The sequence below is a fragment of the Oncorhynchus keta genome, chromosome 19, assembly GCF_023373465.1.
Source record: "Oncorhynchus keta strain PuntledgeMale-10-30-2019 chromosome 19, Oket_V2, whole genome shotgun sequence".
Lineage (NCBI taxonomy): Eukaryota > Metazoa > Chordata > Actinopteri > Salmoniformes > Salmonidae > Oncorhynchus > Oncorhynchus keta.
Window position 1 is genome coordinate 53,830,639 of NC_068439.1, and position 72,089 is coordinate 53,902,727.

The 72,089-nt window shown below is 43.2% G+C and overlaps 1 protein-coding gene across 1 annotated transcript; it reads right to left on the reverse strand.

Annotated features, from left to right (window-relative positions):
- Positions 1-20,325: 20,325 nt before the first annotated feature.
- Positions 20,326-45,251, reverse strand: LOC118398482 (potassium channel subfamily K member 10-like). The gene is made up of 7 exons (XM_035793861.2): positions 44,492-45,251; positions 41,495-41,880; positions 28,498-28,615; positions 26,949-27,109; positions 25,323-25,515; positions 23,666-23,808; positions 20,326-22,736 (listed from the first exon to the last, which is right to left on the reverse strand). Exons 1-7 carry the CDS (start codon positions 44,544-44,546, stop codon positions 22,056-22,058), a joined length of 1,737 nt encoding a protein of 578 aa, XP_035649754.1. The 5' UTR covers positions 44,547-45,251; the 3' UTR covers positions 20,326-22,055.
- Between the last annotated feature and the right edge of the window lie 26,838 nt (positions 45,252-72,089).

Sequence of the window (72,089 nt, forward strand, 5' to 3'; positions counted from 1 at the left end):
CAGAGTGGCTATCAGTAGGTCTAATTAGCCCCTACACCCTCCATGATTTGCACTGCCTCAGCTTTTGAATACTTTTGCTTATGGCAAAAGTATGAGTGAATGCGCAAATGGAGGAGCAAGGTGAAGGTGAAGGGGAAGGAGAAGTGGAGGATTTGGGATGCTAGCCAGAGCATAGAGAATGATAGAGGCCTCTAGTGGCCAAAAGTCAGTATTAGTATGGGCAGCGCCACTGAAGGCTTCCACCATGCATATGCCATTTTAAAGTAGTCAAAGTTAGTTAACTGGTTGGGGATTCCTTGGGTTGTAGCCTCAATAGAGCTGCCCATGCTGTCACAGACACTATAATGGCACAGATGTAAAGATGAGTCCTCCATCTATCTCTATGATCCAGAGCTACTTCTTGTTCTTCTTTGATATTTAATGGCTGACTACAACCTATACCTTTTATTGTATTGCCCCCAACTTCTGTACGGGGTAGTGAACTGGAGAAAAATAAAACAACAACATACAAGAAACTAAAATAGATTAATAAAAAACCAATCCCACTCCTTCAGTTACAGTCCAGTCAAGATCACATCCCTCAGGGGCATGGGAGGGGGGAACATCTTCAGACAGTATTCACTCTGCATTGTCTCAGCTGTTAGTTCCTGAAGACAGAAAAACCTGTCAGCCGCAGATAGAATTATGTCCAGTTTCTTGGACTTCTTGTTCGTTTAGGCAGTACAATTAATCACCTGCGCAAAAAAATGCCACAAATTCCACCTCCTGCATGATCAGTGTGTCAGTTTCCCCCAACTGGTGAACGACATTCTGAATCTCCATAGGCTGAGGGCATACACTGTCATAGCTTCCTCAGCTCCACTCTCTCCTTCAAATACTTCCTTCGACCTCCCTGTAGGAGACCTGCTTGACAGCCCTGACCTTTGCCACCAGCAGGGCATTCCGGGGATTTGGGAGAGCATATGATTCTTCAACACGTCCCCTGAACAGTATAGTGGATGGAAAGAGAGAGGAAAGCCTATAGGTTTTATTGATGTTTGATGAGTATCTAACTGATTTTTCTTTCCATTCATTTACACGGTTCAGGCAACGTGCATCAACTACTCCTGGCATGTTCATGCTAACTCTGAAGAGTACATTTCCAACGAGACGCCCAAGATGATACCTTTTTACCTGAAATTGTCCAATATAAAGTCTAATTTTCATTGCAAAACGTTTTCTGTTTGGAGTAAACGGTTTCTGTGAAAATGTTTTGCAACTGTTTGCTACGGTCTTGGTCTGAATGAACACACCCCGGATGAGGGCAATACTGGGAGAATAGGCATGCCTGTCATTCCTCTGCTAGGGAGACCGGCATGATTAATGCCTTGTTATTTTGAGTGCTACTTGTCTGCCTCCTCACTGACACCTCCACCGCCTAGATTGGCACTTCACATACAGTGATATACTGTATATTTACTTGTTAGATCAACCCATGTCTACTTGCTACTATTGGCATGTATTACTAAGGCAATTCGATTAAACTAGCCTTGGTGGTATAGCGTTTTCATTGTGACATATATTTGATGTAAAAGACATGTTGTGTGTTTCTGAACATTGCTCCCTGCTGTCTTGTTGACAGTGTGACCAGGCGGTGCAGTTTACTGGGCACTACTCGCTAATCACTTTTGCCCAGTCATATATGGTGGTTCATAGCCCTGCCCGTACAAAAAGTCCTACAGGAATCCTGCAGGAATTCAATCTTTTGTGAAGGAATTGTGCAGGTGTCCTGCAGGAATCGTGTAGGATGGACAAAATCCTGCAGGAAAAGTCCCTGATGCTCCTGTAGGACTCGTACAGAAGTATGACTTACCTGCAGAAATGCTGAAAATCATGCACAAACATGACAATTCCTGCAGGAATCCTGCAGGACTGAAACCTGCAGGATTTTGATATTCCTGCACGATATGGAAATTCCAAGAAATCCCAGCGCGAAACCTGCAGGATTTTGATATACAGTTGAAGTCGGAAGTTTACTTAGGCTGGTGTCATTAAAACTCGTTTTTCAACCACTCCACAAATGTCTTGTTAACAAACTATACTTTTGGCAAGTCGGTTAGGACATCTACTTTGTGCATGACACAAGTAATTTTTCCAACAATTGTTTACAGACAGATCATTTCACTTATCATTCACTGTATCACAATTCCAGTTTACATACACTAAGTTGACTGTGCCTTTAAACAGCTTGGAAAATTCCAGAAAATTATGTCATGGCTTTAGAAGCTTCTGATTGACATCATGTGAGTCAATTGGAGGTGTACCTGTGGATGTATTTCCTGTGTACCTGTGGATGTATTTCAAGGCCTACCTTCAAACTCAGTGCCTCTTTGCTTGACAATCATGGGAAAATCAAAAGAAATCAGCCAAGACGTCAGAAAATAAATTGTAGACTTCTACAAGTCTGGTTCATCCTTGGAAGCAATTTTCAAATGCCTGAAGGTACCACGTTCATCTCTACAAACAATAGTACGCAAGTATAAACAACATTGGATCACGCAGCCGTCATATCGTTCAGGAAGGAGGCGTGTTCTGTCTCATAGAGATGAACGTACGTAAAACGTAGGTAAAAAGTGAAAATCAATCCCAGAACAACAGCAAAGGACCTTGTGAAGATGCTGGTTGAAACAGGTACAAAAGTATCCACAGTAAAACGCGTCCTATATCAACATAACCTGAAAGGCCGCTCAGCAAGGGAGAAGCCACTGCTCCAAAACTGCCATAAAAAAGCCAGACTACGGTTTGAAACTGCACATGGGGACAAAGATCATACTTTTTTGAGAAATGTCCTCTGGTCTGATGTTTGGCCATAATAACCATTGTATTGTTTGGAGGAAAAATGGGGATGTTTGCAAGCTGAAGAACACCATCCAAACCGTGAAGCACAGGGGTGGCAGCATCATGTTGTGGGGGTGTTTTGCTGCAGGAGGGACTGGTGCACATAATTGTATATATTAGCTAGATAGTATTTGATTTAAAAAGTGTTTTAAACTCCTTTACAATTTACAACAAGAAGATGAATAGTCATGTGACATCTTGGTCACAGTGGGCAGTTGAGGAAATGGCTGCAGGCAGTTTAGCTAGCTAGTTGAAGTACTGCTAATATTATACTTTTATTGTACTGGTAAGGTAACATACTAAAACTAGAATAAATGTTTATATGAACATGTTAGGAGGTAGCATAGTTATTTTTTATGAGTATGTTTGCTAGTTTAACTAGCATGTTCTTTACCACTGACTGTTAGCTAGCCAGCTACCTTTGGCAAAATAAATGCATTCAAAAATGTTACTTCCATGGAAGGTGACAAATGACATTTGATATCCTGTTTATGTCTCTATCCCAGAATGGAAAATGTGAACATGAATAACAAGTAACAGAATCGATTTTCTCAGTACCTGTTAGTGAATTAAGCTGACATCGACCAGAATAATTTTACGCAGGGTCCTCTTCTCGCAAATTGCTTGGTCTGCTGCTATATCGTTGTGGACATATGACAGGTAAGGTTTCATGCATTGTACAGAGGCTGAAGAAAAAAGTTTTTAAAAAAAAAACTGATATTTTGCTTGCCGTTTAAAAATAATAAATAGCCAAGAATAGTGGTGTTTCACTGTGAAGCTAGTATTGCATTACATTAGTACTGATTGTGTTTTATTTACAATGAGTAGGTTTGCATTGAGAAATTCATACAACTATAACACCCATGCATATTATTAAATGACACTGCTATTCACGATAGCTTGGTTTTATATACACCTTATGCATTGATAACTGAATTATAGACGATATGATGCAATACAACTAGATCAGAAGGCCTAGACTAATTCATCCTAATGTAAGATAAATGCATTGGATACAAAATAAACGCTGGCATATTGTAAAGGACAATGTACAATTTCTTTATATGAATGCATATCAAACAGGAATATGTATTCAATTAAATGAATACACTATTGTAATATTATTAAATACATTTCTCTCTCCCTGCAGGGGATTAGACGGATGATCTGCAGCCCCCAGATGCCCAAGCCTCAAAACCAGAACTGTGGGGAGACATCAACACTTGTTATTTTTAAGAAATATTAACCCTTTTATGGGTTTTTCTCTTATCTGTGCATGAATGCTTAGAACATCGTCCATTGTACAACAGTTTTATTAGTCGTATGTTGGTAGCACCTTAATTGGAGAGGACAGGCTTGTGGTAATGGCTGGAGCGGAATGGGTGGAATGGGATTAAATACTTAAAACACTAAATGCTTACTTACTTCTTCTCGACAATGCAACAACAATAATACATAATAATAAAAGATAAGAATACGAACATGAAGTAAATGGCTCAGTAGAATAGAATACATTTAAAAAATATAGAAGTACAATACAGGAAGGCACAATTTATTATTCCAATATTTACACATGTTTTGGGGAAGGGGGGATTGGGAGGCAAGTGTTTAAATTGTGCAGCATGTAGCAATCATAATAAGAGTGGTAACAGCAGTTGTGTGCGTATGTGTGAGTGTAGAGAATCAGAGCAGGTGGTCAGTCCAGTTCAAGTGTTTAGCAATCTGATGGCTTGTAGATCGAAACTGTCTCTGAGCTTGTTGGTATCAGACCTCATGCTCTGATATTGTCTGCCCGACGGTATCCGGACCAACTGTTGGTAAGTAGGGGTACAGCTTTAATACACTAAAGTGCATAATGGGTAACGTAGTAGGTTAACATTAGTTTTCGATGCAATTGTTGTGGTGGGGAGATGTAGCCAAACTGTAACCAACGCTCTTTTTCCTCCGTTAGCTCACTTTTTTATTTTGTCATTCAGATTACCTCACATGGTGTACAGGTTTAATAAATGTAAACTATTTCAGTGGAATTGCAGACTAACTCATTAGCAGCGGATAAGATCAACAAATGTGGGAATTACCCCAGAGCATCCATAAATTGCTCTGGCCCTGGAGCTAGCAAGTGAAAGCTCCCCTGAGCCGTCCCGACTACGGTCTGGAGGTAAGGCAGGAAAGGTAACACTGGGAGCTCGTCCGGGATTTATCCTGCCTGAATCGGTGAGTTATTCACATTCTACCAGAATATCAAAGAGAAATAAACCTTTAAAAAAAAAAGAAGTTAATTATCATTGTCGTATTGGCTGACATTCTAGCTAAAGTTGGGTAATGGCGGCTACACGCAGGAAATCTGTTATTATGACAAACAATCTATGTGCTACTCAAACGCATTCATGTCGCTAAATACAGTGAATGAAGACATGAAATCACAAATCTCAACTGGATGTTCGAATTTGATGTTGCAAATGCTAACCGTAACTGCAATCCATTTATGCCAAGTTCAGATGTAGCTAATTTGCAGCCAGCCGCAGCTAATATGGCTGACTCGTGCCGTGAGTCAAAGATGTCTCCTCAACAGCCAAGGAGAGAAACTTATCCATTCAAGTCTCATGAAAAATGGAAATGTTGAGTGACAGTGGAATCGAATCACAACCAAAACTATGCCTGCAGCTGAAAAAGCTATCCCTGGAAATGTTTCAACCAACTACTGAAATGCTGTATACTCAATGCACTAAACCTTTAAACTCTGCCAACCACAGACTCTATGCAGCGAGTACATCTGAAGATGTTGCTTAGTCCCATTACCCAAGAGTTGGATGACACCAGCTGTAGAGCGGAGTCAGAAACCTCCAAAGTCCAGCTTCAAGCCACACAAACCAAGGATTGGTGAGAGCAAAAATACAAATTGGAACGAAATCAGATGCCACAACTGCCAAGGCATTGGACACATGAAACGGAGCTGTCCATCACCAATGAAGCCAGCTAAGCCGCGGGTAGTCCCTGAATCTCCCAATTCCACCGAAAGACAAAACACACCTGCTGTTCTGTGTCAAGGGCACAGGTCCCAAAATGTGTATCCACCTACTAATGTACAAAATGGAGATATGTGCTCTTTTGGACAGCAGAGCACAGAGAAATGTGCTGCATTGCCGCTGTTCCGACACCACCCAGATATTAAACCTCCACTCCAGCTATCGACTGTGCAGTCTCTGCAGGCCATTGCTCCTGTAAATGTCAACGTTTTTGGATAAGTTCACCTGCCCATTCAGGGAGTGTTAACTTCATCGTTGCAGACGTCGCGGAGAACACCGAAGCCATCCTCGGTCATCATTTCCTGGAGCAGGCACGGGCACGCCTTGATTTCGGCAGCCAAAGGTTTGTGCTGTTTGGTGAACTTCAACCCGGAGAACAGACCGAAGGTGCATGTCGTAAGAATAGCATGCACAGCCGTTCTCGAATCAGGTGTGAGTACATCGTGCCCGGGAACACAAACTTACGTGACCCTGTCAGAGGCGACGTGGTGCTGAGCCCAATAGAAGGATTCATTGAGAAGCACCGTCTACTGGTGGCATGGGTTGTGGTTGACACACAGCCCAATAACCAAATCCACATCAGGCTCTACAACCAAGGAACAGAGTCAGTGAAAGTAAAGAAGGGCGATATATCCGTATTCCTCCAGGGCTCGTTGTACTCACACCCAGAATTGAGAACAGCTGTGTATGCACCTTCAGTCTGTTCTTCGGGTTGAAGTAGGTCACACTGATATTTCTTCCATGTCACCAACAACAAGTCTCGTCTCCCCAGCGGTTCCTGCTCACTTACTGTCGGTGTATAAGGAGAGCTCTGCTGCGCTAAATGCAGACAAATGTTGTGGGCTGGCTCAACTCCTTAGGACCTACGGGACCTCTACTGGACCCACTAATCTTGGTTGCACTAGTCTTGTTCAGCATGAAATTCAGACGTTGCCTGGGCCCCCTGTGAAGTGGCAGATGGCATTCAAAAAATAGCTCAATGCAGATCCAGCATAGTCTTGAAACTGGAGTAGCGTCTCCAAGCCATGGGAGCTGGGCTTCAGCAATAGTAATGGTACGCAAAAATGACCAGACATATGTGTGGACTGCAGGGATCTCAATGAGCATACTGTTAAGGATGCATATCCACTTCCTCGTATCCAAAACACTCTAGACCCTGTCATCGGACAAATGGTTTAGCACTTTGGACTTAACGTCAGACTAAGGGCAGGTAGAGCTTACTCCCAGGGCTCATAAGGTGGCCACTTTCTGCAGCAGGAAGGACCTGCCTAGTATATCTAGATGACATCGTCATCCTGGGAAGGGATGACACGGAGATGCTCCAATGATCAGCTATGCCAAGCCAACCTGAAATTGCACCCCTCCAAGTGCTGTCTCTTCCGCCGACAAGTAACCTACCTTGGACACATTGTTTCCGAACACAGCATCGCCACAGATTGCAAAAAAATTCAGAAAGTCCAAGAATGGTCCCAGCCTACCTGCGTTTCAGAAGTCTGTCAGTGCGTCGGCCTGGCCTCCTACTACTGACAATTTGTCAAGGATTTTGCTGCTGTAGCCAAGCCCCTTCATGAGCTTACAAAGAAGAATGCTCGTTTTCCGGTGGACGCCAGAGTGTCAGGAGGCATTCAAATAATTAAGGAAGCTACTCACCACCACACCCGTCTTGGGCTATCCCATCAATAGCAGCGACCTCATCCTCGATACAGACGGCAGCATCTTCGGCATTGGAACAGTCTTGTCCCGAATTCAGGACGGTGAGGAACGGGGACTAGCGTATGGGAGCCGGCGGCTGTCCTCCACCCAGCAAAACTATTGTACCACACAGAGTGAACTACTGGCAGTAGTGGAGTTCACTACACACTTCAGTCAATACCTGCTCGGAAGACAGTTTATCGTGCGCACCGACCACAGCAGCCAGAAGGCCAATTGTCGAGTTGGCTCGAGAAGAATGGGGAGTATAACTTCAAGGTCATACATCGTCCAGGACGACAACATAAAAATACTGACATCCTGTCCAGGAGGCCCTGCCGCCAGACTTTCCCCTGCACTACACAGGACCGTTTCCGGCACCAAGAAGTGCAGTGTGACCTCGGCCCCAAGCATAGATGATTACTCTGTGGAAGCTACTTCTATGGAGCTCCGCTTCAGTGGGAGCGGGAGAATACCCCAGTCTACAGCCTGCACTCCCTGGAGCTTCTGGTGCTGCCTTCAATGTGGAGTCAGGTCATCGGGACAGTGAAGATGACATGTCGGACGTGGACAAGATTTGCATCACTGATGCAAGTAACATTGTTCTGTTCCATGGATGGGCTACTGAGGAATTGTGTCAAGCTCAGATGGCTGACTCTGACATGGGCCCCGTCAACAGATGGCTCGAGGAAGGACAGGAACGCCTATAGGAGCCAGTGGAAAAGATTATGTCAAGGACGGCATTCTCTTACGGCGCTTCTACTGCAAGTATTTTTGTAAACAGAAAGTAATATTCTTGAAATAGAACAGTTCTTGTAAGTTGCAAGGTTAACCTTTATCCTTTTCAGGAGAGATTGGGATGCTGCATTCACACTGGAATAACAGGGCTCCTGAGTGGCGCAGCAATCTAAGGCACTGCATCTCAATGCAAGAGGAATCACTACAGTCCCCGGTTTGAATCCAGGCTGTATCACATCTGGCTGTGAATGGAAGTCTCATAGGGCAGTGCACAATTAGGGCAATGCACAATTGGCCCAGTGTCGTCCGGGGTTGGCCGTCATCGTAAATAAGAATTTGTACTTAACTGACTTGCCTAGTTAACTAAAGATTCAATATTTCTTTTAAATACACGTGCAAGCCTCTTAATGTTAGGTACTGGAACCACTGGATTGCCTTCCTTTCTCTAGGAATTCTCATCTTAAACCAACAGCCTTTGTATTCTGCTACCCAACACTCCATGTGCTTTTGTGAAATTAAGGAACATTAACTGTCTTAATGGACTGTATAGACTGTTTGCTCCGTCAAGTGGAGTTATCACTGAACAGGACAAGTTCAGAAGACTTTAAATCAAATCAAATTAAGTAACATTTTATTGGTTACATACACTTGTTTAGCAGATGTTATAGCTCCGACAGTGCAGTAATATCTAACAATTTCACAACATATACCCAATACACACAAATCTAAGTATCAATGAACGGGATTAAGGATATATAAATAATATTTATATATTCTTAATCCCATTCCTTTACGACACGCAATGTCAGAACGGCATAGACTAAGATACAGTAGAATAGTATAGAATACAGTATATACATACAGTATGTGATGAGTAATGCAAGATATGTAAACATTATTAAAGTGACTAGTGTTCCATTTGTGATTTCAAGTCTGTGTATATATTCAGCAGCCTCTAATGTGCTAGTGATGGCTATTTAACAGTCTGTTGGCCTTGAGATAGAAGCTGTTTTTCAGTCTCTCGGTCCCAGCTTTGATGCACCTGTACTGACCTCACCTTCTGGGTGATAGCGGGGTGAACATGCAGTAGCTTGTTTGGTTGTTGTCCTTGATGATCTTAATAGACTGAAAAGAAGGGAAAAAAAACTTTCAAGAGACCAAAGTGGTCCATGTAACTGAAATGAAAACCATTGTGTGTCGCGCCTTTGTATGAGTGTTGGAGTGGTGTTAGATCTAATCACCATCCAGAGTGCTGAAGTAGGAGTATAGCTTTAAAACACTGAAGTGTATTATGGGTAACATAGTCAGTTCACTTTCATTTTGATGCAATTGTTGTAGTACTGTTTGGTTTGTTTTCCCCGTGAATAAACTCAGACCTTTGCAGAAACAGTGCTCCTTTTTCTTTATTTTCCCGGATGTATTGAAGTATCCCGGGGTAGGGACATTTCCTTGGATCTGGTACTAGGCTAAGACAATATTGCATAATTACAACAAAAAAAATGTAATTCATGAATGGACTTCGGATGTTAACATTTTCCACAGAAACTCTTTTGGTCACAGCCCAGGAGTGTTCTACCAAGCTCGATGGATGGATGTACATTTTTGTTCTCCATTCTTTGCCCTTCTTTGTTCTTCTGTGGATCTCTCTCTCGCCCTCCCATTCTCTCCGTCATTGTCCCTATGGTTCTTGGCCCTCTCCCTTAATCTCCGTCTCCCTCACACTTTCATCCCGCTGACGGTGGCTTTTATCCTTTGAAGTTGTTTCCCCGGAATATCTTTCCAAAGCACTTTTCTCTTGTTTTCTTCCTCTGGCTAAATGGCTTAACTACAAAGGACAGCTCCCTTTGTTCAAATACAGAGGAGGATGAGCCTCTTCTAGTTTCCATTGATTTACTGTGCAGAGAGGAAGACCTCTTCATCACGTCATACTCACTCCAGCCTCCATACTAACAGCGTGAGGGTGAGAGCAGAGTACACTATACTGTGCATGCATTAAGGATGGTTTATCATCAGTATCTGCATCAGTATGTCTGCATCTGTACACTCTAATCAAAATTGTTGTTTGGAATACTCTGATATGACGGTTGAAGTACGATGAGAGTAAACATGGAAAATCTCTGTCATTTCAGGTTTATTGATCCTCTTTGGGAGTGAGGAAAAGGGGAGCGACCCAGAAGAAGGGGTGGCCCTAAGCTTGTTGTGTTGTTTGTCTCTTTGTCTGTGCATCCATCCATCCATCTCTCTGTCTATCAGCTCATATAGGCCTACCAGCAATGGGGGAGAGGCCCGGATAGACACTTTATTGTTTACAGCAACGGAGAACATCTTGTCCGCTGAGACTCACGTGTGATGAGGCGAGAGTCAGCATCAGTACAGCTATTATATGCAATGCACTATATTGATTTTCTTACATGATGCTTTCGTCTAACAGGCTATTGAGAAGCCTGTTAAAAAAAATGTAAAAACTAATGCGTAGAAAGTGTTTGCGTGGGTGGATGGTTAGTTTGTAGGCCGATCATGGACATGCAGAAACTCACTCAGCTCAATTACAAGGACACGGTTTCCATGGCAACCACTCACCGTGCCGCATTACACATTGTGGGATTCGTTTGGCCCATCTTCTCAAGGACTCTTACCCCTGTGTGTCTGCACGTGAGCGAAGTGCGTGTATTTGTGTATGACAAGCGCGTGTGTATGTCGTCTTCCTCTTCAAACTGTACCCCATGTACTCCTCTACTAAACCAAAATAAATTCAAATAGAATCAAATAGAGTCAATGCATTGTGTCCCTGTTAGAGGGTAACGCTGTAGAACATACACAGTAGTTGAGGTAAGACACAGTTCAAGCTACGGGCTTAAGCGGCAAAGTCAATGTTACTCTCAGCGGACTGATCCTTGAAACATTTTCCCAGTTAGTCACATGACCAATCTTTAACTGCCGCAGTGCTATCATAACACTGTCAGAGTTGGCTACACCCATGACTGGCAAAGGCAATTGTGATTCTATGGCTGTTCCCCTACTGACAGATATCCTGGAGTTTGATAGAAGGAAAATACGCCAGGCCAAGCTGGTAAAGATCATGACTCATTCATCACTATGAGACTTGGGGCATCAGTGAAGGAGATGGCCTGAGGTGACCATATGGCACTGCAGAATAGCACAGCTGGTCTTCAGTCTGCCTGACTGGCACTGACCAGAGTGACTAAGGGAGACGATATGAAGGGTAAGGGTGCTCAAGTCATCATGGACTGGGGATATAATTTACAGTAGAAGTTTGTGCCAAACCAAAACAGAAGTATGGAAGACTGGCCTGAAAGTTATACCCTGAATAGCTGAGCCTCTATAAATCATTAACACTGAACGGGTTCCCACTGTGCACACACTGGTTGAATCAACATGGTTTCCATGTCATTTCAATGAAATGATGTAGAACTAACTTGAATCGACCTCTGTGCTCAGTGGCTTGGGTCTTTGAGTGTGTTTGTTTGTGTGAATGCATGTATGTAAATATGTGCGTTGGCGTGTGTGTGTCCCTGTGTGTGTTTAATGTTCAGTGACATTCCCTCTGTCCTCGGCGACCCTGCATCATTGCCTGTCCTCCTGAGATCACAGTGACAGGTGAGGTGGGAGTTCAGACACACTGCCAAGGCAATATCTCTGTGTGGTACTCATGGGAACCCAGGAGAACACCCAGGAAGTCACGGTCGTTGACTTGCAGGACATTTATAGTAGTCACAGATAGGCTGACACTGTGGCCAGTGAGCCTGCGAGAGGACTGCTTTAGGTAGTGACTGAAGACAAGTTACACCAGCTCTGTCAGGAGGAATGGGCCAAAATTCACCCAACTTATTGTGGGAAGCTTGTGGAAGGCTCCCCGAAACGTTTGACCCAAGTGAAACAATTTAAAAGCAATGCTACCAAATACTAATTGAGTGTATGTAAACTTCTGACCCACTGGGAATGTGATGAAAGAAATAAAAGCTGAAATAAATAAATCTCTCTACAATTATTCTGACATTTCACATTCTGAAAATAAAGTGGTGATCCTAACTGACCTAAAACAGCATATTTCTACCAGGATTAAATGTCAGGAATTGTGAAACACTGAGTGTAAATGTATTTGGCAAAGGTGTATGTAAACTTTTGACTTCAACTGTACATATTTAACAGCTCAATAAAATACAGGAAAGCTTATATCATCACAACCTGTTTTTATTGTTTCTTCCTATTCCTATGATCATAACCTAGCCAGTTTACATCAAAATACACATGCACAATTACTGATCATTGAACGTCTCACCCAAGTTCTAGCTATAATCTGTTAACTTGATTGATTTGATTTGATTTGATCTCGAGCAAGCATTTACTTCACATGAAAAAAAGCTGAAGTTCAGTAAATGCGAATGATATCAAATCACATTTTATTTGTCACATACACATGGTTAGCAGATGTTAATGCGAGTGTAGCGAAATGTTTGCGCTTCTAGTTCCAACAGCGCAGTAATATCTAACAAGTCATCTAAAAATTCCCCAACAATTACCTAACACACACAAATCTTAAGGGGCGAATAAAAATATGTAAATATATGGATGAGTGATGGCGAAGGTTCAATAGATGGTATGAAATACAGTATATACATGTGATATGAGTAATGTAAGATATGTAAACATTATTCAAATGGCATTATTTAGAGTGCATTGTATGAAGTGAGTAGTGATCCAGGTATTAAAGTGGCCAGTGATTGGGTCTCAATGTAGGCAGCAGCCTCTCTGAGTTAGTGATTGCTGTTTAGCAGTCTGATTGCCTTGAGATAGAAGCTGTTTTTCAGTCTCTCGGTCCCATCTTTGATGCACCTGTAACGACCTCGCCTTCTGGATGGTAGCGGTGTGAACAGGCAGTGGCTCGGGTGGTTGATGTCCTTGATGATTTTTTTGGCCTTCCTGTGACATTGGGTGCTATATTTGTCATGGAGGGCAGCTAGTTTGCCTTGCGGTTGAGGGCGGAGCAGTTGCCGTTCCAGGCTGTGATACAGCCCGACAGGATGCTCTAGATTGTGCATCTGTAAAAGTTTGTTGGGTTTTTGGGTGACAAGCCAAATTTCTTCAGCCTCCTGAGGTTGAAGAGGACCTGTTGCGCCGTCTTCACCGCTCTGTCTGTGTGAGTCGACCATTTCAGTTTGTCTATGAGGTGAACACAGAGGAACTTAAAACGTTCCACCTTCTCCACTACTGTCCCTTCGAAAAAGTGTTAGTGTTACCACAGCTCTGTAACTGTTAGTTACGATAGACATAGGAGGATGTGTGTCTTTGAGAATTGCCAGCGTGAGATCTGTCTGATATGGGTACAAAAACTAACCGCAAGACACCAGTCTCAATGTCAACAGTGAAGAGGCGACTCCGGTTGCTGGCCTTCTAGGCAGAGTTCCTCTGTCCAGTGTCTGTGTTCTTTTGCCCATCTTAATATTTTCTTTTTATTGGCCAGTCTGAGATATGGCTTATTCTTTGCAACTCCACCCAGAAGGCCAGCATCCTGTAGTCGCCTCTTCACTGTTGACGTTGAGACTGGTGTTTTGCCAGTACTATTCAATGATGCTGCCATTTGAGGACTTGTGAGGCTTCTGTTTCTCAAACTAGACAGTAATGTACTTGTCCTCTTGCTCAGTTGTGCACTGGGGCTTCACACTCCTCTTTCTATTCTGGTAAAAGCCAGTTTGCGTTGTTCTATGAAGGGAGAAGTACACAGCGTTGTACGAGATCTTCAATTTCTTGGAAATTTCTCGCATGAATAGCCTTCATTTCTCATGACAAGAATAGACTGACGAGTTTCAGAAGAAAGTTCTTTGTTGCTGGCCATTGTGATCCTGTAATCAAACCCACAGATGCTGATGCTCCAGTTCCTCAACTATTCTTAATAAGGCCAGTTTTATTGTTTCATTAATCAGAACAACAGTTTTCAGGTGTGCTAACGTCATTGCAAAATGGTTTTCTGATCGATTAGACTTTTAAAATGATAAACTTGGATTAGCTAATACAATGTGCCATTGGAACACAGGAGTGATGGTTGCTGATAATGGGCCTCTGTAAGCCTATATAGATATTCCATAAAAAATCAGCCATTTTCAGCTACAATGGTCATTTACAACATTAACAATGTCTACGCTGTATTTCTGATCAATTTGATATTATTTTAAAGGACAAAAAAATGTGCTTTTCTTTCAAAAACAAGGACCTTTCTAAGTGACCCCAACCTTTTGAACGGTACTGTTTACCGATATATTTTTTAAGAATGTCACTTTAAAATGCTTCATTATTTGCTCACTCAAGCTGTATATGAGTTGATCTACCTGACCAGTATCAGGCAAGCAACAACAACAAAAACATCTCCATCTTAAGTTCAGTTCATTCAAACTCGAGAACAATGGAGGTCATTGATGTCAATAACACTGACAGGTGCCGGCGGCTCCTGTGAGCTTTTCATGGCTCAATAACACACAGTTGCCAACACTGGCACTAGAACTCTGTCTGTTATGGAGGTGTCCCTGTAGACCCGGCAGAGAAAGACGGCCACGCATCGCAATCCATCTTACAGTCCATACGCACTAAGCCTCTTCAATTAACCTGCAATTGATCTGCATGCACTTAGTAGTTTTCTCATTGGCCATTTTGGCCCATGATCAAAGTGCAACATAGGGAATAAAATGCCAAAGTTCCTGATTCAATCTCCTATCTTTCTCCACAGCTTCTAAACAACTTTAATGTGAGAGAAAGAGTACTCTGTAGTTGCTAAATCATTTAGCTTTCCTCTGATAAATAATTTAGCTATCCTCTGCTTTAAAGGAATTGTCAGGAACCTTTAAAAGTGAATATACTCAAATAATGTTGTTGACTCGTCCTATACTTGTTTTAGTGGCCAAAGCATACATTTGAGAAGAAACACTGAAAAAAAACACTTCTAACTTCTTTCTCAAACAGACCATTTAAAAAATGCTTTGAGTATTATGTCATACTCCCGAGGAGGATGAGCTGGCCAATCAGCAGTCTAGAGGAGGATGAGCTGGCCAATAAGCGGTCTACTCGTCAAGATGATCATCAAGGACCTCAGCCACCCGAGCAAAGGTCTGTTCACATTGCTACCATCTATTTTATTTAAGTTGACTGAGAACACATTCTCATTTACAGCAAAAACCTGGGGAATAGTTACAGGGGAGAGGGTATGAATGAGTGGTGCAGTGGTCTAAGACACTGCATCTCAGTGAAAGAGGTGTCACTGCAGTACCTGCTTTGAATCCAGGCTGCATCACATCTGGTCGTGATTGGGAATCCCATAAGGCGGCGCACAATTGTGTTGTCAGGGTTGGGCTGGGGTAGGCCGTCATTGTAAATAAGAATTTGTTCCTAACTGACTTGCCTGGTTAAATAAATAAAAAATGTGCCTATTGTAAACTGGGAATGATTAGGTGATCATCCAAAAGATGGCACCCTCCACAGGGCAATCACTGCTCTGGGGCATTGAGACCAGAGGAAAGGGTGCCTCCTACTGGCCCTCCAACACCACTTCCAGCAGCATCTGGTCTCCCACTTCAGAAGCAAGCACCAGGTCTCCCACTTCAGAAGCAAGCACCAGTGGGATGTAGGGTAGTATGCTGCTGGCTAGAAGGCAAAGACAGTACAGGTGGATCAAAGCTGGGACCGAGAGACTGAAAAACAGCTTCAATCTCCAGGCCATCAGACTGTTAGCTGTTAAACAGTCACCACGAGTATTCAGCCCTGAACCTTATACTGTATTCTAGTCATGGCTCAACCGATATAACTTCTGTTTCAATTTTTTGGAATTACTGGTGTATTTTTTATTTATTTTTTATTGCTAGATACTACTTAACTGTTGGAGCTAGAAACACAAGTATTTTGCTGATATACCAACTTCAAATCAGTGCGTATGTGATCAATAAACGTTGAATTGATTTTATATGAATTTATAGTTTTAACGATCGTATAGGGCCACACCATTCTGTTGTTAGGAACACGTCCACACCATTCCAACACAGGAAAAAAAACATACTTAAAATAATAATAATTGGAAGGAAAACTATTTCACTCATATTGTAAGGAATTATAGGTCACATGTCATATACATCTGGAAACACTGGACAGTTACTTTAAGATATAACATAGTTGCAATTGCGTTCTAGCATCAGCCTAAGCAGAGAGCTCCTGTACATTTTAATTCAATCAACTTTTTTATTTTATCTAAATAAGTATTGATTATATATATACTGTGCATTTGGAAAGTATTCACAACCCTTGACTTTTTCCACATTTTGTTAAGTTACAGCCTTATTCTAAAAAGGATTGAATAGTGTTTTACCTCAACAATTTACACACAACACCCCATATATAAATACAAAAAACTGAAATATCACATTTACATAAGTATTCAGACCATTTACTCAGTACTTTGTTGAAGCACCTTTGGCAGCGATTATAGCCTCGAGTCTTCTTGGGTATGACGCTACAAGCTTGGCACACCTGTATTTGGGAAGTTTCTCACATTGTTCTCTGCAGATCCTCTCAGAACTCTGTCAGGTTTGATGGAGAGCATCGCTAAACAGCTATTTTCTGGTCTTTCCAGAGATTTTAGACTGGGTTCAAGACCGGGCTCTGGCTGAGCCACTCAAGGACATTCAGATACTTGTTCCAAAGCCACTCCTGTGTTGTCTTGGCTGTGTGCTTAGGGTCAGTGTCCTGTTAGAAGGTGAACCTTCGCCCCGGTCTGAGGTCCTGTGCGCTCTGCAGCAGGTTTTCATCAAGGATCTCTCTGTGCTCCGTTCCTCTTTCCCTCAATCCTGACTAGTCTCAAAGTCCCTGCCAGGTTTCCTCCAGACGTGACTCTTGGCATTCAGGCCAAAGAGTTCACCTTGGTTTCATCAGACCAGATAATCTTGCCTCTCATGGTCTGAGAGTCCTTCAGATGCCTTTTGGCAAACTCCAAACAAGCTGTAATGTGCCTTTTACTGAGGAGTGGATTCCGTCCGGCCACTCTACAATGAAGGCCTGATTGGTGGAGTGCTGCAGAGATGGTTGTCATTCTGGAAGGTTCTCCCTTCCCCATAGAGGAACTCTGGAGCTCTGTCAGAGTGAACATCAGGTTCTTGGTCACCTCCCTGACCAAGGCCCTTCTCCCCCGATTGCTCAGTTTGGCCGGGCGACCAGCTCTAGGAAGAGTCTTGGTGGTTGCAAACTGTACATTTAAGAATGATAGAGGCCACTGTTTTCTTGGGGACATTCAATGCTGCAGACAATTTTTGGTACCCTTCCCCTGTGCCTCGACACAATCCTGTCTCTGGGCTCTACGGACAATTCCTTCGGCTTCAGGGCTTGGTTTTTGCTATTCCAAGTCATGTCTAATCAATTGAATTTACCACAAGTGGACTCCAATCAAGTTATAGAACATCTCAAGGATGCAAATGGAAACAGGATGCACCGGGGCTTAATTTCAAGTCTCATAGTTTCACGTTCTGACCTTTATTTCATTTCCTTTGCTTTGTCTTTATTTTAGTATGGTCAGGGTGTGAGTTGGGGTGGGCAGTCTATGTGTGTTTTTCATTGTTGGGGTTTTGAGTTTAGCCCAGTATGGTTCTCAATCAGAGGCAGGTGTCGTTAGTTGTCTCTGATTGAGAATCATACTTAGGTAGCCTGGGTTATGCTGTTGGTTTGTGGGTGTTTGTTTCCGTGTGAGTGTTTGTCGCAAAACGGTACTGTTTTGGTTTCTTTCGTTCCACATTTATTGTTTTGTAGTGTTCAGTTTATGTCTGTAAATAAACGTTATGGACACTTACCACGCTGCGCATTGGTCCTCAGAAGAGGAGGAGGAATGCCGTTAAAGAAACCCCCACCAACAAAGGACCAAGCAGCGTGGTAAAGGGCAGCAGCAGCAGCGGCAAAGAACACAGGACTCCTGGACATGGGAGGAGATTCTGGACGGCAAAGGACCCTGGGCACATCCAGGGGAATATCGCCGCCCCAAAGCAGAGCTGGAGGCAGCGAAGGCAGAGAGCCGCTGGTATGAGGAGGCAGCACGGCAGCGCGGCTGCAAGCCCGAGAGGCAGCCTCAAAAATGTATTGGAGGGGGCACACGGAGAGTGTGGCGAAGCCTGGAAGGAGGCCTGCGCCAACGTCCCGTGCTTACCGGAGAAAGAGAGGGACCGAACAGGCACTGTGTTATGCAGTGGAGCGCACAGTTTCCCCAGTGCGTGTGCTTAGCCCGGTGCGATACATTCCAGCTCCTCATATCGGCCGGACTAGAGTGGGCATCGAGGCAGGTGGCATGAAGCCGGCTCAACGCATCTGGTCTCCAGTGCGACTCCTCTGGCCGGAAACACGGCACCAGCCTTACACATGGTGTCCCCGGTTCACGAGCACAGCCCAGAGCGGGCTATTCCACCTCGCCTCACTGGCCTGGCTACGGGGAGCATTCAACCAGGTAAGGTTGGGCAGGCTCGGTGCTCAAGAGCTCCAGTGCGCCTGCACGGTCCGGTCTATCCGGTGCCACCTCCACGCACCAGCCCTTCGGTGACAGCCCCCCGCACCAGGCTGTCTCTCCCTATTCTGCCTACAGGTGTTCCCGTCTGTCCTGAGCCGCCAGAGTCTCCCGTCTGTCCTGAGCCGCCAGAGTCTCCCGCCTGTCCTGAGCCGCCAGAGTCTCCCGTCTGTCCTGAGCCGCCAGAGCCGCCAGCCAGCCAGGAGCCGCCGGAATCACCCTTCACTCCCGCTTGTCTGGCGCTGCCGGAGTCTCCCGCCTGTCCGGCGCTGCCGGAGTCTCCCGTCCATTCGGGACCCATTTCTTGGGTCCCCAGTCCGAGGTCGGTGACGAGGGTCGCCACAGAGGCGGACAATCAGGCGGAGAAATACTGTGGTGAAGTTTGGTCCTTGTCCCGCGCCAGAGCCACCACCGCGGACAGACATCCACCCAGACCCTCCCCTAACAGTTTCATGTTTTGCGGCCGGAGTCTGCACCTTTTGGGGAGGGGGGGGGGGGTACTGTCACGTTCTGACCTGTATTTCCTTTGTTCTGTCTTTATTTTAGTATGGTCACTTCTGCTGATGTTGAACTGTTACTGACGCGGAAGTGACGATTTCCATCACCAATGTGGGTGCTACAGAACGTTTTGGGAGCGGTTTATCACCGAGTCTACAGAGAGCGACAGGGGATGGAATTCCCTGAACAACTGCTCCTGACCTGTCCGCCTGTCTTTCCCCCTGCTCGAGGTGACCACCCACCCCCCTGCAAAAGCCTGTTCCATCTGTGCCTGCTGACGAGCAGGACTGTGAGGCGGACGACTGTGCGCTCAGATAGCGAGTCCGAGTCAGATATCATCTGGATTTACACCTCCGTGGAAGATCTTTGTCCATGCTGGCCATAAACTATCAATTTACTTAATTCTTGTTTTACCTCTTTTAAATCATCTTTGAGATTGTTCTTTTAATTACATTTTATTTTTAGAGCCCCCAATGGAAATAAGTCAGACTTTCTGTTATCCCTGTCATGTTTACAAAATGTATGTGCTGTGTGCATATGTATTTTTGACTGGCAAAATGCAATCTATCAATCAAGAATAATGTAGCCTGAAGTTTTATTTTCGCTAGTGCTATTTTTACCTTCAAAGATGCTATTCCACAAGACTCTATCCTCCAGTTTAAGAGGAACAATTGCACCTTCTCACTGGGACGGAAGGTGTTGATCAGTATAAAAGTGTGTGGATTTTATATTTTAGCGTCTATACAGGATTTTAGAGCAGGAAACAGCCCTGGAGGTGAAACAGTCTCTTGAGACGGACACAGATAAAAATGACTGCAAAAGTGTATGGTTTGTTTCAGCGACAACAAGGTCATTGTCGATGAGAGCGAAAGCGATACACTGCCGGCTTGATGAAAACCTCTAAAGGTAGAGACTGAGAAATTGAGATGTTGGCAACAAAATAACTCTGCACTCAGAGGGGAAACAAGAAACTTCCAGTAGCAGTGATATTTATTTCCAAAAGGCACTCACTACATTGAATGTAATGGTGGCACAAGTAATACTATGAACAACGTCCAAATACTGAGCAGGTGTTGCCCATTCTACCTCAACATGGTCAGTTACAAAACGCTATGCTAAGCATCGTCTTGTGAAGCATGTGGTGGTATACAACTAATACCAGATAGCATGATAATATATTTGGAAAATACCATGCTTTTTAGTTCTATATCTTATTTAAGCTTTAAATGTTGCATTTCTTTGTAGCGTTTCTTTATAACAAACACAGATTGAAAGTTCATAGCTGCATTCACACTAGGCTAATGCTGCGCCCATATCAATGCAAACACAAATAATGGGAAGACTGTGTACATACATAACATTTTTGGTGTGTGTGTGTGTGTGTGTGTGTGTGTGTGTGTGTGTGTGTGTGTGTGTGTGTGTGTGTGTGTGTGTGTGTGTGTGTGTGTGCGTGCGTGCGTGCGTGCGTGCGTGCGTGCGTGCGTGCGTGCGTGCGTGTGTGTGTGTGTGTGAGAGAGAGAGTGTGTGAGAGAGATTGAGAGATGCGTAGAGGTATTGTTATTTAACCCATGCACCTTAAAGGGTTTGTAATGACATGTTTGTAATACTATTAGTAGACCACAGTCAAGACGCAGAGTGCACGTTTGACTCATGCACGTTCTCAGTGTCATCACCTCTCCTCTGTAACATGAACATATACATGTACTTCACAGACGTTACATGGTACACTTAAATCAAGTATAACAAAGATGTCAGCTAACAGTAACACACTGTATTCAAGCAAATCATTGTATCGATGTATCATACAAGTTTGCGCCAAAAAAAACTCTGTCTCCCAAATTTGACAGTATCCTGTCTAAGCCATTAGGGGCCATGTTTCCTTCCTGCATTATGGCTTACCTTCCGTTCCATTGTCATAAGCTGTCATCTTCAGAAAAGCAATTCTAAGTGCAACCAAAGCGCCTCTAATGCTACAAAGTGTGAATGCAGTATACTTTAGAAACATTTCCACGACAACATTAGGACCACAAGCCCTGAGATTGTGTTAATGAAAGTTCAATAACTTAATAGCGTAATCACACACCTTCTAGACAGTTCAGCTCAATGACCATGCACAGACAACATTGTGGTTGTTTTTTATAACTTTTTCCATAAATTTTCAGAGTTTATGTGTCGTGACGGAATGAGAATCAAGTCGTACATTTCACAATAACCAAATCCAGGTGAGTCTCCAGTTGTTGCTCTTATTCAATAGTTGCTCTATTCTCAGCAGCTCAGTTCTCTTGTCCTAAAATGACCTTGGATGTGTATTTAGGACCAGCACCGTCTCATCGAAGTCCACTACGTACATAAAAGTCAGACTCATCAAAGCATCTTACTTGCTTTATTATCGACTCTTCTGAATAGCAGCCATCTTGTCTTTCATTCCAAATAAACCATCTTTTTGGTTGTTCTGTACCACAAGAACCTCAAATCTAAAAAATATTTTACCAGGTGATTGTAGAAACGTATGAGGTTAATGTCTTTCCTTCAGGTTATTAGGGCACAGTGAATATTGAATAACATTACATAGCACACAGGGACACAACAGTTCCCCCAATATCAAGCACACAAAGGCGTGACAGAAATGTAAGGCACATATGGTGGTGACGTTTAAAACATCCTTTACCTCAGAGGAACAACTGACATTTTTAAGGATCCATCTGGATACGCAGCTCCTTTTCATCAAGTTGAAGTGTTTCCCCCTCAGTCTTTTTTTCTTTGGTCTGTAGTGGTATGAATGGTACTGTGAAACCATTCTGGGGCTTGCACACTTCAACGAACAGCGGCAGATCGGACATGCTGGTGTTGAACTTTTTGTCTAACCCCTCATCTTCCTCCTCCTCCTCCTCCTCCTCTTCCTCCTTTCTCTTCCCCATCTCCATAGGCGGAGTACTAAAGGGCCTGCATTGTAGCTCATCTGGGATATTCTTCTTCAGGTCGCGGTTCTTGTTTCTCTTGGCCAGCTTGGTGACGGAACCCAGGCGATTAAAGATGTTGTCGTCTGAGGAGGCCACACTTTCGGACCGGCGCGGATCACACTCTGCCCCCCTTAGACGCAGGTTGTTGAGTTTCATGTCGATGCTCTCCTGAGATGAGGTCTTGTAGGGGTTGGTGTCCAGACTGTTGAAGGCGGCACGGCGTTCCGGGGAGAGCATGTCCGTGGAGACGGCCCACTGGTCCAGGCCCAGCTGGCGGCGCTCCATGCTGCGGATGGTGGCGGTCCGCTGGAGCTTGTCGCTGACCTCCACACTCAGGCGTCGCCGCGTCTCCCGGAACTCGGCGCGCACGTTGGCCTTCCACTCGGCCGCGTGGGCCTTGATCTCTCCAACCTAGAGCACAGGGAAATAAATCCAAGGTAATTCCACACCATAAAATACTATAACGCAATTGGATAGTTAATCCAAATGACAGAATTAGTGGCAGTAGCTAGGTAAACAAAACGAAAGCATAGATTGCAGTCTCTCCTTTCAAGGTAAGAAAGCAAACAACAACTATTTCCATGTTTTAACCATTTGAATGTCTATTTTAACCCTTTAAAACTCTTAAGGATTGGACCCTTTTTTTCAATTTTCGCCTAAAATGACATACCCAACTCTAACTGCCTGTAGCTCAGGCCCTGAAGAAAGGATATGCATTTTCTTGGTACCATTTGAAAGCAAACACTTTGAAGTTTGTGGAAATGTGAAAGAAATGTAGGAGACTATAACACATTAGATCTGGTAAAAGATAATACAAAGAAAAAAAAAATTAAAATCTTTAATGTATTATTCCAGCCCAGGTGCAATTTAGATTTTGGCCACTAGAGAGCAGCAGTGTAAATGCACAGCTTTACACTGAGCCAATGAACCATTGTATTTCTGTTCAAAGTTTTGTGTCAAGACGGCACAAATGTGCCTAATTTGTTGATTAATAACTATTCATGTTCAAAACTGTGCACTCTTCTCAAACAACAGCATGGTATTATTTCACTGTAATAGCTACTGTATTTTCGGCACTGCAGTTAGATTAACAATAATTTAAGCTTTCTGCCAATATCAAATATGTCTATGTTCTGGGAAATGTTCTTGTTACTTACAACCTCCTGCTAATCACATAAGCCTATGTTAGCTCAACCGTCCCGCAGGGGACCCACCAATCCTGAAGAATTAATGTTCTTCTATTGGGACATTTGACAAAATACTAAGCCCATATAGTGTTCAACTATACCATTACATAGTAGTATGGTCATATAATGTCACATACAAGTAAATGATCTTACCTCCTCTTTTGTCTTCTTGGACAGGACCCTCAGCCAGTCACCAATCATGCTCAGTACAGCAGCAAAATAGGCCAACCCCACCAGAATCCAGAACCACACCAGTGGTCTATACCAATTACGATACACGACCCTCCGGTCTCCTCCTATAGGATGTAAACAAACAATGAAACAGTCAGCATGATGAGAGACATGGGTCGTGTTTAGATGAGTTAACCATAGAAAAGCATTTTTAAATGGTAAACAAAAATGTGGGTTTCTTATTGGATAAGTGCAGGTAATCCCTCCCTGTATCAGTCCATTTTCTTCATTTAGGTGACTATTAAACATGACCCTGATAAACACTGATTCTATTGGTCCATTTTCTACCTGAATATCTTAAGATGATGGACTAAAATCCAGAGAACAGAAACGAACAAAGCCCATTTTCTCAGACAAGCGCTTGTATGTTAAATAGTGATTGGGAAATAAATCATCTGTGCGGTGTTGCAGCAGCTTGGTCAGTGAGATCAAGCTATGAGAGCCTCCTGATACAACTACCTTTTTATTTAAACGTTGACGTCTAAGACAAGAAACAACTGCATGTCTCAAATATCAGCACCCTCCCCAGCATTAAGGAGGAATCTTGAGCGTTTGTAATAATGGCACAGCACAAGTTGCAAAGTTGTGTTAGGAAAATGTCTGAAAAGTAGGTTCTCCAACCAGAAATGTCATGCCAATAGGGGGCACAGGGGCAATTGCACCCTCAGATTTGTCCTGTTTAAAAAATGTTAATACAGTATATTAATATATATATATATATTTAAATATTTAGCTGATTTCTCTCTGCAATACTATTAGCCACCTAGCAATTATAAAAAAGTTGGCTTTAGCTAGCCTAGATAGGTTTCCAGGCTACCAAGAAGCCATTTCAAGCTATCAATCAAGTTAGAGTAGCTAGCTTTTCCAACTACTGTAGCTTAGCTGGCACGCCTGCTGGCAAGGTTGATAGACTTTAGAAAAGCAAGCAATAGCTAAATGTACTGAATAAGACACATTCTTTTACACGGATTTTAGCAGAGATCCAGAGAAGCATATTTAGTTTATTTATCAAATGACCCACCAAGAGAATGCCGACAGTTCAAGAGGTATGCTTAGATATGCAGAAAAAATATATATATATATTACGTAGAATTAAGAATAATTATTCACGTATGTTATGCCCTCTCAGATTTTTTGGGTGCAGGACGTCATTGCCAAAATGAATGGCCGCAACAGTTGTTATAACGACAGTTTTGGTAACTGTTTAATTAAAAGGATGTATTAAATCAAATCAAATTTGATTTGTCACATGCGACAAATACAACAGGTGTAGTAGACCTTACAGTGAAATACTTACTTTCAAGCCCTTATCCAACAATGCAGTTAAGAAGAATAAATGTTAGGTGAAAAATAGATGTGAAAATAAAAGTAACAAATAAATGAACAGCCGCAGTAAAATAACAATAGCCAGTTGTTATTAGTTGCTATTAGCATGTACTGTATGAGCCTTTATGATGTCTTAGTGTAGAAAACGGACTCAAAATGGCTGTTATTCAAGTAAGAATCTCTTTCAGATAATCATCTCATTATGGTATTACTCGCAACAGAAACATGAACTAATAATTAATCTAGCTCTCACCTGCCACATAGTCTCCTATTCCGATAGTTGTCAGAGTGATAACAACAAAGTAGATGGCCTCCAGTCCAGTCCAGCCTTCTATGTGTTTGAAGATGACCGCTGGAATGGTGACAAAGAGGATACAACCCGCCAAGATGAAGAGCAACGTGGAGGCCACTCGGATCTTGGTCTGGCTGATCTGGTTCTGTTTATGCTGGGAGAGGAGAAGAAGACTCACATATGCACACACACAAACAAACACAGCGAACACACACCCACACACATACACACACACACACACACACACACACACACACACACACACACACACACACACACACACACACACACACACACACACACACACACACACACACACACACACACACACACACACACACACACACACACACACACACACACACACACACACACACACGCACACAGAAGTACAGGCACACACACAGGCCATAAGGCCAAGGCCATTCTACCAGAGTGCACCATGTGTTGTCGTTCTGTAGTGGAGTCACTACTGCATTCGCATGATGAGATTCATGACTCTGACAAGGTGGCATCTACAGTATTTCCACACTCTGACACTGCCTGGTGATAAGCTAAAGACGCATAAGATGCATGATTAGCTCAAACGAGGCGTAATAGTGATTGTGACTATGGGCTGTCACAGAGGCACAGCTCACTCAGTGCAGCTCTCACACTAGGTGTTCCTGTTCTGAGAAATGTAAACACACTGTAGCACACCACAGGCCAGAACAGAGCGGAGGGTGACTGTTGGGCCAATCAGAATAAAGCACAACAGCCATCACCCCCTGCTCATTAACAACCCATAATGTAGAGCCCACACATCATTAGTAGATGATAACACCTCACTCAGTACTGAACACTTTCACTTTCAACCTGGGGGCATAGGCCCACCCACTCAGATTGAGAAGGGAAAAAAGTTGATATTATTATTTATTTTTTATGCCCTTTACATGGTGTCAGTGTTCCAAACGTGACATTATGTATTTTTACCTAAACATGCAAACACCATCAGATATAATTCATAGCAAGCAGTGCACTGGATTAGTCAGATTTGATTAAATATAACAGAACAGACGCATTGGAATGCCATTCACTCTGACAGAATGTGTTGCCAAGAAGAAAAAACTGAAAGCCACACCCCAAAAAGCCACAAATATGACTACATTGAGGCATGTCACTGTGCTTCTATGGCTACACACACCATTCCACTGTCCACTTAATTTGTTCATTTAGCGCAACAAAACAGCTCATGATCAAGTGTCATTATCACAGTCAACACATCTATATATTTTTTACTTTAATGAGCTGTGTTGAATAGCATAAGATCAGCTATAAAACTGCACATGTTTCTCTTCGCCCCATGGCAACATGTGTAAGGAAGTTAGCTGTTGCAGGCCCACCCACCAACTCATTTCTGGCTACACCACTGCTGTCAACTGGGTAAAAACCCAGATCTCTCTACTCTCTAGCCTATCAATATCTCACATTTAAAGTCATTGTGATGATAGAAACAGTCATTAGTAACTGTTTTCATAATACATTAAAACATCATTATTGTTTCTATTTGTCATGTTGTTGTGGATTACTGTAATGCTGTGAACTTACCCTGAACATTTTCTCCACCTTGGCGATGCTTTTCACAAATATGGTCCCTAGCTGGTCCCCCACACCGGCTAGCAGGAACCCAAACAGAGGGATGCCAAATATTGCATATAGGATACAGAAAATCTTCCCGCCCTCAGTGCTGGGAGCAATGTTACCATATCCTGTGAAAGAAACAGAGAAAGAGAAGGGCATGTTTTCTGGATGTGATGAGACTTGAATCTCTTTCTTATCAAAGGCAGACACAACCACAGTGGGTTTATGCAATAGCAATTCCATCTCCTTTCCACCATAGACGTATACACATGCTGCGATCTACAAATGGCTAACATACTGTCTGCTAGCTAAGCTTCTGTCCCTTTCCATTTGGAATCACAGAGGTGCTAGTCGGGTTCTAATATAATCACAAATATGCCAATGAATTGGAAGTAAAATGCCTCCTTCCACCATCCATCAAATTGAAGACATTCAGTAGTCAATAGTGCTAGTGGTTTAGAAGGTTCTGTTGAAGACAATGCTATGATTGATCATGTGATTTCAACACAGTTAACACAGAAACGATAAGGCCAGTTTCCCGGACACAGATTAATGAAACACATTTCTGGACTAAAATGCACTTTTAATAGACATTGTCCATTTAGCATGCTTTTTTAGTTTGGGTCTGGGAAACCGGCTCCTAAAGTCTTGATTGTCTCTAGTCAATGTAAACAGCATTACCTCAGGTGAAATGGCAGAATGTTTCATCAGCCCTTGCACTTGGCTTGAACTACACCTACACTGCCTGGTACAATAACTACCATAGCTGTGGAAAGTAGAGGTGATGAGGTTGCTGCAGCACCCCCTGAAAAAAAGTAGTGCAATGGGCCTTTACTAGTCCTGTATTAGCAGACCGATATAGCCGTCTGTAGAGCATCAACAAAACATTCTCAGCACCCCCTTATTCCTAGGAGTGGAGCAGCTCACTTCATTTCATCTGACAGATGACTCACACTCACATACCAATCCCAAATGTATCTCATATAAGAAACCTTCAAATGCAGTTTGCAGGTATAGACCTGATTCACAGCTGAACGTTCCACCAGCTAACGTGGGTAGTTAATAAACTGTCCCGTCTTTTCAAATCAGGGCAGATGACAAAGACAATACTCTAGTAATGTTTTTCTGAGTATCCCAAATCAAATAATATTGTTTTACTGTGTGCAGTGGTTTTAGTCTACAGGTCACACTTAAGAAATTGTTTTTCAATTGGTTTCAACGGAGCACTTCACTTTCTACCCTGCAAAAAAACTTTGGTCAATGAACAATGGCCACAGTGTAAATAAGGTGAATTGCCAGGACTATTATCATTGTTTCAGCGAGAACGATCTATTGCCTATTCCTGAAAAGACCATTGTAAATAAAGGGTTGAATGGATGGTAATGAATAACAAGCAACAGTGAGAGTAACCACAGATGTGACAGATCACATAGGCCTCAATTAAGTTTTGATAATACTGACCAATGTAGTACTGTAACAGGTGTGTGTAGTACTAGTCCAACACTAAAACCATTACCTATGGTTGTGATGACGGTTCCAGCGAAGAAAAAGGCACTGCCCAGGTCCCAGTGACTGGAGTTATAGGATGTGTCTCCTATCGGGCTGACCCCAGCATTCACTGCATCTACAGAGTGCTGGGCACACATACAAAGACATTCATCAGACCATAAAAAATAGACTACATCAAATGGGTAAAGATGATAGCATTACGTTCAGAATTGCAGCAATTTTTGGTGGTATAGAGCCTCTTGAGAGTCTGTCTATTAGTGATCCTATAGTTGCATTTTGAATCGATGAATTCTCAGGGGGATAAGGATCCATCAAACTTTCCAATGTGATTTCCTAAAGCAGCCGGTTGCGTAACATATGACTGCTGTATAGCTTACCGCTGCTGACGCTTCTGCATGGTGAATCATCATGACAGTGCCACAATGAGAGAGAGATACCATGTGGGGGGGCACATGATGCCCACCATGCCCTGAGCAGCCCTCACACTCTGCGCCAGTCGGCCAGTCTACCCGGCAGGAAGCCGGCACGCCAGATGGAGCTTCGGAGTGGCGAGCAACAGGATGAAGCTCAGGGTGTGAGGGATGGTGGGACAGGTGTGTGGAAGCAGTTGAAGGACAAATTAACAAGGGCAGAGGAGGAGAGGCCATGACAGTCCAGTGGTCGAGGACAACGAAGTTGGTTTGGCAAACCATGCTTGAGTGTTAACTAACCTTGCCCGAGACCTGAAGACTTGCTCTCTCTCTCTCAGAGCAAATTCCCTGGCTTTAGCTTTGCGGGGAAACACAAGATTGGGATGCACAGGAGACCCGGGTTTGAAATCTGGCTGGTAACACATGCAATCAACTCCACTTTCCAAACTGACAGTCTGATATCTGATAGCTAAGATGAGCCGTTACTGCATTGATCTAGTTTCAGCATTGGAGAGTAACGTGTGACATGTAATCCGTTAAATGTAAGGGATTACAAAAAAAACAGTAACTGTAATCCGTTAGGTTACCAGCTAAAATATTTCAATCAGATTACAGATTTTACTTTTGAAAAACTAGATGAGTACTTGACACATTCAAATCAGCATTGAAAAAAAGTGCAAGTTTAAGTTTGTTCCACATGAGCGACTCTGACCACAAGTCAGAGACCACTATGATGACACACCAAATGTGTTTGATCGATCCCGGGCAAAGCACGGGAATAGGCTTTTGTAGGCTACAGTCCAAGGTATGTCTTCCAATGATGGGACTGGTGTCTGCATCCAAAGATTATGCAACTTGAATAAACACTTGGAGGTAAGGATGACAGCAGTGATATAGTCTACAACGATACGGATATCACTTACTATTGATATCGACATAGTGTATTGATGTGAATCACACTGCTACTCTCTCATTTAGCTATTTGCGATTTACGGATTGTGGTTGTTGTGGATGGCTGTCAGTCTGTCAAACATGTCAGTCTATTCTTGTTCTGAGAAATGAAGGCTATTCCATGTGAGAAATTGCCAAGAAACTGAAGATCTCGACCAACACTGTGTACTACTCCCTTCACAGAACAGCGCAAACTGGCTCAAACCAGAATAGAAAGAGGAGTGGGAGGCCCCGGTGCACAACTGAGCAAGAGGACAAGTACATTAGAGTGTCTAGTTTGAGAAACAGATGCCTCACAAGTCCTCAACTGGGAGCTTCATTAAATAGTACCCGCAAAACACCAGTCTCAACGTCAACAGTGAAGAGCTGAGTCTGAGTTCCTCTGTCCAGTGTCTGTGTTCTTTTGTCCATCTTAATTGTTTATTTTTGATGGCCAGTCTGAGACATGGCTTTTTCATTGCAACTCTGCCTAGAAGGCCTGCATCCCAGAGTTGCCACTTCACTGTTGACATTGAGAATGGTGTTTTGCGGGTCTGGTCACGCTGTCTGGTCTAATGTAAATTTCATTAGGAGTCCTTTTATAAACACTTGGGGGAAAAGGGCATTCCCTCCTCTTGTCATAATGTCTGTGCTCATGTGGGCATGGTTACTGACTGGGTACAATTTTACATGAAAGACAATTCTTATTTAGAAGGCTAAAATCACATTTCATCTTCTCACAAATAGTTTCATTTTTAATAATATAAGTTCCACAACATCTAGATGTAAATCTGATAACTGGGATGTATACATTTGTAGAGTTACTGTTACTTGGTTATACTGTCCCTAACCTCTCTAGGGTATGTGGGACGCTAGTGTCCCACCTGGCCAACATCCAGTGAGATTGCAGAGCGCCAAATTCAAATACAGAAATACTCATTATAAAAATTCTGAAAAGATACAACTATTTTACATAGGTTTAAAGATTAACTTCTTGTGAATCCAACCACGGTGTCAGATTTAAAAAATTATTTGAGAACATAGCCCAGCAGAAAAATCATTTCAAACAGTAACCAGCCAAGTAGAAGAGTTACACAAGTCAGAAATAGAGATAAAATTAATCATTTACCTTTGATGATCTTCATATGGTTGCACTCAGAAGACATTCATTTATTCAATAAATGTTCCTTTTGTTCGATCAAGTATTTCTTTATATCCGAAAACCTCCGTTTTGTTTGCGCTTTTTCTTGAGTAATCCACAGGCTCAAACGCAGTCACAACAGGCAGACAAAAAAATCCAAATTGTATCCGGAAATTTCATAGAAACATGTCAAACGTTTATATTCAATCCTCATGTTGTTTTTAGCCTAAATAATCAATAATATTTCAACCGGGCAAAAACGTAGTCAATATAAAATGTAAACAAGAAAGGCACTCTCTCGGTCGCGCGCATGAAAAAGCTCTGTGACACGGCAGGGTCCACTCATTCAGACCGCTCTTACTCCCTAATTTTTCAGAATACAAGCCTGAAACAATTTCTAAAGACTGTTGACATCTAGTGGAAGGCATAAGAACTGCAATTTGAGCCCTAAGTCAATGAATACTGTAATGGCTATGAATAGAAAACTACAACAACAAAAACATCCTACTTCCTGGATAGATTTTTCGCCTGCCAAATCAGTTCTGTTATACTCACAGATACTATTTTAACAACTATTTTCTATCCAAATCTACCAATTATATGCATATCCTATCTTCTGGGCCTGAGTAGAAGGCAGTTTAATGTGGGCACGCTTTTCATCCAAAATTCCAAATGCTGCCCCCTACCCTAGAGAAGTTAATGATATCACAAAACAACAACTGATCTGACATAATTGTTCTTTAAGTCCCTACCAACCAATTCCCACATTCTTTGTGTTGGGAATAATGTCTCAATGTCCAACCTTTTTATTTTGCAATACTGCAAAGTCTCTCTCTGTTGTAACACAGGGATTTTTTACTTCAATTTCTGCAGAGTGGGAGAGAGAGTTCCTGCAAAGTATTTACAACTGTCATAAAACTGCCAAACTTCCCCCACCTCCCCACACCCCTTTTTCACTGGTGGGAGAGAGAGATGGGGGCTCTCTCTAATCCTCACCCAGGAGGGAAAGTCATGACAATGGTTAAAACAATAATTTTGATAGCATGGATGGTCAGTCCTCGCATCCATTGCTCTGTTTATTAATCTGAGAGTAGTTACATATATCCAGGCCCATCTCTCAGCTTTTTACCAAAACAGAGGTGGGGTGCCTATTTTGTTATTTTTTATCAGTGCATTTGCACTTTAAACAGCTGCATATTATAAAGAAATCAAAGTGTCACCAACAAAAAGGTAAACAATAGGCCTATAGCAAATGCAGCACATGGCATTCATTTTTCACATGTAAATAGACACTTGTCAGTGGCGCTCAAAGCATGCCATTCCATGAGCGCAATATTTATTTTTCAACTCAAATCAATGAGCCCAATAAGCCCTCCATGACAACAATATCATAAACAACAGAGTAAGGCTGGCTACTAAGTCCTTAGTTCTGGGGTTTACGCTCAGGTAAAACAATTTGGCTAATCTATACTTCCATATTTCCAAGTCCTATTCCTGAAGATCAAGTGGTATAATATTTACTGGAATGACTGGAATTCTGATAGACTTTAGTTTTTAATGTGAAGATATAATTTAATCATATTATTATATGTTGTAGAAAGCAATGGGTTAAAAGTAACCTACATAACCAACCAATAAAGTAAAATTGAACATCTAAATATGACCAGCTATGTAAACTTTAACACTGATTTATCCTGCAACAGATGTCGTTCAATTGGTAACATACATTTTTGTCTTCTTCTAATGCCTCTTAAGGGGAAAGTAATCAAAAAGTAACAGAATGTAATCCGATTATATTACTGAGTTCGGGCAATCCAAAAGTTACTGATTAAAAGTTTGGACAGGTAACTAGTAAATGTAATGGATTACATTTAGAAAGTAACCTACCCAACCCTGTCTAATTTACATCTGTCCAACACTTTGTTTGAATGATCCTTATATAATGCAAGAACTCTGACTCAGATCTTTGCACACGCTAAACTTTGAAGTACAAAATAGCTTGTTTTTTTCTGTGATAAGACTTCACTATTTATTCAGTCTCTCTCCTCTCCCCTACAATGGATTGTTGCCGTAAATGAGAATGTGTTCTCAGTCAACTTATTTGGTAAAACAATGTTTAAAGCTAGAATCTTTAGTTGCCTCATCCATTTTTTTGACTTAGAAATTAATGATATATACCCATTGACTCTTGAAGAATATAACGTATAAATTCCTAATGATCTCAGTTCATCTGTCATACCCCATCAGAACCCAAATTAAAATGTTGTTTTACTCCAATGTTTGTAAATAATGTAAATGTAAACACACACTGTATAGCCTCCAAACATGTTAAAACTATAGTTTTGATATCATGGATGGTCAGTCCTTGCATCCATGGGTAACCAGGGGGGGCCCACATGACCACGTTGGGGAATCCCTGGATCAGAGGACTGGTGAAGATTTGGAACTGGGGCAGCGCAGCAGCATTCAAGAAAAATAAAAGTTGTTTAGCATTTCTATCTGATTGTGGTTTGCTTCAGGACACCCTAAACGAAAGAACGATTCATGTAATCTCCTCAGATGCAGCCAACACCGTATTTCCACTCTGAAATATGAATTTAAAAAGTAGCTTTTGTGGAAGGCTTTCTCAGTTAACCAATACAGGCTTACTGTCAGGACCTATTGACACCCCATGCAGCAACGTATGCAAGCCTGCCAAGCTAACTTGGCAAACAGTTATACTGTCACATTATGTTATTGACACTTGTGCAATGCAGCAAGAGACTAGACATGACTTGATTCTTTAGTGGATGGATACTCAAAGTCACTCCCTAACCCCATAAACAGCTGGAGGAAAAACGATCCTAGAGGTTTCACAGGAGGGAGGCTATCACTGTCGCCGGCACAGAACTGACAGAGAATGCTGAGGAGATAGGTATATATCTCCGCCCAGTAGTCTGGCTGAAGCCCTGCCCTACCTGTCCAATAGGCTGTACCTCAGGGCTAAGACACTAAAGCAGCAGCCTGGCACATGTCCCAGAACTGCTTATCATCTGCCCTTTTCTCTGCTCTGCCGCAGAATAATCACCTTTCACGTTAAATAGAAGGCCTCATAGTGATTTTTCTTATTCTTAGATATACTGTATGATTAGAATATGTGCATACGGTATATGTTAGCTGACATTGGGCAGGATCTCTGCATTTTCGCAGAGACGCTGCATATGTTCAACTGCGCTACAATGCAGATCTTCCACGGATTTAATCGAGCCCTAATCCGAGGACATAGGAAAGTTGAGGTTTCATTATTAAGTACGCAAATGAATGCAGGTGCCAAATTCATATTTAAAGTGGTAATAGTCAAAAGGGAGTATGGACAAAACAGGTTGCAATTACATAATTATTATTTATTTTATGAAGTTATGCCATAACGGTTATGGTCAGGTTGTATATTGGTTAGATAAGGACATTTGTTAATATATGTTTAACAACCAGGGGGGAAAAACGTTATTTATCTGGTTGTAATCTGATCATCTGACTTTCCCATAAAGTATTGATCTTGTCATGAAAATAAATATTTACCCCGTTTTAACAAAGAGCAGTTATAATTGGGTCACATCTTATCAGACAATTAAAGGTCGTGGGACATATTTTGCCCACTGGGTTTGCCCCTCCCCCCAATGTTAAAGGCCTTTTGCAACTTTCATCACTGTGTCAGCACACGGAATGTGTCAGCAGTCGCATGAAAACCCAAGAATAAACATATCCTCAAGCGAAACATGCTGGAGAAGGAGAGGGGGGTAGCGGGGGAAGAGGAAGTGAGTGGTTGAGTCAATGCACACTCGCACAGACACACTCCACACCTCTGAATCATGGCCCTGGTGTTGGGTAATTAGTAAAAGCACCATGGTAGGACCTCAGTGGGATGGAGTGACACACCATAACACACCAATCCCTCCCTCTGAGAGTCCCCCAGCCTTCTACAGTCTACACTACAGGCTGCAACCTACCTTATGTTTGACAATGCTGACTCAGTCGCTGAGAACAATATCATCTGGAAATATCCAGTACCCAAACAATGAGTCAGAGAAAAAGACCAAAGTAACTCAATGGCTTCAGAAAATATTCAAAAAAAGGTATATTGATCCTCCAGAATCAGTGTGATGGAAAGACCTTGTTGCTAGATTGTTGTGGGTGCTGTAGTACATCAAGCTATGCCTATAACACGATGTGGAACATTACTGGACTTTGAAGGTCTGATGGACAAGGTACTGTAATGAGTGCTCGGTCGAATCCCAAGCAGCATTAATCACACCAGACCAGAGACCCGGAAGAGCAGTCGACATTCCCCAAGCCAATACCTCCATCCATAGTGGGTCCTTCAGAACTATAGTCCCTTAATGAATAATTGACTCCCCGGCAGATGCTTTTAAGACTTACGGCTAAATTTAGCCTTCCTGTGCATATATCAGAAGGGATACTGTTGCTTTAACCAACGACAAACACGCCTGGAGATCCTTATCAAACGTAAAACACTCAGAAGATGATGGTTCAATGAGAAATCCCAGGTTAACTGTTAGATTACAAAATAACTTGCATGCTGCAGTATACAAGTCACAATAGATCCACTCATGAAACAAAGTACATCTATGTCTGACACTCCTATTTCAGCTAATGTCAGTGTCGTTTTTTTAGGTGGAAATGCATTTGGGATTGCAGATACTCTGAATGCAGATGCTCCCTATGCACTAAAGCATTAAATCTTGGCCAGGTCGCAGTTGCAAATGAGAACTTGTTCTCAACTAGCTTACCTGGTTAAATAAAGGTGAAATTAAAATTTTAAAAATTACATTCGGAAGGTATTCAAGACCCCTTCACTTTTTCCACATTGTGTTACGTTACAGCCATATTCTAAAATGTATTCAATTTAAAACATGTCCTCATCAGTCTATACACAATACCTCATAATGATTATCATCTTCCCTTCTCTCTGCTCTGCCACAGAATATTCACCTTTCACCTTAAATACGAGGCCTCATGGTGCTTTGTTATTCTTAGATAATATTCGGAAGGTATTCAGACCACTTCACTTTTTCCACATTTTGTTACGTTACAGCCTTATTCTAAAATTGATTAAATAAAAACATGTCCTCACCAATCTACACACAATAACTCATAATGACAAAGCAAAAACAGGTTTTTAGAAATGTTTGTAAAAAATTAAATAAAAAACAGAAATACATTATTTACATAACAATTCAGACCTTTTGCTATGAGACTCGAAATTGAGCTCAGGTGCATCCTGTTACCATTTATCATCCTTGAGATGTTTCTACAACTTGTTTGGAGTCCACCTGTGGTAAATGCAATTGATTGGACATGATTTGGAAAGGCACACACCTGTCTATATAAGGTCCCACAGTTGACAGTGCATGCCAGAGCAAAAACCAAGCCATGAGGTTGAAAGGAATTGTCCGTAAAGCTCAGAGACAGGATTGTGTCGATGCACAGATCTGGGGAAGGGTAGCAAAAATGTCTGCAGCATTGAACATCCCCAAGAACACAGTGGCCTCCATCATTCTTAAATGGAAGAAGTTTGGAACCCCAGAGTTTCTTCCTAGAGCTGGCCGCCGCGTCCAAACTGAGAAATCGGGGTAGAAGGGCTTTGGTCAGGGAGATGACCAAGAACCCAATGGTCACTCTGACAGAGCTCCAGAGTTTCTCTGTGGAGATGGGAGAATCTTCCTGAAGGATTATCCAGATGGAAGCCATTCCTCAGTAAAAGGCACATGACAACCCGCTTGGAGTTTTCCAAGAGGCACATAAAGGACTCTCAGACCATGAGAAACAAGATTCTCTGGTCTGATGAAACCAAGATTGAACTCTTTGGCCTGAATGCCCAGCATCACATGTGGACAAAACCTGGCACCATCCCTACGATGAAGCATGGTGGTGGCAGCATCATGCTGTGGGGATTTTGGAGACTTGTCTAGATCGAGGGAAAGATGATCGGAGCAAAGTACAGAGAGATCCATTAGGAAAACCTGCTCCAGAGCGCTCAGGTCCTCAGACTGAGGCGAAGGTTCACCTTCCAACAGGAAAACGACCCTAAGCACATCGCCAAGAGAATGCAGAAGTGGCTTTGGGACAAGTCTCCGAATGTTCTTGAGCCTGTACTTGAACCCAATCGAACATCTCTGGAGAGACCTGCTATGCAGTGACGTTCCCTATCCAACCTGACAGAGCTTGAGAGGATCTGGAGAGACAGGGCACTAACTCCTCTAGCTCCACAATGAAATAGGGTGCAGGCCAGGCAGCAGGCTGTTAGCCAGCCTGCCAGCATAGTAGAGTCTGCCACTAGCACAGTCAGTGTAGTCAGCTCAGTCAGCCCATTGAGACCATGTCTGTGCCTCGACCTAGGTTGGGCAAAACTAAACATGGCGGTGTTCGCCATAGCAATCTCACTAGGATAAAGACCTCCTCCTTTCCTGTCTTTATTGAAAGAGATCATGATACCTCACCTCTCAAAATAGGGCTAAAATAGGGCTATCATAGCACTGAGACTGCACTTGTGAAGGTGGTAAATTACCTTTTAATGGCATCAGACCGAGGCTCTGCATCTGTCCTCGTGCTCCTAGACCTTAGTGCTGCTTTTGATACCATTGATCACCACATTCTTTTGAAGAGATTGGAAACCCAAATTGGTCTAAACGGACAAGTTCTGGCCTGGTTTAGATCTTATCTGTTGGAAGGATATCAGTTTGTCTCTGTGAATGGTTTGTCCTCTGACAAATCAACTGTAAATTTCGGTGTTCCTCAAGGTTCCGTTTTAGGACCACTATTGTTTTCACTATATATTTTGCCTCTTGGGGATGTCATTCAGAAACATAACGATCTACTTTTAAACTTGGACAAAACAGTGATGCTTGTTCTAGGTCCCAAGAAACAAAGAGATCTTCTGTTTAATCTGACAATTAATCTTAATGGTTGTACAGTTGTCTCAAATAAAACTGTGAAGGACCTCGGCGTTACTCTGGACCCTGATCTCTCTTTTGAAGAACATATCAAGACTGTTTCCAGGTCAGCTTTTTTCAATCTACGTAACATTGCAAAAATCAGAAACTTTCTGTCCAAAAATGATGCAGAAAAATGAATCCATGCTTTTGTCACTTCTATGTTAGACTACTGCAATGCTCTACTTTCTGGCTACCCGGATAAAGCACTAAATAAACTTCAGTTAGTGCTAAATACGGCTGCTAGAATCCTGACTAGAACCAAACAAATGTATCATATTAATCCAGTGCTAGCCTCCCTACACTGGCTTCCTGTCAAGGCAAGGACTGATTTCAAGCTTTTACTGCTAACCTACAAAGCATTACATGGGCTTGCTCCTACCTATCTCTCTGTTTTGGTCCTGCCGTACATACCTACACGTACGCTACGGTCACAAGACGCAGGCCTCCTAATTGTCCCTAGAATGTCTAAGCAAACAGCTTGAGGCAGCGCTTTCTCCTATAGAGCTCAATTTTTATGGAATGTTCTGCCTACCCATGTGAGAGACGCAAACTCGGTCTCAACCTTTAAGTCTTTACTGAAGACTCATCTCTTCAGTGGGTTATATGATTGAGTGTAGTCTGGCCCAGGAGTGTGAAGGTGAACGGAAAGGCTCTGGAGCAACGAACCGCCCTTGCTGTCTCTGCCTTGCCGGTTCCCCTCTTTCCACTGGGATTCTCTGCCTCTAACCATATTACAGGGGCTGAGTCACTGGCTTACTAGAGCTCTTTCATACCGTTCCTAGGAGGGGTGCGTCACTTGAGTGGGTTGAGTCACTGATGTAATCTTCCTGTTTGGGTTGGCGCCCCCCCTTGGGTTGTGCCGTGGCGGAGATCTTTGTGGGCTGTACTCGGCTAGGGTCAGTTTGTTATATCTGGAGTACTTCTCCTGTCCTATCCGGTGTCCTGTGTGAATTTAAGTATGCTCTCTCTAATTCTCTCTTTCTATCTTTCTTTCTCTCTCTCGGAGGACCTGAGCCCTAGGACCATGCATCAGGACTACCTGACATGATGACTCCTTGCTGTCCCCAGTCCACCTGGCCGTGCTGCTGCTCCAGTTTCAACTGTTCTGCCTGTGATTATTATTATTTGACCATGCTGGTCATTTGTGAACATTTCAACATCTTGGCCATGTTCTGTTATAATCTCCACCCGGCACAGCCAGAAGAGGACTGGCCACCCCACATAGCCTGTTTCCTCTCTAGGTTTCTTCCTAGGTTTTGGCCTTTCTAGGGAGTTTTTCCTAGCCACCCTGCTTCTACACCTGCATTGCTTGCTGTTTGGGGTTTTAGGCTGGGTTTCTGTACAGCACTTTGAGATATCAGCGGATGTACGAAGGGCCATATAAATAAATTTGATTTGATTTTTGGTTTGATGCAGAGAAGAATTGAAGAAACTCCCCAAATACCAAGCTTGTGCCAAGCTTGTTTCATCAATCCAAGAAGACTCAAGGCTGTAGACGCTGTAAAAGGTTCTTCAACAATGTATTGAGTAAAGGGTTTGAATACTTATGTAAATGTAATAATTGAAATGTTCTATTTTTAATACATTTGCAAAAAATTCTAAAAAACATTTTCGGTTTTGTCATAATGGGGTATTGTGTGTATATTATGAGGAGGTGGGGAACTATTTAATCAATTTTAGAATAAGTCTGTAAGGTAATATAATGTGAAAAAAGTCAAGCCGTCTGAATATTTTCCGAATGCACTGTTTGTAAGCGAATTAGTGCTGAGTTGCTTATTTTGGCTCGGGTTCTCTGCAGGAAAATATCCATTCTGCATTCCAAGCATTACGGGGCCCCAGCAGGACCCTACGAAGGCGGTGAGCATTAGCAACTGCATTGGCATCCCTCTATTCCCCAAAACCATTTTTTTTTCCAGAGAGGAAGTGATCTCAAACTTGATTGCCCTCTTGATTGCCCCCTTGGTTGCCCCCATTTCCCTACTACTTCAGAGTTCTACCGTAACTAAGATAAATTACCACCTCTTGTTTCGCAGTTAAAACAGTTCAAAAACAATTACAAACCTTCTCACATCCAATCATTGCCCAAGCCCAAGATCCTTGAGTTATTGTTAGCGAAGTGTTTCCAATTCACTCATGATTAAAATTCACACTGGCACCCGTGTGTTTCAATGTGTATTGTTGTTGAGCCGGCCAGGAGAAACTTGGCCTGGTGCCATACCCTGCGTCCATTATCATCCGGGGTTTTCATGGATGAGGCGTCAATATCTGGCTGATCCAAACACTTGAGTGTCACTCTGGTTGTTTTATGAGGAGCTGGAAGCATTCGGCCCTGAGAACCCTGTCGGCCCTTGCAGAAGTGAGAGTGCTACAGTACAAGTCAAATGCTCCGTTTATGATGTTCCTCCTATCCAGATTAACCTATTTCCATTTGTTTCTTCAGGAGGTGAAACCTAGGATTGTAGCAACTGTTGTTTTCTGGAAGCTGTCTTGAGCTCAGTCCAAGAAGTTTGTCTCAATATAGACTAAAAGGGAGCAGGACTTGAAGAAATGGCAGGCATATACCCTTGCAAGTCAAATTGATCAAGGTGACTCTAAATAAGGAAATCTATAGAATTACTTAATGTAAAAGGCATACAATTACAGTGACTGGGGTCCCTGCCAACATTCCTATAAGCTATCGGCCTGATGAAAGAAAAACAAATGTATATTGGTGCTGACAGTTACATAATGTATTCTTCATTGTATGGGCATTTATCATAGCTATCCCATGGTACAGATGAAGTATTTCCATGCATATGTGACAGACAGGTTCGAAACTAAGTCTGTGTTAGCCTCCTGAGCTAAAGCCTAGGCATTCGCTTGGGGAGATAACACAAATCTTCAAGATCAATCAAGCATGGTTCCATGAACCACCTCTGTTACACATCCACCTAGATATAGGAATTGGCATTTGGCCATTCTGATATCTATTCTCCACTTCTCCTCAGTCGTGTCTCTGAGCCATTGTTATGCCAACCATATTCCCTGTGAGGCGCTAGCAATAACGAGTGTCTTTAGGCATCACAGTTAGGAGCATTTGGCAGTGGCAGCCAAGGCCTGAACGACGTCACATGCTGGCACTCAGACTGCTGGGCATACTGGTCAAAATAACTCACTCGTACCCAGTTTATCAATCACAGTGCTGTACACAGTCACCCACAACGTGGTGGTCAGTGGTAACTTTCAATTCAGTCTGACACACAGCTAGACTCTATAGTTATGTTGATACACAAGCCTGTTTATTGTGGTTGTATCCAATTTCAGGATGGCTGGCAGTGTTTACTGTATAGTGTAAGTGTGTGTGTGTGTGTGTGTGGGGGGGGCGGGGGGGGGGGGGCTTAAATAACATTGGATCGATACAGAGTTCGATACAGAGTTCAAGTTTCAGTTGACCTGAGTCCCCACTAGGGACCTCAGACAGAGCTGAAAGAGACAGGAGAGCTCCAGTATTGACTTCAGACTGACCTAGTGGCTGCTGTTGTCTTTCCTTACCTTGATAAGCACCTCCAGCTCCGCCGGTGAGACACAGGGGTGCTTCTGCAGGAACGCCGCCTTCTCTGCGGTGATGGTCACCTTCTGGTTGCTCTCGAAAGGCTGCTCCAGGGCCCGGAACATCAGGCCTCCCCCCACCAGATAGGCAACCACCACCACAAACACCGCCACCACGGTCTTCCACTTCATGACCGTGAAAAGGGGCGAGCCATCCTCGCCCACCGCCTCCATGCTGGCCACCATGCTGGCAGGTCGCGATGGAGAGAGCCGGGGCACGGTGCAGCCCATGGGGTTCTGCATGGTGGCCACACTGGCCTGGACCAGGCTGGCACTCATCATGCCTGGCTGGACCTTCTTGGGGGGGAACAGGTTGGTCTGGACCGCCACTGCAGAGAAAAACATGTAATGTTATTGTTAAGTGCTGCAATATAGGAAAAGTTCATATGTAGTCATATACTGCACAATCCAGATGTAAGCAAATGGGTGGAATTAAAAGAACCCTACAACCCTACAGTATGTAAACAAGTTTACTATATTGTCTGGGTACGACTTCTACATGGAGCTGGGCTTGGTTTTTCTGGGCAGTTTGGGCTTAAGAATGTATTTCCGTCTATCAGCCACAGGAGTATGACAGTGAAATATAAATGGAGTTTGTCTTGATGCTTGAGGTTTTGAGCAGCACAGGGTGGCAGAGAGAGAGAGAGGATGAATCCCTAATGTGTTCTGTGGGCTTTCTGAAAACCCATTATTGTTAAAGGGATACTTCACAATTTTGTCAATGTGGCCCTTTATCTGCTTCCCCAGAGTCAGATGACATCGTGGATTCCATTTTGTATGTCTCTGTGCGCAGTTTGAAGGAAGTTGCTAACTATCGTTAGCACAATTGCTAACTAGCATTAGCACAATGACTGGAAGTCCATGGGTATCTGCTAGTGTGCTAGAAGAATGCCAAAATCCCAAAGTATCCCTTTAAGAGCAGGCATCTCAGAGCAGTGGCATGGAGTGTTCCATCAGCACACTCCATCAGCCAGTGGATTCACATACTCCGGCCATATATGCCTGGCAGCCCCAAGCACAGGCTGAGAATGTTATTTTTTATGGATTACAAGCTGAGCCTTTTATTTTATTTTAGATTTTTTATTTTTACCTTAATTTAACTAGGCAAGGCGGCAGCGTAGCCTAGTGGTTAGAGCGTTGGACTAGTCACCGGAAGGTTGCAAGTTCAAACCCCCGAGCTGACAAGGTACAAATCTGTCATTCTGCCCCTGAACAGGCAGTTAACCCACTGTTCCTAGGCCGTCATTGAAAATAAGAATTTGTTCTCAACTGACTTGCCTGGTTAAAAAAAAAAAGTCAGTTAAGAACAAATTCAGAGTTCAGGGGCAGAATGACAGATTTGTACCTTGTCAGCTTGGGGATTTGAACTTACAACCTTTCGGTTACTAGTCCAACACTCTAACCACTAGGCTCCCCTGCTGAACGATTTCCAAATGATGTACTGTCTGAATGATATTTGAAGAAAATCCAGGAGTTTTCTGTTTGTCCCCTTGTGATGCCTTTGTAGTTATGAACATCCACAATTTACAGCCAAAGTATTCAAACATGTTTTCCAGCCGTGTTGCTTCAATTTCTTGCTTACACCTTCAAGATGCTTACTTTCAACATTACATGACGTACTGTTAAGAGTCCTCAAAGTTCTGCCACATCTCATGTGCCTACCCACTGTATACTAGGTTTTGATTATGAAAACAATTATAATTAATTAGTGGTGGTGATTCATGTAACCATTCAACCACACTGTGAGGAAAAACATTCACTACACTGGTCTGGCAGGCGAAAATCATTTTGATGAGCAACGCTCAACACATTGCTGGCTGCATGTAGACCATAAAACACGGCTGACATTTCTCCCAAAAGGTCATACCGATGAAAACAGATAGGCACCTGCTGCACTGGTGGCTGGAGATGCGGCTGGGTAAACATTTGATCGTGAGCGAGAATAGGACAGCCGCATTGACGTGCCATACGTGCAGGATTGGCGGGAACTACCCATGCAGAGCTCCAGCTCTACCTAAATCCGATGAGGTAATGTGTTTTTACCCCATCTCTCAATGCATCACAATACTGCACCAGCTGTAACACACCAAGTGCTCCTTTATGACATTATATTACCGACTGACAGTTCACATTAGCCATTTCGCCTTCACCTCAACCGATGTTTTTTAGATTAGAGTCCAGCAATGATAAATTCCCCTCAAAAACGACATAAACAAGGAATCAGACCTTGATTGGTAGCTAAATTATGTTAACATACATTTATACATAAAATGGCAATAGGAAACGTGCTACCAGCATGAGGTAGACTAGCTTCAAGGAGTCGTGCCTATCCCTGGACCTAATCTGATGGGAATGTCAATCACCAAAACAGCCGTGCGCTTTCTAAATCAAATTGAATAGATTAAGCTCATTAATGGCAGGTAGCGTTATCCCTCGCCATGTCTCCTACTTTATCTATCTGGACAACGTGTGCTGCTTTGGCGCGTTGCAGGCAGACAGTTTCCCCTAGGCACATCAGTGCCCACCAAATGTAGTATCTACATCAACAATAAATGTATATATTCTTTAGTGGTGGGATCAGAGCCATAGCCAACATGTGGCTATAGGTGTTATTAAAGGTAGGCCTTATTCATAATAAGGAAAACAGCTGTGGTATGCGCCATTCCTCATTGGACATTGGTCATGCAACGCATGATCATGTTTGTGGTGCACTCAATCACTGCAGTTATAAATTGACTTAGTCTATGCTATGTCAATAACACCAATGTATGTGTATCAATACATTTCCAACTTCACCTATAGTCTAATGACACAAATGTTACTTTAAGTGTGTACAATTAAACGAAATAACCTATATGGACTCTATATTGGAAGCATTTAACTCAATCGATCTGCTTTCATTGATTACCGACAAAACGTTCCAAACGTTGAAATACAAACCTGGCGTAGGGTTGGGATTCCCTGGTTTTCTTGGGTTCTCCGTGGGAAATTTCATCTTGATTTTCGGTTTGCCACAATGGACCAAACCCTTGCCGAAAACAACTGACTGGAAAGAAAAAAGCCTTGTCTTTATGTAAAATCTTTCAACGCTCTTTCTATTGAATCCTTTGTTTTTAACCGAGAGAGAATGGAGAACGGTAGGGAGTAAAAACACATCATCCGTGTCTTCTTTTGCTCTTGTCAGTGAGAGCGAGGTGCACACCCGGGTAAAAAGGTAATTATGAGCTCCCCTCTCCCCGCAACAGACTCTAGTAGGAACAAGAGCAAAGCGCACACCCACTATTGCTCGTTGCACCACAGTCCACGCCTGTCCTTTTTTATTGTAAACAACGACAAAACGCAGGAGGAGTCGGAGCTCCAACAGCGTTGACGAACTTGACGATTACATGTTCAATAATTGCTCTCTTGACCGCTGCAGCAAAGACTTCAGCAGGGCTGTGCAAGCCTATTGTATCCAACGGTGGCGCTGCGCGTGCGTCTCTAACGCTCTTTTTCATGGTAGTGCGAGCTGGCGTATTCTTATGACAACACTTCAAATCGATGAGGCATATGCCAGCCAAAGTTCAGCATGAAGAAGTCGGGATTGCTAGCATTTTTGACGGGCAAGGCATTGTCTAATACACCTTGTCATGTGTGCCGTCCTACAAAAAAAACTGACACTTGGATGAGGCTCACGGAATAAAGCTTCTTTATAAGGGAGGCTGAATGCGGGAGCCCCCATGTAACTGGCAGATAGTGGTCCCTGCGGCAAAGCTTTATCATATTAACCTGTGCTTCGGGACACGTCATTACATCATTCAAACATGCAGAAGAAATCAATCACATATGGATATCCTTGTCCACCTCTTGCACTTCTCATTGTTTAAGTTGTACTGTTACGTTAAAACATTGTGGGCGTAAAACGTATGTTTTGGTGCGTCAGACAATGCATTGCCATGAGGATTCATATTACCGTGTTGCAAATAATTGGAAGTCAATTGAAAAGGATGATGTTCTGATCCGAAAATACTGGATTGATTTTCCATGTGCCTAAAACCACGTTTTGTCTTGTTGATGTGTAGAGGAGTCACAAGCATAACACATGTTAGAGCCTTTTGTTGAATTATTGGCCTATTGCATATATTATATTTGTCATTGATTATACCCACAATGTTAATAAATTCATGACCTGAAAGCGTATTTTATGTTGTAACTACATTAAATATACATTAAATATACATGATTGTATATTGACATGCGTCAAGTAGAACACCGAATATGAGCACTCTGAAATGGACATGCCGCCGCATTATTTCAGCACCATGGACAGCTCCTCCGTGCGTTGGGCGAATGATGCGCTGATGTGGAACCTTTATACTGTAGTTCATACCTCTCTCGCTCTCTCATAATATCTCCCCCTCTCTCTCTACACACACACGCACTACACAGAACCATGGGTTTTTCATTAAATATTCTTTGTAGTCTTTAAATAGCTTAAAAGACTTCAGAGTATTTCACATGCAAATGTCCTGCGAGACAAGTGTGCATGAAAATTGGCAAGTACAGCAACCTGGTCTCAGACTAGATGTAACATAGTACACATAAATCCAGGAGATTTATCATATGTTACGTTTGTAATGGTTACATAACACAGATGGCACCATAAGGCAAAAACTAAAGTAGGGTGGATATAACGCTAACTTCTAGCAACCCAAAGGTATGGAGTTTGAACGTCATCACGGATAACTTTTTAGCTAATTAGCAACTGTACAACTACTTACTGCTTTTTAGCGACTTTGCAACTACTTAGGATGTTAGCTAACCCTTCTCCTAACCCTAACTCCTACTAGCTAGAATTCGTAAAATATAATGTTTTGAAAATTCTTAACATATTGTACGTTATGCAATTCGTAACTTATATGAATTGTAATTCGGGGTCTCTGATTTACGTACAGAATAATACGACATGCTCTGAGACCAGGTTGAGCACAGTGGAGAGAGTGATCCTAATGACTACTCAGTGCTATAATGTGGGGCGGCATGTAGCCTAGTGGTTAGAGCGTTGGGCCAGTAACCGAAAGGTTGCTGGATTGACTCCCCGAGCTGACAAGGTAAAACTCTCTCATTCTGCCCCTGAACAAGGCAGTTAACCCACTATTCCCCGGTCGGCCATCATTGTAAATAAGAATTTGTTCTTAACTGACTTGCCCAGTTAAAAAAAACTAATTGCAAATGAATCTGTGGTGATAACAAAAATACCTCTTTGAATTTCAGACAAAGCTATTGAAAGATTATTGGAATCTGTGTAGGTAGCTGGACAGGTAGGATGACTGACAATAGTGAAGGTGAACAGGTGATAGAGGAATGACTGAGGCAGGAATTCCTTTAACTGCAACAAAGTGGTATATTTACTGGGTAGTTTGTCTGTGCTGCATAACAAATGAAACAGAATAGCATGTATCCAAGCAAATTCATAATCACAAAAGTCAAATCATAACAATCACTCATTATTAACATAATTAGGTTCAATAAGAATTCAACAGGAATTGTGATTGAGTCATTTAGGCTCATAACTGTTCATCATAATCATGAGAATAATAATACAAATAAATCAATCACTTATCAATTATTCAATCTACAATCTCAATCAATTTGATACAAGGATTTATCAATTCAGCAAATCATTACATTACATACTTCATCCTTCCAGGTTAGTCTTCATATGTACATGTCATTTCATTACATTTCAACCATATGTCAATGGCATAATTGGCCTGTAATGATCTATAGGGCCGTGATCATTGTCCATTGTCCATTTTATATTTTTTATTTTACCTTTATTTAACTAGGCAAGTCAGTTAAGAACAAATTCTTATTTTCAATGAGGGCCTAGGAGTGGGTTAACTGCCTGTTCAGGGGCAGAATGACAGATTTGTACCTTGTCAGCTTGGGGATTTGAACGTGCAACCTTTCAGTTACTAGTCCAACGCTCTAACCACTAGGCTGCCCTCAAAGGTAAGGGAATATTTATAATGTGATTTCTGATTTCTGTTGACTCCAACATGGCGGATAATTGTATTTATTTTCTGACCGCCATCTCAGATTATTGCATGGTTTGCTTTTTCCGTAAAGTTTTTTTGAAATCTGACACAGCGGTTGCATTAAGTAGAGGTATATGTATATTTCCATGTCTAACAATTGTATTTATCAACATTTTATTTTTAACCACTAGGCTACCCTGCCACCCATTGACATAACACAATAGGTTTGAAGCGTGCGCTCCAAGCCGTGCTCCACGGTAAAAACTATAAACAATAACCGATGGCCCGCTCTCCTGATCGCAACAGATAGTTCAGACGAAAGGTACGTTGATTCATGGATGCACAGAATGTCTGGATTGGATGGAGTTGACGAAGAGAAAGCAGCGAGGTCGGGCGATGGCGATTTCATCCTTTTAATGGTTTGAGATCTGTTGGACATTTCCACCTGACCTATTTAAAGCGCCCCTGGACCAGCTGAGCAAGTGTCCATGAATTAAAGGTCGATTCCACCAAGTCCATGGGCCTTTCTACAGCTATACTGTTTTCTGCTCAATCTACAGTCGAAGTAGGCCTCCGGGCATGTGCCTGGGGGGGGATCACTTCCAGTACTTGGGGGTGGGAGGGATGGGTGGGACAGCTAGGAGAGGTCTTACTATCTGCCTGGCAGGTGGGAAATGGGGAGGGTGGGGATTGTGGGAGGAGGGAGGGAAAGGGGTTCTTCTTATGGTCAGTCACACACTGCCATGTCCTAATTCTACCATTCAGCAACTGATAATGTAATAACTGACTAAATCCAATCAAAGTTTATTTGTTGTGCACACTTCCATCATTCTTAAATGGAAGAAGTTTGGAACCACAAAGAATCTTCCTAGAGCTGGCCGCCCAGCCAAACTGAGCAATCGGGAGAGAAAGGTTTTGGTCAGGAAGGTGACCAAGAACCCGATGGTCACTCTGACAGAGCTCTAGAATTCTAGATTCTCTGGTCTGATGAAATCAAGGTTGAACTCTTTGGCCTGAAAGACAAGTGTCATGTCTGGAGGAAAACTGGCACCATCCCTACGGTGAAGCATGGTGGTGGCAGCATCATGCTGTGGGGATATTTTTCAGCGGCAGGGACTGGGAGACTAGTCAGAATCAAGGCAAAGATAAACGAAGCAAAATACAGAGAGGTCCTTGATGAAAACCTGCTCCAGAATGCTCAGGATCTCAGACTGGGGTGAAGGTTCACCTTCCAACAGGACAATGACCCTAAGCATACAGCCAAGACAACACAGGAGTGGCTTCGGGACAAGTCTCAATGTCCTTGAGTGGCCCAGGCAGAGCCTGTACTTGAACCTGATCGAACAGCTCTGGAGAGACCTGAAAATAGCTGTGCAGTAACACTCCCCATCTAACCTGACAGAGCTTGAGAGGATCTGAAGAGAAGAATGGGAGAAACTCCCCAAATGCAGGTGTACCAAGCTTGTAGCGTCATACCCAAGAAGACTCAAGGCTGTAATCGCTGTCAAAGGTCCTTCTACAAAGAACTGAATAAATGGTCTGAATACCTATGTAAATGTGATATTTCAGTTTTTATAAGTTAGAAAAATTTCTACAAACCTGTTTTTGCTTTGTCATTATGGAGTATTGTGTGTAGATTGATGAGGAACAAAAACAATGTAATACATTTTAGAATAAGGCTGTAACGTAACAAAATGTGGAATGAGTCAAGTGGTCTGAAAACTGTCCGAAAGAACTGTTTGTTAAGTGTTACACACTTGAGGAACACTTTGCATTTGCATCCATTGCCACAACAAAGTTGCAAGGTGGGGGTTTGTTAGTAGTGCACTTTCAGTCGGACCTAGAAAACATCCAGTCTTGTCAGAGAAGGAAAAAAAACACTCCTCAATTTGAGGACACTCCTTGAAGTCATGTGATTAGCCAAATTCTAATGATCCCAAAAATCTTCAACAGTAGTTTCCCTCCTCCTTATTCCAAATCTGTTGTTTTCACTACATTAATTTATCTTCCTCTACTGTCCTCTTATGAGCCTCACATATGGAAATGGTACACCTTTTCTTCTTCAGGTCAACCAGTACAAGAAGCATTTTAATAAAAGGTTGGCTCCATTTTACATATGTTCTGGTCTTCTGTAGATATGACAAACATTTGGGACTCTGTATTATTTGTAATTTCTAAGCGTGTCAAAATTCAAATGCCACAATCTCCCTGTCACACCCTGATCTGTTTCACCTGTCTTTGTGATTGTCCCCACCCACCTCCATGTGTCGCCCATCACCCCCATTATCCCCTGTGTATTTATACCAGTGTTCTCTGTTTGTCTGTTGCCAGTTCGTTTTGTCCAATCATACCTACCAGCGTTTCCCCCCTTGCTCCTGTCCTGTCTATAGTGCCTGTTTTCTAGTTTTCCTTTACCTTTCTGCCTGCCCCACTGGGAAACCAGCCAAAATCTCTCCGGGTCCTCATTGACTCTGGGGCCATTGAGAGCTTTTTGGGCTATACCCTGGCTTCCGAGTTGAAAATCCCCACTCAGCCCCTCTCCACTCCCATAGATGTTAGAACCCTGGACTGTTGCTCTATAAGCCGGACCACTCCCATCAACCTACGGCTGTCAGGGAATCACAGCAATACCATTCAATTCCTGCTCATCAAGTCTCCTCAGATTCCCATGGTTTTGGGATTCTCCAGCGACACAATCCCCTCATCAACTCGTCTACTGGTGCCACTGATGGGGTCACCTTGGGGTCATGATAAGGTCTGCACCAAATGATTGATGTATTATAATTATAATTGATTATGCTTATGTTGTATTAATAGAAGGGGAAGGGCTATAAGACCCCTCCCCCACTACATTTATAGGGTCCTGGACTACAGAATAGCAATATAAATGCATTATAAGGTTTAATATTGTTCCACAGTTATTTTCTAGTCTATGCTTATTATATGAAACGGTCTGAGAGATGTGTGAGTAATTACAGTCAAAACAGGGTGTCTGTGAGAAAGCGCCTCAAGGCTAAAAGAGATACATAGACACAGAACCCTGCAGGGGAGTAAATAGATAAGAGACAAGTCAGACATGCCACTGTAAGCCACACGGAAGTGGAAAATTACTGCTGTGCCCTTAGAAAACACTGGAACTATTGTTCTCTCCTGCAATTTTGTAAACTGTATATGCATGGGTTTGTTCTCATGAGTAGAAGGTGTTGAAGTAGGCAGTTACATCACTAGGGGTTGACTGCAAGCATATTAAAGCAACTAGGACCTTTTTTATTTTGCAGAACTTACTCTGAAACATGCTATGTTCCCGTTGTTAACTTCTGTCTGCAATTGCATTAATAAAGGTTTGATTGATTTACTTAAAGATATTGTCTGATTGCTGATTTCACCAATAAGAAAATGATTGACAAGGAACAAGACATTTACCCCAACAACATCATGGGCTGGAGTCCATTCTGCTACTCCCATTGTCTGAGGTCAGCGCAAATAGCCCCGGGACGTCTTCCTGGGGGCTCAGAAGGAGGTGACCTCCGGGAGGGGTTCAACTAGGCCCGGGAACTTCCGGCGCACCGACCATATGACTGCGGGATTGACCTTCTTCCTACCACCACTCCGCCCCAGGGATGACTGTACTCGCTGTCCGGACCGGAGACCAAGGCTATGAACGCCTACATTGCAGACTGCCTAGCTGCAGGATTGATACATCCTTCTACCTCTCACGCCGGCAAAGGGTTCTTCTTAGAGAGAATACAGTAGACGGCACGGGTCAAAATGATTGATTGATGACCGTACGTCATGATGACGTGTACATGTCTGAATATGGGCCTCCGGCCCGTCCCCCCCTGTTCATATGTTCACGTGTTAGAGGGTGTGTGTTATTTTATATATCTATGGCATGCTTTGAAGTAGTCCTGTTGTTTGATGTCTAGGGGGCTGGTAGAACTGGGGAGGGTGGGGGTTGAGTGTTTGAACTTTTGGGACCGTGTATGTCCCCCCCACCCCCAGTTTTATCTCCCTTATGGTTGTTATCTATGAAGTAGGAATGTCCAGGGTTATGTATCTGGGGCCTATGTTAAACAGCAACCCCATTAAAAAACGCAAATACAGACGCTAAAATCATACATGTAACACCAACCATTACAGAAAGACCCAAAAAAACGAACACCCTTAATTATCCAAAAAATGGCAGAACTAACGCAACAAGGGGAGACAGTTGAAAGCCTCTTATCCCAGATTCCAGCCGAACTCCTAGAAGTTATTAAACGTATGAACGAGTCAGGAACGTTAGATGAAAGCATATTAACACAGATTCCAGCCGAACTCTTAGAAATGATTAATCGTATGAACGAGTCAGGGGCGCCTGAGGAAAACATGTTATCCCAGATTCCCGAAGGCCTCATAACCTTAATTAATCGGATGAACGAGAGTCAGACAATTTCGGCCCCGACCACCCCAACAGCGATAGAACAACCAGTAACGCCCAGGTCCGTAGAGTCTGAAACGCCACAAGATGTTTTTGGGGAATTGGACAATTGTCTAATAAATCTGGAGGCAGATGTTCATGATAGACGTGTCAGGGTTGTGTACAGGAATAAATTCAACAATACAGAGATTCGACAGTTTTTCAATTTCCTATGGGTGAATCAGAATCTTGACTATGCTGTATTTTACATGATGATAATGGACACTCTAAATGATCTGTTAGAGACGGCAAGAGATTATGCGAACCTCGTGATGTCTTACAGTTGGACATTTGTGGAGATAGCCTGCATAATACAGTATCTCTTATTTTACCCAATGGCGCAGCAGATCTTGAACAATTTACCGCGCTGGTAGAACGCCTTGTTCAGTCAAATTTAAATGAATATCAAGATTGTGGTTTTGTACCACAGTAGAGCTAATGCAGCTCTCTTGAAGTTCCAAAACACCCCCCCAACCGCACCCTCAGATTCTGTACTTTTATGTGCAAAACGAACATTACTATGCCGTTACCAACATCACGGCGTTCATAGGTGCACCCTATGTGTGTCCATCCTGCCATACCGGCTACACCCGAAAGGGGACGCACTCGTGCCGTTATAACTGTTCCGTATGTCAGGATGCAGAGTGCCCTATGCAAACCTTAAACTTGACACCATGTGAGGATTGCCATCGCACATGTCGTTCGACCTACTGTTACGATAAACACAAAATTTAAACATGGCACCCTAAGGCCTGTAAATCTGTTAGCATTTGTGCCATTAACAAGAAATGCCCAAAATGTCATTGCAATTACAGCCTTAAAATAGATAGCCCTAAACCACATGTTTGTGGAATCATACATTGTCCAATCTGTAAAGGGCCGCTGAAAAGCAGAAATGCTGAAGTGGTTCAAGAAGTGCCACACGAGTGTTATATTCAGCTCTTGGCTGAAGATGAACATTCAGAGGAATATGTGTTCTATGATTTTGAGACAAATCAGCAATCGGGGGATCATTTGCCTATTTTTGTATCTACCATGACATTCAAGGGGGAAAAGTGGTCTGCAGAAGGATCCAATTGTGCACTACTCTTTCTAAAACATTTTAGAAAACCACAGTACCGAAACTTTACGTTTATAGCGCACAATGCTAGAGCCTACGACTCTTACCTTCTTCTGAACCCCTTGATACAGCAAGGCGTGGCCCCAGTGTCATAACTCAAGGTAGTAAAATCTTGTGTTTTGTAGATCCAGCCTTCAACCAGAGATACATTGACAGTTTAAGCTTCTTACCCATGAGATTGGCTCAAATGCCAGAGGCCTTGGGTTTTGAAAACTCTGTGAAAGGCTGGTTCCCCCACTTCTTCACATCTGAGGAGAATCTACATTATATCGGATCATATCCCAGCCCAGAAATGTACGGGTGTGATCAAATGTCTCCCAAAGAGCGTGAGAGATTCATGATTTGGTATGAGACAGTAAGACATGGCACCTTTGATTTCCATAAAGAGATGGAATCATACTGTGACAATGATGTGGTTATACTTCGTGAAGGATGCCTCAGATTCAGAGAAGAGGTCATCAAAGATGCAGGCATTGACCCCTGGAGTTGTACAACTATTGCATCAGCATGCATGAAAACATACCGTACACACTATCTGCCTACAGCCTCTATAGCTATCCCCTCGCCTGACAACTACCGACGCCAATTCAAGGCATACTCTAGTGGGTCCATTCAATGGCTAGAGTATATGGCCCAGGATAAAGACATTTTTATTCAACATGCTTTGAATCGAGGGGAGAAGGCATTTGGCTCTTACCATGTAGATGGCTACACCCAGATTGACGGGGTTGAGACTGTGTATGAGTACAACGGTTGTTTCTTCCATGGTTGCAAATCTTGCTTTGTGCCCCAGAACATGTGTGTCCTAACCCAAAATACTTTTGGGGAAATGTACCAAGAGTTTCAAGACAAAGTTGATTCTTTACAGGCTACTTACGGTCTAAAAGTGGTTGTTTTGTGGGAGCACGAATGGACAGCCCTCAAAAAGTCTGATTCTCATGTTCAAGCATTCCTTTCCAGCTTTGACACCCCAGAACCTCTGGAGCCAAGACAGGCCTTGTATGGCGGCCGTACCAATGCTTTGACATTGAGGTATGTAGCGCAACCCGACGAGACAATAGGCTATGTAGATTTTACATCCCTTTATCTGCATGTAATGAGTTCCTCATGCTATCCTATAGGTCATCCTGAAATTATTCATCATGATTTTGACTTACCTCAAAACTATTTTGGTCTGATCAAAGCAACAGTCTACCCTCCAAGGGGTTTGTTTATACCTGTGTTGCCTTACAGGGGCCCTCAAGGAAAACTTTTCTTTCCCCTTTGGCGCACCTGCAGTGAAAACATACAACAAACCCCATGTGATCACACTGATCAAGAAAGAGCACTGACAGGTGTATGGGTCACAGCTGAATTCTCAAAGGCTTTAGAGATGGGGTATCGTGTGGCCAAAATCTTTGAAGTATGGAACTTTTCAAAGAAATCAGACACTCTTTTTAAAGAGTACATCAAGACCTTCTTGAGATGTAAGCAAATGGCTTCAGGCTATCCTGCATCGGTCACAGATCAAGAGAGTAAAGACAGGTACATTCAAGACTATCATGACAGAGAAGGCATCCTTCTTGACCCTGACAGAATAGAGGTCAACAAAACCAAACGAAATGTGTCGAAATTGTACTTAAATTCGCTTTGGGGCAAATTAGCGCAGAGGTGTAATATGCTAACAACGTCGATTATTAAAGACCCTGAAGAATTTTTGGAATTCGTTTTTTCGGACCAATACGAAATTTCACATTTTTCATTCTTGAGTCAAGACATTGCCTTGGTGCAATGGCGACGTAACAAGAAGTGGGTTCTACCCCCGGGTAATGTAAATGTGTTTCTTGCAGCATTTACCACGGCCTATGGCCGACTTGAACTGTACAAGCTCATGGAGCAGCTTCAGAGGCGGGTACTTTACCATGACATAGACTCTGTGGTCTATGTAAGCAAACCAGGGGATTGGAGCCGCCCACTCAGCAACTATCTGGGTGGCTTAACGAGCAAACTCGCAGAGGGTGACCATATCACAGAATGGTCATCCTGTGGGCCCAAAAGCTATGCTTTTAGAACGCTAAAGAATCACGTCGTATTGAAAGCCAAAGGAGTGACTCAAAACTATGAAAATGCCCAGCGTGTAAACTTGGAATCAATCACACGCTTGGTCGAGGGGTTTCTAAATGACAGGAATAGTGACTTGGAGATTTTGAGCTCCTACAAAAAGATTGTTAGGGATAAAGAGGGCTTCCATCTGAGGAATGCCCCACTCATTAAAAGATTCAGGGTTGTCTATGACAAGAGAGTGCTTTTGCCTGACGGGACCACATTTCCCTATGGCTACTGACTTATGCTACAGGCCGCAGTGTGTCAGGCGTGACTCAAAAACTATGAAAAAATACCCCTTGAGTAAAAACTAGGAATCAATAACACGCTTACTGGGGCTCTCTCATGCCGTCCCTGGAGGGGGTGCGTCACCTGAGTGGGTTGATTCACTGTTGTGGTCATCCTGTCTGGGTTGGCGCCCCCCCCCTTAGGTTGTGCCGTGGCGGAGATCTTTGTGGGCTATACTCAGCCTTGTCTCAGGATGGTAAGTTGGTGGTTGAAGATATCCCTCTACTGGTGTGGGGGCTGTGCTTTGGCAAAGTGGGTGGGGTTATATCCTTCCTGTTTGGCCCTGTCCGGGGGTGTCCTCGGATGGGGCCACAGTGTCTCCTGACCCCTCCTGTCTCCGCCTCAAGTATTTATGCTGCAGTAGTTTGTGCCGGGGGGGCTAGGGTCAGTTTGTTATATCTTGAGTACTTCTCCTGTCCTATTCGGTGTCCTGTGTGAATCTAAGTGTGCTCTCTCTAATTCTCTCCTTCTTTCTTTCTCTCTCTCGGAGGACCTGAGCCCTAGGACCATGCCCCAGGACTACCTGACATGATGACTCCTTGCTGTCCCCAGTCCACCTGGCCATGCTGCTGCTCCAGTTTCAACTGTTCTGCCTTACTATTATTTGTCCATACTGGTCATTTATGAACATTTGAACATCTTGGCCATGTTCTGTTATAATCTCCACCCGGCACAGCCAGAAGAGGACTGGCCACCCCACATATGCTCTCTCTAATTCTCTCTTTCTTTCTCTCTCTCGGAGGACCTGAGCCCAAGGACCGTGCCCCAGGATGACCTGACATGATGACTCCTTGCTGTCCCCAGTCCACCTGACTGTGCTGCTGCTCCAGTTTCAACTGTTCTGCCTTGTTATTATTCGACAATGCTGGTCATTTATGAACATTTGAACATCTTGGCCATGTTCTGTTATAATCTCCACCCGGCACAGCCAGAAGAGGACTGGCCACCCCACATAGCCTGGTTCCTCTCTAGGTTTCTTCCTAGGTTTTGGCCTTTCTAGGGAGTTTTTCCTAGCCACCGTGCTTCTACACCTGCATTGCTTGCTGTTTGGGGTTTTAGGCTGGGTTTCTGTACAGCACTTTGAGATATCAGCTGATGTACGAAGGGCTATATAAAAAAATTAATTGGATTTGATTTGTTCGAGGGGGGTTCCTAAATGACAGGAATAGTGACTTTGAGATTTAGGAGCTCCTACAAACAGATTGTTGGGTATAATAAAGGGCTTCCATCTGAGGAAGGCCCCACTTACTAAAAGATTCAGGGTTGTCTATGACAAGAGACTGCTTTTGCCTGACTGGACCACATTACCCCTTTGGCTACTGACTTATGCTACAAGCTACAGGGGTCTTAAAGCTTAAGATATAATGACTGCTGTAGAAGGTTTTGACCCCCGGTTGCAACTACCATTTTCGGCCTAAATCGCAGGGCCTTCGAATAGTGGTAAAACTTGTTTTGTAAAAAGTATTTTAGAGAATTCTGAACATGTGTTATCTCAAAAGACTGATAATGTTGTGTGGTGTTATTCATGTTATCAACCTCTGTATGATGAATTGTTGAAGACAATAAAAATCAAGTTTGTTGAAGGAATACCTGATACCTTGTCTGATGATGAACTTTTACCTCCTCATAAAAACAATCTGTTGGTTTTGGACGATATGCTATTTGCAGGTAGCGAACATCCTGAAATTGCCCAAGCGTTTACCCAATATACTCATCATAGAAACCTGTCCGTGCTTTACTTGGTGCAGAATGTGTTTCACCAGGGTAAAAATAGCCGCACCATCAGTTTGAACGCCAATTACATGGTTTTGTTCAAAAATCCTAGAGACAAACTACAAATTAACACTCTAGCTCAGCAGATGTACCCAGGAAGGAAATCCTACTTTATGGAGAGCTACGAGGACGCTACCCAAGCGCCATTTTCTTATTTAATCGTGGATTTAAAAGCAAATACTCCAGAACACCTGAGGCTACGAACCGGTCTGTTCCCGTGGGAGTGGCCGGCTGTGTACATTCCTAAAAAAAAGTAGCCGCTATGTCTCTGCGTTTAAAAAGAAACTTGCCCCTCTTGAGAAGCCTAGTTGGTGATACATCTAATGAACGGAAGGCCATCTTGGGTCACTGTTCTTCAGATCTCATATTATCCCTTTGTGAGATTGCTTTGAATCTTCTCAAAGGACGCATTCCACTCACCCTGACACAATTGAAAAAATTAAATAGACAAAAGACCTCGATCAAGCTCTTTGCCAATAAAAGGGTCAGTCTTCAAAAGAAACGACATAGCATACAACAGTCTGGCGGTTTTATTCTACCTTTACTAAGTATAGCCGTGCCCTTCATCACCAGCCTTATTGCAGCCCGACGTGGTGGTTGAACACATAGGGTGATGGCCAATAAAATGTATCTGGTGCCACAACAAGAGTTGGATAGACTTTTAAAAAAACAAGTGCAGGGGCCCCCGAAAATATCAGACAAACAGCGGAAAATAATTTGGATACGGCCATGAAGGATATTTTGAATCAAAAAGGATTGAACCCCTATGATAAGGTCCAAAAATACACAAACCTCTTGCAAAGGTATTTGTCCTTGGTGAAACAAGGGGAGAGAGAGACAGGCCATTTAACTATTTCCCTATAGGACCCTTTAAAAGATAACGAGCCTCGCGAGAGCCACGCCCCTGTAAAGCCTGTACCTGCGAGCTTACCGTCTAAAGATCAAATGCCTGTGGAAGATAAACTTATGCATGACTTGTTAACCCATGTTCCGGCACGTAACAGGAAAAATGTTAGCTACATTATGAACAAGCTAAAAGACTCAAATGGGGCAGCTACTTGGAACGACAAAGGAGAGTTTATCCTTCAGGGTGCGGTTGTCAAGGGTTCACATATACTTGACTTGCTTAAAAGTACCACATCTGCCCACAAGGTTGCTGATGACCGAAGACCTCCAGGGTGGCTTCAGTTTCTTAAGGCCCTGGCCATCCTCAACATACCCCTCTCGGGTGTACCCAACTATAAGATTCGGCAACAGATTCACTCTTTAAAACACAAACTGTCACCGAGATACAGCACCCCTAAAGATGCCCCAAAACCCTCGCATCCTTATGAAATGAATGACGATAACCCATTTACCCCCCTGAACGCCTCTGGACCTTTCCCTAATCCCGATCTCTCTGGGTGGTTAGCCTTTTGAAAGACTTTTGAATGACTATGATTAAATTCAATCAAAAATAAGCAAAAGCCTTAGCAGGGACCTGACGTCCGTCCTGACACAGAGCGACATACTCTGCATTGAAGTGTTGAAAATGAAATGGGTTTTTATTTAAGCTGCCCGTATTGGAGGCGTGATCAACCAAACCTATAACCACGTATCGCGGTAAAGGGCCTAGAAATAGGTGTTCTTGACTGCAGATTCTGCTGCCCACAGGTATGCTAAAGGTTTTCATGGTAATTCTTTGGAGAGGGTAAAGGGCATTTCCTTTCAGCAAAGCCTGTGAGTGACCCAGACGAACTGCCGGAGATACCGATACTTTTTTAATAAAAAGCGTGGCCCCCAACACTTTTAAGCTAAAGTCCCCATCCGTTGCAGACATTCGGCAAAACTCATCCTTGGCCCTGGTTAATTTTAGTCTTAAATCAACCGCATTTAAGAGTAAACGTTCTTGAAAGAAAATGTCAGAGTGTATAGGGCCTAGCAGATGAAACTCTCGAGATTCTGCACAGTAGCGAGCCCGTGCGGCCAGGCCTTTATTCGCACCTGTGGATGGGTCTGTCGATTCCATAGAGCCTCCTGCAGTATCCATGCTAAAAAGCCCTGCGCTGAATTGGGTCTTGAGAGTGTCTTCAGAGTAGTTGAGTAAGCATTCCATGATGGCACGGTAGGGGTATGTGGCACTGCTTTGACTTATTAGACGTTCCCCCAAAGTCACATCCACTTGGGAGAAGATGTTGGCCACTGGGTAATTAATGAGACTCACTTTGGCATCGTTTGCAATATCAGTACCATCTCTTTTGGTCACTTTTAGATGCAAATGCACCAAGGTGTTGTTGAGGTCCAGATAGTTGTCACCGTGGCCTGGTATGAAAAACTCTATAGGGCCGTTGTCTGTAATGGCAGAGAGTGGGGCTATCTCCACATAACTGGACCTCTCTACTGAATGTTGGGTTAAGGGGGCCGTGAAAAGATCGAGCTCTGTTTTTATAGCTTCAGAGGACAGGCGGTGTAAAAGAGCTTGTTCTTTTAGAAAATACTTCCGAGTATTCTTTTTACCGTTTTTGGTCCAGACCTCCTCACTTTACCCCGTCTTTGACTAACTGAGTTTCTTTTAACCGTTAACCTCCGTTTTTTAGGCGCAAGCCTTCGCCTTATACCGGGAGGTCTCTTTTTCGGTCTTCGAGACAACATCATCAACCCTGAGCCTTCTTGACTCTCGACATCTGGTGACGCCCTTCTGGTTATCGCATTGGCGACAACCTCACTTACTATATTTTTGCTGCTGATTTTAAATGTGGTTTGGCTATGCTGAAGCCTCTCTTCATAAATGGTAAAACCATCCTAAAGAGGTTACGAAATATCCCTCCGATCCCCGAACCATACATGGTGGGCGACCCATAATAGCCGGGTAACCCATTACCCACTTGATCCACATAGTATGTGACATACCGGTTAGGGTCGAGATGTCGGTGTTCCATCATTTTAATTTAGATGTATTATGTATATAAAATATATAATACTAATATTATATATGTAGAGAGGTTTTGGTGGGTCTAAAGTGGAGTTTACAATCGTTTTACCATAAGTAAATTCAATGTTTTCGTTCTGATCCGTTTTAAGCTCAACAAGAATGTTTTCAATATATTTCTTGCTTACAGGTACGTAGTGTGGCTTGTCGTAGGTGACAGTGACTATGTCGCCGTCCTTTCCGTCTATATGAACCGTTCTCAGGAGTGGCACACAGCTGTCTCCGACCCTTTGATAGGATATGATGTCGGTATACACAAATATGTTGTAAAATCCTGCATGTATATCCGCGGGGAATGGGAATAATTTATCTCTCACATACGTCCATTTATTGGGCCCCATCCCCAACATTTATGCTAAATTACCTCCGGTCTTTATCCCCCCGGAAGCATCTCCTGAGATTTGTACCCTTTTATGTATAGGGTTGTACATCAGGAATATTTCCATACTGTTCTGCGATAGACGTTCATTCAACTCGGAGACGAGCCTGTCGACGGTTCTATAGAACCCTTTTTTAACCTTAATCAATTTCGCAGGTTCTGATAAATTTTTGAAATAAAATTCCCGGTCCTTATCTTTGATATTATACCAGCTATGGGGGTATGTAATCTCGCTGAGACCTACTTCCCAGGCCTCTGATAACTCTATAGGCTTTGGAAAATGTGTTGTATAATTAGAACTCTGATTATTACGATATATATGTGCGGACGCATTACTGGGTAGAGTCCGGTAGAAGCCGCTGTGTTCCATTATGCCCTCCGGTGTACACCTGAATGAGGATGTATTTTATCATGCATGGGGGGTTAAATTAACCCCTGATGCCTCCACTACATCCTTCTCTAATACCCAGCTGTTGAATTTTAGCGGCCAGTTTTTCCAGCGGACCAGCACCCATTTTTGACCGTTCTCTCTCTTTTGATCTAGAATCTCCTCTACGTGAAACACCTTGTCTTTACCAACCTTTACCTGCTGTAATTCCTGCTCATAAAAAGATCCTGTTATAAGTTCCCCGTCATAATCTTTTAATATGTAGACCGGGGGTATGCGCGGCAGACATTCTGTAACCGCGAAAAGCTCGTCACTGTATCCTTGCACGTATTTTTTATCGAAAACACCCCTCAACTTGGATATACGAACCAAGTCCCCCACAATAAATTTAAAATGTATTTTTTTCTTACGGCGAAGGGGGAGCAAACCATACAGATTTTTAAAGACTTGAAAAGAGTTTTCCGAAGAGACCTCGGAGGGTTTCATCCTTATACTTTTATGATAACTATTGTTATACCCAATTACTAAATCTTGAACTATATCAATATATCTATGTGTGTTGTGAGCTGTAAAATAGCGCCACATCCGCTCCTTCAGAGTTCGGTTAAAGCGTTCAACCACAGAAGCTTTCAAATCCGATCCTGTAGCAAAATGTACTATATTGTGCTTTTTCATGAGTTTCTGAAAGGTCTTATTAAAAAATGATTTTCCGCCATCGGTCTGCACTTTCTTGGGGGCGCCTCCTTCCTTCAAGATAGAAGCAAATGCCCGGGTCACCTCAGCGCCGCTCTTATTCTTTAAGACCCGGACAAAAGCTATTTTAGAGAAAATATCTATGACCGTTAGCATGTAGCGATTTCCTTAATTTTTATCTGCAAGGGCCTGCATGTCACATAGATCAGCCTGAAATTGGGACAATGGGTGTGTAGAAAAAACTCTATTTCTAGGAAAATGTTTTCTTACGGGTTTATGCAGAGTGTGAGCATCCTGTTCGTATAGCCACTCATTGACTTTAGCCTCGCTTAACCTATGACCTGTTTCTTCGGCTAAAGCTCGCTGTAAACGTTCCTTACCCCCATAAGACCCTGGGTTAGAGGGATTATAATAAATGTTTTTTCAAAATCTGTTCTGCCATCCTTCTTGCCTCTCTGAGGTACAATAACGTTAATGAGCCACTTTCAAATAACAACAACATTTCATTTTCATTTTTGGGATTTTTATTTTCATGAAAACATTAGGTATTACGTATACAGACAATCCATAATTCGTTGCAGGATACATGCCCCCCCTTTCTCTATGATCGAATCATGTAAATTTGGTTTAGATTAACAGATTTCTTTTGCTGAATTTTTACAACAGACACATCAGCTATAAAAGTATATAAACAACAAATATGATACATGTTACAATTAAAGGGTGTTTCAAACAAATAAAGTAAAATCTTAGACAATGTTGTTTCTAGTTCTTCAGAATCACCACCAAGCCGGGTTACCATTTGTGTCCATTGTAGACACTCGCCCGCATGTCGTACATGATTCATGATTTGGTCCATTTTCAAAACACGCTCTACATTAGCCCCGGAATTGGGGGTTGTGTAGAACGAGACATTGTTCACTTTATTTTCAATAATTTGATGCATAACACTTGTAAGTTCTCTCAAAAGAAAACAATTATTTATTCTCTCTAACATCGTATACACATAATTACCCATTGATCTACATCTAAATAACAAAAATGTCACTCGGGCTCTTGGGGTTTATTGAGCCAGAAAGTCATCACATCAGACACCACAGCCTCCCTGTATTTGTTATCCTCCACCAGGGTGTGTTGGATTTCTTTGAGTTTCTCGTGTATGTGAATCGCCTCCTTCAGCTCGTGTAGGAATGCCTCGGTTACCCCGTAAACTCTGGGGATAGACGGCACAAGGCCCATAGCCTGCCGGGCTCTGACCAGCGATGGTATAAACCGGCAGGACCAAAGTCTTTTCACCAGCGCCTCAAAATTGTTGAAGAAGTAGTATCTTGGGGGGTCGTATAGGCATGGATGCCTGCGCTGGCTGGGGTGATTAATCTCACAACCGATGCATTTTTCTCATATATATTCTCCAATCACCACGTCTAAAAGCGTGGCTACTGAGGCCTTGATTGTGTCCACAAAAATAGTATTGACCACCCCATCAAACACGTCCTCAGGTTGTGTACATGTAGGGGGTGTCGAGGGTCTTGCCAGGGGGGAGTAGAATGGAGGGCTGCGAGGCATACAATCCTTAGTGTCGGGAGCCCAGGCCGTTTCGGAGATCGGGTATGCGTTAGGAATATCCATGGTCAATGCGTAGGTTAAGAACTGTAGGTTTTAACCTGTTACTCCTACCCCCTACTTTTTCGAACATTCTGTTAAAAATCGCGCAACATTTCAGCGCCCTGCTGCTCATGCAAGGAATATAGTATATGCATATGATTAGTATGTGTGGATAGAAAACACTCAGACGTTTATAAAACTGGTTAAATCACGGCTGTGACTATAACAGAACATGCGTTTCATCGAAAAGTGCAGGAAAATCTGATCACTGAAAATGGAAAAATATATCCATGCGCGACTTGAACCCATTGATAAAGGTGAACCACATTTAATGGGGCTGAGGTTGCAATACCTACAGCTTCCACACGATGTCTAGAGTCTTGTCATTTGCCTACTATTTGTTTCTTGGTCAAACAGACGCAAGGCAGCGCAGTTCTTCCGGTCTCCGACCTGATATTTTGGTTGAGATTTACCCGGACATTATTTCCAGACGGACAGCTAAAGAATATACTTCGCCTCGTGATCAATTTGGTCCCTTATTAACGTGTACTAATACCTAAAGTTGGATTACAAAAGTATTTAGAAGTGTTTTGTGAAAGTTTATCGTCGACTTTTTTAATTAAAAAAAATGACGTTACGTTATAAGACGCTATTTTTTTTTTGTTTATCACACAGTCTTCATAGATCGATATCTAGGCTATATATGGACCGATTTAATCGGAAAAAAGACCCAATAGTGATTATGGGACATCTAGGAGTGCCAACAAAGAAGATGGTCAAAGGTAATGAATGTTTTATATTTTATTTGTGCGGTTTGTGTAGCGACGACTATGCTAATTATTTTGTTTACGTCCCCTGCGGGTCTTTTGGGGTGTTATATGCTATCAGATAATAGCTTATCATGCTTTCGCCGAAAAGCATTTTACAAATCTGACTTGTTGCCTGGATTCACAACGAGTGTAGCTTTAATTCAATACCCTGAATGTGTATTTTTATGAACGTTTGAGTTTTAACTAGTACTATTAGCATTTAGCGTAGCGCATTTGCATTTCCAGATGTCTAGATGGGACGCCTGCGTGTCAGGTAGGAGCAAGAGGTTAAGAACACTCCTTTTATTGTTGAACCAGCCCTCTGGGTATCTGGGCGGGGTTAACAACGCCGCTTACCTCGGTTTCTTTGGGGGCTGCCTCTCCTGACGTTGTACCTTCTTGGGGCTGCTTTGAGTCGTAATCATCCGGATTCGTATATATTATGCACTTCTTTATCCGAACAATGCTCTGGCGCTTTTGGCTCTGTACAAACAGAGCGTCCAACATCTCCAACATTTTCAATTCCATTAAAGGCCAGCTTTTAAAGCGGATAAGCATTCGAAGCCGGAAATCCCCGTCCGAACCGCCATCCCGGATGTTTTGGTTTTGGATTTCCGCTGTGCTGACGTAGAACTCAACGCAGCCGCAGGGAAGTACATTTTTTCTTTGTATTTTCACCCGGTGAAATACTCTTCCTGAGGTGTCCGGGGTACCTTCCCAACGGGTCTCATAGCCTGTGAACAAGCTGTACCCCTTGGTGATACGGCTCAGTTCGGGACACAAAACCTGTCGAAAAACCGTCCAGTCTTCAACCTCATAAGTCACTCCTAATTTCTGGTCGGTATATTCTTCTCCTTCGGCTAACGTATAGAGTTTCACGCTACAGGCCAAGTAATCAAACAGATACCCCCAATGCTGTCCGTTAGACATCAGCACTTCATCTTTCAGCGCAGTAGTTTCAGCGCGGGAGGTATCTGGGTTCTATACACATTTAGAAACCGCTTTTTTGTTGCATCGTATATTGCGGCTGTATACTTTGCCCTTTCTCGATGTTTCAGACGCGGTCCTGCCTCCGATGCTACAGTCATCACAGCTTTACCACTGATCGCAAAATCCATGTTTAAAAAATAGGGTTTACGATTCTGGGTTCGCAAGCCTTGTTCTGGACATTTATAATGCTGAGGCCCCAGCGCTATAACCCCAGACATTCCTGCTTCATCAGATAACAAACATAAGGGAGATAAAGCTGGGGGGTGGGGGGGACATACATGGTCCCAAAAGTTCAAACACTCAAACACCCCCACACAACCAGACCCCCCTACTCATCACACACCTTGAATACTTCAAGGCATGACATATAGATATAAAATAACAAACACCCTCTAACACATGACCACACGAACAGGGGGGCCGGGGCGGGGGCACATATTTAAATGCACGCGTCATCATGACGTAGGGGTAGTCCGGGGTATACCCCATGGAAGTGACTCTCAGAGCCATTAGATCATTTCGTCCACAGACTTGTTCTTCCAACGCATATCCGGGCAGCCTTGAAGCACTCAGGGCGTGTTCCATTTGACACAAAGCTAGCCTTATTTTAAGCCATTCTCGCATCCTTAGCGCTGGAGGAAAAGGCTCGGGTTCTGGACGATAAAAGGGTTGGGACACGCTGTCTGTGAATATCTTAACCATAGATTCCTCCGGGTTGAATATGTACAAAATATCTCCCTCGCTTGTACACAAAAATCCTTTAAAACATTCTGGAGCCTCAAGCAAAATATCCTCCAGGCTTTTGGCGTTGGATTCATGACATGAGCAACAGAGCACTCAGAGAATTCCCCTTGTAGACATATTTTAGATGTTTAATATTCAGGTCTTAAAAACGGCTTGTTCTGGACATTTATAAAGCCTAGGCCCCAGATACATAACCCTGGACATTCCTACTTCATAGATAACAACCATAAGGGAGATAAAACTGGGGGTGGGGGGGACATACACGGTCCCAAAAGTTCAAACACTCAACCCCCACCCTCCCCAGTTCTACCAGCCCCCTAGACATCAAACAACAGGACTACTTCAAAGCATGCCATAGATATATAAAATAACACACACCCTCTAACACGTGAACACATGAACAGGGGGACGGGCCGGAGGCCCATATTCAGACATGTACACGTCATCATGACGTACGGTCATCAATCAATCATTTTGACCCGTGCCGTCTACTGTATTCTCTCTCTTCTTTGTGGAGAAAACGGACAAGACCCTGCACCCGTGAATCGACTACCGGGGACTCAATGACATAATCGTGAAGAACCGCTACCCGCTAACACTCATCTCCTCGGCCTTCGAGCTGCTGCAGGGGCCACGTGTTTTTCAAGCAAGATCTACGAAATGCCTACCACCTGGTGCGGATATGGGAGGGGATGAGTGGAAGACCGCCTTCAACACAACCAGTGGCCACAATGGGTATTTGGTCATGCCATTTGGCCTCACCAACTCCCCTGCTGTGTTCCAGGCTCTGGTAAATTATGTTCTACGGACATGTTGAACCGGTTCATCTTCGTCTACATTGATGACATCCTTGTCTTCTCCGGCTCCCCCAAGAACATATGCTCCACGTCCGACAGGTTCTTCAACAAACCAGCTGTTTGTTAAGACAGAGAAGTGCTAGGTCCATCACTCCACCATCCTCTTTCTGGGATACATCATCTCCGCTGGAGGTGTCCAAACGGATCCCCGGAAGATGAAAGCGGTGGTGGATTGGCCCCAGCCTTTGTCCAGGGTACAGCTGCAATGTTTCCTGGTGTTCGCAAAATTCTATCGCCACTTCATCCGGGGTTACAGCAGCCAGGCTTCCCCCTGTCAAAACTCACCTCTCCCAAGGTTCCGTTCATGTGGTCCCCTGCTGCTGAGCTGGCATTTCGGGACCTTAATAAACACTGCTTCCATCCTGGTTCATACTGACAGTTCCCGTCAGTTGGTGGAAGAGGCCGATGCGTCTGATATAGGTGTGGGGGCGGTCCTGTCCCAGCGTTCTGCCCTGGACATGAAGCTACATCCCTGTGCCTTCTTCTCCCATCGCCTCAACGCCATGGAGAAAAACTATGATGTGGGAAATCGTGAGCTTCTTGGAGGAATGGAGGAACCAGCTGGAAGGGGCGGAACACCCGTTCATCGTATGGACCAATCACAAAAAACTGGAGTATCGCAGCACTGCCAAACACCTCAATTCCAGGCAAGCTAGATGGGCCCTGCTGTTCACACAGTTCATCTTCTCCCTCTCATATCAGCCGGGATCCAAGAATGTCAAACCGCATGCACTGTTCACCATAATAGCCCCATGGATATTACCCCGGAGCCCGAGACCATCCTTCCCACCCCGTGCCTGGCGATGGCACTCAGCTGGGGTATAGGTAAACAGGTTCAAGAGGCGCAGCGTTCCCAGCCGAACCCCAGGGGGGGTCCAGATAACCGGATGTTCGTACCTGACAAGGACAGGATGAGCCCTGGTCCCACATCTCCCTGGACTTTGTCACGGGTCTTCTCCAATCTGGTGGAAACACCACCATTGTCTGTGGTGGATCGGCTTTCCAAAGCCGCCCACTTCATTCCTCTCCCCAAACTACCCTCTGCCAAGGAGACGGCCCAGCTCATGGTGCAGCACGTCTTCTTGATCCATGGACTACCGGTCAACATGGTCTCTGACCGGGGCCCTCAGTTCTCGTCTCAGTTCTGGAAGGCGTTCTGCACCCTCATTGGGTCGCCGGCCAGTCTCTCCTCAGGATTCCACCCCCGGTCCAACGTCCAGTCGGAGCAAGCCAACCAGGATCTGGAGACTTCTCTGCTCTGCCTGGTCTCCGCCAACCTCACCACCTGGGGCCAGCAGCTGGTGTGGTTCGAATACGCCCGCAACACCCTTCCCTTTTCTGCCTCCGGCCTATCTTCTTTTGGGTGTTCCCTGGGGTATCAGCCCCCGCTCTTCCCTGAAAAGGAAGCGGAGGTCGGCATACCTTCTGCCCAGATGTTTGTCCTCCGCTGTTGTCGTACCTGGAGGAGAGCCTGGTGGCCCTCCTCAAGACCACCTCCAGGTATCGATGACAAGCAGGCCGCCACCGAACCCCGGCTCCCCAGTATCGTCTCGGGCAGAAGGTATGGCTGTCCACTCGGGATCTGGCACTCCGGGTGGAATCCCGCAAACTCTCCCCCTGGTTTATTGGCCCGTTTCCCATCTCCAAAATCATTAGCCCCCCTGCGGTTCGTCTTCTGTTGCCTCGGACCCTTTGTACACATCCTACCTTTCATGTGTCCAGAGGTAAACCCATGTCTCACAGCCCTTTGTCTCCTGTTTGAGAAACCCTGAGATAATGCAAATCCAACTACGTAATGATGCCTGGTACTAAGTTGGAGGAAAGCAAGCAGAATAATGTACAGCTGTATACACTTTGTCCTGGGGGGAAATTAATTAAATGAGCTCAACCCATATACATTGAGCTGATATCCTAAAATGGATTCTATAGTCCTTGGAGAGGCACAGAAATGCCAGAGGAAGACAAATAGCCTGCAGTTATTAGCCTACAAGGCTTCTTTATTGTCCTCTGCTGGCTGGTGTGAATGAATGACCAGAAAACCTAACATCATATATCCACATGCTCATCGGAGTCACACTGAAACTACACTGATGTCGTGACGAGGTTCACCGTCATATCTCCGTCAACAAGGTTTTCAGGGGGCTACACTGGGACCATGATAAGAATGTAGAATTGCATGACATATGCCAACGTAATTGTCATGAAAATCGATAATATGCTTAATCAGCCCTATACATTTTCATCTTAATCTTTAGTCTATTTAGCAAAAGGAAGATCATGACAATTCCTCTAATTCCTTTTCTGCAAACGATCCCCTTGATCTGTAGACCAGATTTGATCAATTTGAACCACTATCGTGGACTTTGTTAGAGCAATCAATTAAATCTGCTTTTCAACTACAACAGTGACAGCCTACTGTCAAGAAATGACATTGAGAACATGTTATAAATTCCCGAAACGCATCACCGTTCATCATAAACCGTAGCCTATGCATAATTGGCAAAAAAGAATAAGATGCCATGTGAAATACATTGTGTCCACATGTCATAATATGAGGTTATTCTTGCATACGTCAGCAACAATTTGCATGTTTGTTGTAATTAAAATGATTTCAATTACACTGTTAAAGTAGTAAGACTCAAAACACCATCATTGTGTAGTAAAACCATGAAAAGTTGTGCCCCTTAAGCTGAGATCTGGTGTTTCGAGGGTGTCTGAATCTTAACCCAATGTACGTTTTATGATACACTGAATGTATTTCGAAACAGAATGGAAGTACTGTGAAAACACTTGCTGGTGTTTCAGTGCATGTAAAAGGCAGCATCACATCCCAAAAACAACGTTTTGGCAGACTGTGTCTCTCATACAATCAAATGGTTTTAAATTGCAAATGGTTTATAGCAAAAAATATTGTTTGATGATGATTTTCAGTCCATATTTTGATTCATATTTTAAGGAAGACATTGGGAATTAACTACTTTTCCTAGGGAAGCCTATGGCACTAATTATAGGCTACAGTTGCCAGGCCCATTGTAATATTATAAATAATGTTACAATCAAAATGTTTAGGGCTATAAATTATAGCAGAGGTAACGTGAAAAGTAGACCTTCATCACTGTTATTCATGTTAGAAGGTGGATGTGAACCCAGAACTTCTGCTTGTCAAAAGACTGCCTTAGTCCACTCATCCAGTCTTCCAGAATAAACTGTTGTGCTGAACCACCCTTGTTACCCTGAGCATGTTTAGGCAGATTAGAAACAGAGAAGGAGGGAAAGTTGGAATTGAACTCTCAAAAAAAGCAAGCCATTGAAAGGAGTGATTAACGGGGTAGGGCTGAAAGTTGACTAACTCAGGAAGAAGATTCCCGGTGTTAGTGATGCTCGTCGTTTGGCACGACTCAGACTGTTCTTTTGAGTTTTGTTGTTGAGTCTTTGCGTGACGCCAAAATCCAAGCTGGCTTCCCTTGACACTTTTTTTTGTGAGCCAAGATCATTCACAGTTGAGCTCACTCAGCTTAGCTCAATGCTGATTGGCACATTTTTTATACTTTATTTTATCAAGGGGGGCTAAATGCTCTCTGACTTTCCTTGCCTTCAATGCTACGGGCAGCAACAATGTCATTCTCGTTTGGACCAGACAAAATCAGATAGACGGCCTAAACGCTGAGTGACCGAGGGCCCCTGTTTCGCTCGCTCGGATGCTTTCTCCTGTGAGATACATTCAGCCTCTTGCCAATAGAAGAAAAATTATAAAACAGAGTTTTTAAAATTATTTTCTTGGTCAATTTTTTGGGGAAGCCTGGCTTCCCTTGGCCTCCATGAATAGACACCACTAGTTATTACAGGTGTCAAGCTTATGGACACGTGGCAGCAATGTGTAGGAGGGGGGTTCCTAGGTGTGAGAAGTGTGCAGAAGGGCATGAGAGGGGTATGTGTTAATTGTGGGCTTCCCATGGAGCTGGGGATCAGAAATGTCCGGTGCAAGACAGGCAGGTTGAGGTTCCCAGGGTTAGAGTAGTGCAGAAGTTGTCATATGCTGAGGCAGTGAAGAAAGTAGAGGAAGATGGGTCAATGGGGAGAGATCCTGAGAGGAGTGGTGTGAGTAGTAGATCTGTACCAGTACAGAGGGATAGGCCAACAAGTGAAATGTGCTTCAGTAAGATGGGATTCTTTGCATTTATAGCAATGGTTATCAACTTTACTGCAGGGACGGAAAGTAAGTCACAGAAAATTGACGTTGTGGTGGCAGCTGCAGAGAGGTATTTGGGTGTACGATACTTTACATCAGAAGAATTACAGGGTGTGTTGAATGGTGGTGTCCTGTCCTTTCAGGCTGTTGGCTTGAGGTAGGACTAGATATATTTAAATAGTGGAGTAGGGTGGTGGGTTTTTAGTGAGTGTAGGCTTAGATGGTAGATTCATGAGCTGTATCTATTGTTATATGCTACACTAAATAGCCACTGCCAATTTAGCCGACTGTAGCTTTGGCCTACCACACTATATGTTATTGCATCCCACTTTTAACATTGATATTGTTATTGTGTTGCTATATTTGGATAGCTTAATCACATATGCTTATTGCTATTGATATGTTTAATAAGTGTATTTTCACATTGCCACTATGAGTATTTGGTCATGCCATTTGTGATGTTCGGATGTACCGATCCTGTGCAGGTGTTGTTACACGTGGTCTGCCACTGCCAGGATGATCAGCTGTCTCTCCTGTCTCCCTGTAGCGCTGTCTTATGCGTCTCACAGTACGGACATTGCAATTTATTGCCCTGGCCACATCTGCAGTCATAATGCCTCCTTGCAGCATGCCTAAGGCATGTTCACGCCGATGAGCATGGATCCTGGGCATCTTTCTTTTGGTGTTTTTCAGAGTCAGTAGAAAGGCCTCCTTAGTGTCCTAAATTTTCATTACTGTGGCCTTAATTGCCTACCGTCTGTAAGCTGTTAGTGTCTTAACGACTATTCCACAGGTGCATGTTCATTAATTGTGTATGGTTCATTGAACGAGCATGGGAAATAGTGTTTAAGCCCTTTACAATGAAGATCTGTGAAGTTATTCGAATTATCTTTGAATCATACATATTATCATACAAATCATACATATTATTTCACAATAGTACACTTTATTACCCAATAATTGTTTATATGTGTAAATATGTTTTGGGGAAAGAATGTTTTTTAAATGTATTTGTCTTAGAAATAACACCTTGGGATCTGTCTCTCTCTCTCTCTCTGTGTGTGTGTATAACCTAACAACATGACTCTCACAGACATAGGGCCATAGGAAGAGCTGTCATTCAATCAATGTAAATGACAATTTTCTTTTAAAATCTTTAGTACCGAAATGCATA

Bases quoted from the DNA above. Each gene is read 5' to 3' on its own strand.
- LOC118398482 (XM_035793861.2), bottom strand. From the start codon at position 44,546: ATGAAATTTCCCACGGAGAACCCAAGAAAACCAGGGAATCCCAACCCT. The intron at 41,881-44,491 runs GTTTGTATTTCA...TTTTCTCTGCAG, and splicing joins GAATCCCAACCCTACGCCAG to TGGCGGTCCAGACCAACCTG. The intron at 28,616-41,494 runs GTAAGGAAAGAC...ATGTGTGCCCAG, and splicing joins AGCTGGAGGTGCTTATCAAG to CACTCTGTAGATGCAGTGAA.